This window comes from Pieris rapae, chromosome 15 (genome assembly GCF_905147795.1).
Source record: "Pieris rapae chromosome 15, ilPieRapa1.1, whole genome shotgun sequence".
Classification (NCBI taxonomy): Eukaryota; Metazoa; Arthropoda; class Insecta; order Lepidoptera; family Pieridae; genus Pieris; species Pieris rapae.
In genome coordinates, this window is record NC_059523.1 from 9808793 (window position 1) to 9880881 (window position 72089).

The 72089-nt window shown below is 32.1% G+C and overlaps 4 protein-coding genes across 11 annotated transcripts in view; 3 read left to right on the forward strand and 1 right to left on the reverse strand.

Moving 5' to 3' along the window:
- Positions 1 to 7520: 7520 nt before the first annotated feature.
- LOC110995343 lies at positions 7521 to 10431 on the forward strand. Its single transcript, XM_022262464.2, has 5 exons — positions 7521 to 7583; positions 8161 to 8276; positions 8665 to 8750; positions 9107 to 9254; positions 9704 to 10431. The coding sequence occupies exons 2-5, from the start codon at positions 8166 to 8168 to the stop codon at positions 10190 to 10192; spliced, it is 834 nt and encodes a 277-aa protein (XP_022118156.2). The 5' UTR covers positions 7521 to 7583; positions 8161 to 8165; the 3' UTR covers positions 10193 to 10431.
- A 138-nt stretch (positions 10432 to 10569) lies between these two features.
- On the forward strand, positions 10570 to 15112 carry LOC123689783. Its single transcript, XM_045631365.1, has 4 exons — positions 10570 to 12162; positions 12244 to 13174; positions 13428 to 13752; positions 14595 to 15112. The coding sequence occupies exons 1-4, from the start codon at positions 10785 to 10787 to the stop codon at positions 14880 to 14882; spliced, it is 2922 nt and encodes a 973-aa protein (XP_045487321.1). The 5' UTR covers positions 10570 to 10784; the 3' UTR covers positions 14883 to 15112.
- A 584-nt stretch (positions 15113 to 15696) lies between these two features.
- On the reverse strand, positions 15697 to 27424 carry LOC110995348. 2 transcript variants are annotated; one of them, XM_045631366.1, is made up of 7 exons: positions 27272 to 27424; positions 23455 to 23543; positions 19308 to 19410; positions 18877 to 18977; positions 18533 to 18675; positions 16841 to 16925; positions 15697 to 15828 (listed from the first exon to the last, which is right to left on the reverse strand). In XM_045631366.1, exons 2-7 carry the CDS (start codon positions 23512 to 23514, stop codon positions 15724 to 15726), a joined length of 597 nt encoding a protein of 198 aa, XP_045487322.1. In that variant the 5' UTR covers positions 23515 to 23543; positions 27272 to 27424; the 3' UTR covers positions 15697 to 15723. The 2 variants fall into 2 exon arrangements, with proteins under 2 accessions (XP_045487322.1, XP_045487323.1); XM_045631367.1 differs by having other exon boundaries at positions 15697 to 15824; positions 16840 to 16925; positions 27272 to 27423.
- Positions 27425 to 46712: 19288 nt separating this feature from the next.
- Positions 46713 to 72089, forward strand: part of LOC110995934 (uncharacterized protein DDB_G0283697) — a 26324-nt gene continuing 947 nt past the window's right edge. Inside the window, exons 1-9 of one of the 7 annotated variants that reach the window (XM_045631350.1) lie at positions 46713 to 46789; positions 54070 to 54150; positions 66009 to 66059; positions 66828 to 66961; positions 68819 to 69040; positions 69609 to 69742; positions 69859 to 70047; positions 70193 to 70261; positions 70348 to 72089. The exon at positions 70348 to 72089 is cut by the window's right edge and continues 947 nt beyond it. In XM_045631350.1, coding sequence (XP_045487306.1) covers positions 66017 to 66059; positions 66828 to 66961; positions 68819 to 69040; positions 69609 to 69742; positions 69859 to 70047; positions 70193 to 70261; positions 70348 to 72089 — 2533 coding nt within the window. In that variant the 5' untranslated portion in view covers positions 46713 to 46789; positions 54070 to 54150; positions 66009 to 66016. Of the gene's footprint in view, positions 46790 to 46921; positions 46940 to 51865; positions 51941 to 53920; positions 54151 to 66008; positions 66060 to 66827; positions 66962 to 68818; positions 69041 to 69608; positions 69743 to 69858; positions 70048 to 70192; positions 70262 to 70347 lie in introns of those variants that run through there. The other 6 variants (XM_022263357.2, XM_022263356.2, XM_022263355.2 and 3 more) reach the window with 6 other exon arrangements.

Below are 72089 nucleotides of genomic sequence, written 5' to 3' on the forward strand. Positions count from 1 at the left end.
ACCCATGGCTACTCCATCAACCTGCACATAGAACTCATCTTTCCACATTAAGTACCCTGATGTGAGACAGTGTTTTACAATATCTACATAATCTGGTATATACAAACTGGATTGCGACTGTGGCCTGTCTTACATAGGGCAAACTAAACGCAATATGTCCAGCAGACTCAAGGAACACATCGCGGACATAAGACATAGACGACACACAAAATCAGCAGTCTGTGAACACACACTAGATAGGCCTAATCACTACATACGCTTTGACCAACCGAAAGTACTTGCGAAAGAAAAAAGATTCTTCCCAAGATTGGTACGCGAAGCCATTGAAATCAAAAAACACGCCAACTTCAATAGAGAGGACGGCCTAAAATTATCAAACACCTGGGATCCAATAATATCCAAATTAAAATCTCAAAATAAACAACCCGCGAAAATGGAGGACACCGTGAGCAATTTCTGCAAAAACCCTACATCTTTTAGTCGATACCAACTCCGGGGAAATAAATACAGATAACACAACATTTTTCTGCAGCTGTAATACTTTTTGACATTTAACACCTTTGTCTTCAGTCACCGTGACCACGCACGCTGTAAAGCACGCGAAACGTCGGTTTAAATTTAAAATTATGTACAAATAATTATAAGTTTAAATATAAATACATATCTATAATCCGTTAAAAAAGTGTTTTTCTTTAAATGTGTAAAAGTTATGTAAATAAAAGACAATACTATATCACATATGTTACAGGGAGGACAATCAGATACTTGTGAATATATCTTATAGAAAGGATATATATATGTGTGTGAAAATGACAAGATATCTTAAAAAGCCGCAAGGCTAGCAGATCCTTGCAACTTTCTTACCATCCCACAATATCTCAGCACACAACTCACTAGGGAACCCTTTATATTTTAGAAGTTGCATGCGTCCTCCAAGGCCCAAGCATCCTCCAATAAACTATATAAAAATAATAGCAATGAATTAACATAGCAAGGTGTATAAAACGATTCCGTGAGGGGTCTCCAAAGAGTTTCTGAAAATGTCCACTTAAGACTCTAACATACGCCGATGACTTTGAGGATTTGACCTCTACTACAAACAATAATTTACTAACGCCATCTAGTCTAACAAAATAGTGAATAGTCTAACAAAACTACGTGAATACGAAACCAATTATTAGCTAAATATAAAAATTTATAAATAAATATTGGTCTAGAAAAAATGGTGGCTGCCAATTATTTAACTAGTACATACATGATTTTTTTACATGTTTAATTCGTTCTGAGGTTAAAACTTTTTAATGTCAGTATTGCTAAAATACCGCAACCGAGTCATCATCATCAGCTGACGATGGACTCTGATGGTTGGTACTGGATCTCGAGGATGGTAACCAGTAGACATACCGTCATTGAGCTCGTTGTAATCAGCTCAGCGAAACGATACTAGAAATGTGACTATATGAACCTGATGATGGACTCCGAAGGTGAGTAGTGGATCTCGAGGATGGTAAGGAGCAGACATACCGTCATTGAGCTCGTTGTAATCAGCTCAGCGAGACGATACTAGAAATGTGACTATATGAAGCTGATGATAGACTCCGAAGGTGGGTACTGGGTCTCGAGGATGGTAAGCAGCAGACATACCGTCATTGAGCTCGTTGTAATCAGCTTAGCGAGACGATACTAGAAATGTGTTATATGAACCTGATAATGGACTCCGAAGGTGGGTACTGGATCTCGAGGATGGTAAGCAGTAGACATACCATCATTGCGCTCGTTGTAATCAGCTCAGCGAGACGATACTAGAAATGTGACTATATGAAGCTGATGATAGACTCCGAAGGTGGGTACTGGGTCTCGAGGATGGTAAGCAGCAGACATACCGTCATTGAGCTCGTTGTAATCAGCTTAGCGAGACGATACTAGAAATGTGTTATATGAACCTGATAATGGACTCCGAAGGTGGGTACTGGATCTCGAGGATGGTAAGCAGTAGACATACCATCATTGAGCTCGTTGTAATCAGCTCAGCGAGACGATATTAGAAATGTGACTATATGAAGCTGATGATAGACTCCGAAGGTGGGTACTGGGTCTCGAGGATGGTAAGCAGCAGACATACCGTCATTGAGCTCGTTGTAATCAGCTCAGCGAAACGATACTAGAAATGTGACTATATGAACCTGATGATGGACTCCGAAGGTGAGTAGTGGATCTCGAGGATGGTAAGGAGCAGACATACCGTCATTGAGCTCGTTGTAATCAGCTCAGCGAGACGATACTAGAAATGTGACTATATGAAGCTGATGATAGACTCCGAAGGTGAGTAGTGGATCTCGAGGATGGTAAGGAGCAGACATACCGTCATTGAGCTCGTTGTAATCAGCTCAGCGAGACGATACTAGAAATGTGACTATATGAAGCTGATGATAGACTCCGAAGGTGGGTACTGGGTCTCGAGGATGGTAAGCAGCAGACATACCGTCATTGAGCTCGTTGTAATCAGCTTAGCGAGACGATACTAGAAATGTGTTATATGAACCTGATAATGGACTCCGAAGGTGGGTACTGGATCTCGAGGATGGTAAGCAGTAGACATACCATCATTGCGCTCGTTGTAATCAGCTCAGCGAGACGATACTAGAAATGTGACTATATGAAGCTGATGATAGACTCCGAAGGTGGGTACTGGGTCTCGAGGATGGTAAGCAGCAGACATACCGTCATTGAGCTCGTTGTAATCAGCTTAGCGAGACGATACTAGAAATGTGTTATATGAACCTGATAATGGACTCCGAAGGTGGGTACTGGATCTCGAGGATGGTAAGCAGTAGACATACCATCATTGAGCTCGTTGTAATCAGCTCAGCGAGACGATATTAGAAATGTGACTATATGAAGCTGATGATAGACTCCGAAGGTGGGTACTGGGTCTCGAGGATGGTAAGCAGCAGACATACCGTCATTGAGCTCGTTGTAATCAGCTCAGCGAAACGATACTAGAAATGTGACTATATGAACCTGATGATGGACTCCGAAGGTGAGTAGTGGATCTCGAGGATGGTAAGGAGCAGACATACCGTCATTGAGCTCGTTGTAATCAGCTCAGCGAGACGATACTAGAAATGTGACTATATGAAGCTGATGATAGACTCCGAAGGTGGGTACTGGGTCTCGAGGATGGTAAGCAGCAGACATACCGTCATTGAGCTCGTTGTAATCAGCTTAGCGAGACGATACTAGAAATTTGTTATATGAACCTGATAATGGACTCCGAAGGTGGGTACTGGATCTCGAGGATGGTAAGCAGTAGACATACCATCATTGAGCTCGGTGTAATCAGCTCAGCGAGACGATACTAGAAATGTGACTATATGAACTTATTAATATTTAATATTAAATAAATATTAGGTAATATTTACTATAATACCACTATATTTCTTTGAGTTTATTGAAAAAATAATCAATTTCAACGATTCGTCTTCCAGTTGAAATTTTAAATATTTTTCTTGGTTCTGAAACCTACGAGTGCAGCATGTTATATCTAAGCCCGAAAATGAAATCAGAGTCAATCAGACCCAGTACCCACCTTCGGAGTCCACCATCAGGTTCATATAACACATTTCTAGTATCGTCTCGCTGAGCTGATTACAACGAGCTCAATGACGGCATGTCTACTGCTTACCATCCTCGAGATCCGGTCCCCACCTTCGGAGACCATTATCAGGTTCATATAGTAAAATTTCTTGTATCGTCTCGCTGAGCTGATTACAACGAGCTCAATGTCGGTATGTCTACTGTTTACCATCCTCGAGATCCGGTCCCCACCTTCGGAGACCATTATCAGGTTCATATAGTCACATTTCTAGTATCGTTTCGCTAAGCTGATTACAACGAGCTCAATGACGGTATGTCTACTGCTTACCATCCTCGAGATCCAGTACCCACCTTCGGAGTTCATCATCAGGTTCATATAGTCACATTTCTAGTATCGTCTTGCTGAGCTGATTACAACGAGCTCAATGACGGCATGTCTACTGCTTACCATCCTCGAGATCCAGTACCCACTTTCAGATTCCATCAGGTATCAGGTTCAGCAACTTATTTTACTTGGTTCTACAAGTTGCACTTGAAACTTGACAACTCTAAATTTGAGTTTTGTTTGGGTAGGTACTTATATACATATACTTATAACATACAATAATTTCCGAAGTTCATGTCCTCGCCTCACTTGATATTTATTTTTATATTTTGGCATTTCTAAAAAAATCCGCGGGTAAAAACTAAAATACGCAAATATTTTATTATTATTGGCTTCGACACACAAGCGTAGTCCTCCCGTCGCAAAGCGTTGAGGTGGACTGAAGACAAGCCGCATGCAGGGCTCGCGGGTGTGAAATTGCGGAGGGAAGCCCATTGCGCTTGAGTTTATTTACCTTTTATTACTTTCCATGCCCAGGAAACGAATTAATACAAATTTTTTTTTATCAAAATAATAATATATGCTATATCTAATAATACGTGTAAGATTAAAATAAATCGCATAAACCGTTTTGGAGCGAATTTGTAATTTATGTCTAATCTACGGTTCGATGGTAAATTTTTTTTTGGGAAATTGGTATTGCTTTTATCTTTTTTGATTTTATCAATCGATACAGTAGGCTTCAACCCACAATATATATTTTTTTCAAATGCATATGAGCGACAGTTCTTCCAACAATTTAATTTAAACTAGGGCTAGTTGACCGATTTGAGCACTGTTCAAGCCTTAATCATTTTTCATCACATTTTAAATGATGTAATTGTGATAAACTTGACCTTTAGATATAATGGCGTTGGAACTCTAAAATTGTTATGGTCAGCCAGAATGCTTACCCCTGAATCAACCCCTGTCTTTTTTCATGTCAGTCTAAACATAGTTGAGGTGAAAAAAAAGAAAAAGTACTTGAAGAATAAGATTATACTAATCATGTAAATGAACATAAAATAAACGTTTCTCAAAAACAATTAAGGTGACATAACTAAAAGATTTTGTAAAAAGTTATGTGCCCCATTATTATTATTATTAATATACGTTTAAGAATGCCTAATCTAACCTAAAGCAATATGGCGTGCTAAATTGCAATTTATCTTCAACTCACGTGCACACGAAAACTTAGCAGTTCAATACTCTATCTATGGAGATTGATAAAATTAAGTACATAACCTTTTTCTACATTAAACTTCTGGAAATTAAAGCTTTTTTTGTTTTAAACTAATCTTATGTTAGGACATAATCTGGTTAGGCTATCGGGGTTCGATGTACAAAAAAACATAAAAAATGCGCTACAGAAAATTAGTGCTGCAAAGAAAACTATTTAACTGAAATTAAAGACGTGATGAACAATTTTCTTAGTTATAAGCTGAAGACGCTAACAATTTAACTAAACGTTCAATTAATTCATGGTTATAGTGGCAAGATTATTATTAGGAAAAAATAGTTTTGTTATTCATAAGTGTAACAGGATTCACAGTTATGAAAGAATCATGAAACGTGAGAATTTCGGTGTCACGAAGTATGTTTTACAAGCCGAATTAAGAAATTACTTAATTTATCTTTAAAAAGTTACCTGTATAGTTTTGTTAGATGTAGACATTGTTTGGTAATCAAGGAAATCCGGGTTCATCTTCAAATTAAAAATTCTAAATTAGATTTTCGACATAAATCTGTAATAAAGTTTACCCCAACTCCAGTGTTTGTTAAGAATTAAAATAAAATGCAGTTCATATGCCATTTGCCGGAAACCATGGAACCGGCATCACGAACTTTTTGAATGTTATTATTTATTAAAGAAATATTTTATTAGCATATTTTTGCCGCGCACCATCAGTATGGAACCAGCTGGCCACTGAAGTTTTTCCGACCCAATTTGACATAGGGTCCTTCAAGAGAAGAGCGTACCAATTCTTAAAAGGCCGGAAACGCACTCGTGAGCCTTCTGGCATTGAGAGTATCCATAGGTATCATTTAACATCACGTGAGCCTTTTGCCTATTTGCCCCTGTTCTATATATTATAACAAAATACTAAAGACACTGTTAATGATTTTTTTATATATTTAATATAGTCTACGGATGTCTGTAAGTAGAAACGGTAGGAAAGGTCGAATCGGGGTCATGTAATTGATATCTTGAACTTGCTTCATTTTATGTTGTAGTGAAATTACTGAATAGTGTTTTAATTATTATGTCTAGTCAATTTATTAAACAGGAAATATATTTGTTGTAACGTACAATTAATTATTACTTTGTAATTTTCAGTTATTGTTTATTAGTTAACTCTCAAAGCAAGACGTTACGTTATGTATTGATAACATATTTAATTAATAAAGCAAATAATGAAATATCATGTCAAAAACTATGATTATTCATGAAAATTTCGCGTTATATTAAAATTGTCCACTAAAAAAGTCAAAAATCTATCACCACCACTAAATTTTATTCGCTACATCCGGATTTCTATTAATAGCCACATTTGTAAATCTTGGTTTGACTTACCTGTAGCATAATAAAGCCAATGATAATATCAGTTACGTAGGTAAAGCACCGTATGCCACGGACAGTATTGGGATGGGTACTTTTTCATGTCTTTTGAATCATCGATAGTAGATGGCTTCATTAGATAGCAATGCTAAGTCAAGGTTGTTTTTCGCACAATTTGATCATATTAAATTTCATGTCACATCTAAGGTGGGATTTAGTAGGGTCGGCAGACAACAGAATCAAGAATACATATAATAAAAAATAGCCTTTATTCGAGTACTATATGGATTAAATTATGTTTGTCATTCTTGTTAATATAAGTACACGAACATCACAGACAATCTCCCCTCTTTTATTTTATTTAATCTTTCTTTGTTTCAGGTCCTTTCTTTTCCTTCCCACTAGGCCGTCCAAATAAGGATCTGTTTGACCATCTGCCATCACAAACGAGGGCTTCGTCATCCATATCTGTCTGATTTTGTCTGTTATTTTGGTAACTCCATAGCCCTTTGCAATACCCCAATCTTCATTTTTTTTGACTACTTGATTTTACTTAAAATATTGATAAACATTTGGTATCCTAATAAGACACAATACACCAGCTCTACCAGCTAAGCAATAATGCATGGACTGTGCCCTAGTCTATGCCATGTCTCACCAGAAACGGTGAAAAACGAAAATTGGAGGAAAACTTTGTTGTTGCCAAAGGAATACTAGACTACTACTTCTGTAACTAATTCCTCTTTTTATGCTTATGATCATTATTTAAAATTTTCACATATTATTTTCATTTGAAATTAAATCCCCCTTATGGCCTAGAGTCAGGTTTGATTCCCAGTTAAGGAGTGGTGATGATGCGAACCTACGAGTCGCCTTTTATGTGTTCGTCAATTAAATAAATTTGCTAGTTTCTGACGTTGCCAACCCTACTTAATCCTTATTGCGGATTCCGTGAACTCCCGCGCAGGTTTATAAAAGACCGTATATGAATAAAAATTTTTGCATTCTAGTACAGTGTTGTGTTCAGTGTTGTTAGTGAAATATATATATCTGTAGGATAATGTAAGTTTATAATTTTTTTTGGACTCGAAAGATTGTTTGACAAGTTAGAATTTTTTAAATAATTTAAAAGATTATTTTTAAATTTTGAAATAATTGAGACAATTTTGTATTAAATGTAGTAGTAGTCTCAGGCTTTGGGGATGATATTCAGAAAGAAGACTTAGCCCTCTAATTTGCGTACTCCCAAAATATATTGGATTTTTATACCAGAAGTCATATTTGCCTGATTTTTAATCTATGGCTTTAATAAATAAAATAATTCATGCTTAAAAAGGGAAGCAATTCAATTATACATTACTTGAATATTTTGTGAGCGAAGCAGCCGAAGGCTTTTACAATTTTATGTATACATATTTAGTCTAAAAATTTTTTTCCGATTTCTTTGTATCATGATAATATGGAGGTAAAATATAGTAAATTATAATTAAGTCACGGGATATTGGAGCTTGGGACAGATAGCTGAATTGCGAACCTCCGACTTCCGAGTTAACACTGACTGAACTATTCACTACTGAATCTGAGACATGTATCATGGTAAACTTTTTTGGATAGATTATAAAATTTTTCGTGTTTCCAGATACAATGGCGACAGCAATAGTAAGGTGCATAATTTTATTCCTTTTTACAACATGTGTGATAGCTGATGAAATAGAGTTGGAAGCGACGAGTGGAGTTGTACTAAAAATGCTTAGAGTGAGTTTATTCGTATTTTACAAATAAAAACATTTTAACTTAATGCGAGCTGGTGGTTAGTTAGTTCGTGTTTGCGCTTTGATTAATAGAGTTATATTTCAGTTCTTCTCGTCCATGCTACCGTAATTTAAAAAGTAATAAATGTAAATTCAGAAGGTTTTTATCATTTATTTATTGAGTGTATTAGAATATTTGTAAATTATAAAAAAATTAATTTTTTTCTTTTTTTAAAGCGAATCTGCCTAGCTGAAATATTTCGGCGATTCATTTTTTTTATTTAGAATTGAAAATGTCAATCCAATATCAGCTTAGAAACTGCAAGTCCTGGAGGCAGTTTTTAAAACTAAATTAAGTACTTAATTTTATTTATACCAAAAACAATTTTCAGGAGATGGCGAACCAGACCAGTGCTGACACACTTAATTTGCCAGCAAACGCTACATCTATAAGGGAAAATATTACCGATACGTTTAGGTAAAAATGAATGGTATTTAAAAATACATACTTAGCAAATAGTTACTGAAAGTAATGACGAAGTTTAATCATCTTATTACATTTTGGTCCAAGAAGTTTTATCAAAATAAAAATGCATAATTTAACAATGGATAGTTTATTAAAGTATTATTAATATTTTAAGAAATGTGTGCCACAGTACGCCACGTAAAAGTCCCAAATCATGTGATGTAACTCCCTAAAAATATTGAAATTACTCTTTATCGTTCTCATTATATTTATTAAATTAATATATTACAAAAAAATGAAGCTTCTTTATTGTGCCTTTTAGAAACGAAAAGGTTGTACTTAAGGGTAGTTATATTTTTAAATTACAGCTGCGAGAATAGAGTGTACGGATATTACGCGGACGTTGACAACGACTGTCAGATCTTCCATGTTTGTCTCCCGTCACAGACGCAGTCAGGAAGAAACGTCACCTATCGCTGGAGCTTCATCTGCCCAGCTGAAACAGTTTTCAACCAGGTTAGGATGTTGTTCATAATTTATTTTACATTTCGACAGTTTTATTAAGTTAAAAGTCTAATATATCTATGTTATACAATGATTATAAATACTCTACGAAACCTAAATAACACACAGACAACTGACTGCAAGAGTAATCTTACTTATACATATACGATATATTAAAGTAATTGATACCCTATCTATTTACCTTCTAAAAATAAACTACGACCTCAGTTATTCAGATCAGGGGAGTCGCATGCTGAAGGCACTAGGCCAACACGGCTCTGCACTGCATTTACGTTCTATCTAATTTAATTCAATCCTATCCAGTTATAGTATTCGTGGTATATACAGTAGATGTTTGTACCCTATGAATAATTTTGTTATTAGTAAACATCAAAAAAACACAGCCTGTGTTATTTTTTAACGTATTTCTTTTAAAAATTGTTTTTAATCACTTTTTACAGGAAGTGTTAGTCTGTACAAGGTCCATAGATTCTATTCCCTGCGAGGATTCACCTGCATACTATGACCTAAATATGGAAATAGGGAAAGTTGCTGACAAGAAAGAAGATACGCAATCCATAAACCAAACTGAAACAAGCACAAATAAGAATGAAGTAAAGGAAACCGAAAATGTAACGGTCAAGAACCAAATGCGATTTCCCAGCCGCAAGAAGCAAAATATGGTTGAAAGACTTATAGAAAAAGCTGTCGAAGAAATGAACAAAATGGAGGATGAAGTAACCGACACAGGGGATAATATTGAAAGTGATGATACAAATATGAGTGCTAATATTGAAATGACGCAGCCAGAGGAAATAGTAGAATTGAAACCCGAGGTGCCAGAAATGGATGCCACATTTGAAAATTCTAGGTTAGGAACGGAAAGAAGTTTAAGAACAGGACGACATGGCTGGAGAGGGTCATATAGATACAGAAGCAATCAATACTAATTAAAGATGTACCAGTTATTCTAATGTTCACTAAAGCCACCTTAATTAAATGTTTACCTGCTTATACGTTTGTTTGCAAGGAACGTTATCAAGTTATAAGTTTTGTTTGATTAATTTTGCTTTGTGAATTTTAAATAGTTGTAGATTTTTAGAATTAGACATGATTAATTAATTCCCGAGCTTAGCAAGTGGCTCTTGTAAATAAATTTACGTCTTAATAAAAATTGATTTACTTTTTAGTCTATATATTATTGAAAAATAAAAAGCACAGCTTTAAACCCATTTGTTATGAATATTATTCATTTTCACTTCTGACACAATATTTATTTACTTAAAGTTTAGCAAATAATTTTATAACTATTTAGATGATTAATAATTTAGGTTAGGTTTGCTTTAGTACAATTTTCAACCTGTAAGATACAAAACTCTAAAAAAGCACTTCATTTCCTTATCAAATGTTCTTTGCGTGCAAGTAATTATTTTTGCATGCTTGATTTAACAGCAGAAAATGATTTTTAATCTAAAATTGCATGTATGGAATTTGTTCTTTGTGTCATAAAATAAATTAAAAATGACTCGATAGTTTGTGAAAATGCATCGAATACTTATAGTGCTCATATTATTGAAGAGTGTTATCGCTGAGGATGACAGCGATGAAAAGTATATTGATGCTTTACCTGAAGAGGAGAAGCGGGAGTTTCTAGAGAAGATTGCGAGAAGAATATTTGAGGATTATCAGAACAGTAATGTTCCTAAGGTTTCATCGGTGAATATTTCGGATGAGGTCTTAGATTCACATACTGCTTACGTACATAATATTCTAAAAGAAGAAAGGAGCAATACAAAAAAATCAATAATAAGATCAGACAGTCAAGATAATATTCCGAAAAGTAAAGAATATGAAAGAAATAATAGTGAAAATGAAAAATTTATAGACTTAACTATGCGTGCCAGTAAAAGGGAAAAACGGAGAAATGCACAAAATGAAAACCATAGAAATAAGGACATATTTATTCCAGTTGTTCCTTTGTATGATGATTCAGATTCACAAAAACCAAATAAAAATCATGTTATAGTTCAATCAATCGATAAGTCTGCAGTGATAGAAACAACCAAATCGTATAAGCAGCACGAAGACGACTACGAGAGTTCATCAATAAGTTTAAGGCATTCTTTTATTTATGATGATAGTGAAGACTTTGACAACCATAAATCTACAGTAATTGATAATTTTGAACCAAGTTTAAGAGATAATGACAAAAAATCATCAGAAGAAACTATAAAAGATGAATCAAAAAGTTTGTTTGAAAACAATACAACTGATCACACTGTCACATCCACAACTACAGACCATGTTGTTAATTTACGCAAAACTATCAACGATGAACCAAGCCTTTTTCATAATCTCAATGAGAATGAAACTATTGAATTAAAATCTGTAGAAAATGTTTCAAAAATTAATGAAAGTACAGAGTTTGAAACAGATAAAGCAAGAAATAATAGTTATTCAGAAGTTACTTTGAAACCTTACTCGATTGCATTTGATAAAAATATACTAGATATCATAAAAGATAATCCAGCACTCGTAAGAAGTAAAACTGTTTTAGATGGTAGTGTATCGGTTAAGACTGATCCAAGTATAGGACATAGTGCAAAAAATGTGACAATCAATAAATTAGAACTTTTCAGTGGTTCCAATGTATCAGAAGAAGATTTACATATCACAACTAAAGCCGTGATAACAGAAATATCTGCCTTTAAAACAGAGAATGTTGTAACTGTTAAGCCCAATACAAGAAATGGTTCATTCGATGTTACAGACGATAATAATGAAAAGTACAGAGCCCGAAAGACATATCCCAAGCAAAAAATAGAGGAGAATAGAAACTTTATGCAAAATGTTAATAAAATTCATAGTTGGGAAAGCAGATCTGGGGAAAACAAGTCTGTATATTATGTATATGAAGTTTGTAAGTTTAATTTTATTATATTCAAGATAAAATTTTTGATAACAATTTACTTATTTAAAACTCTTTGCTCTTTTATTGCAGCTGCTGAGCGACCCCCTTTTGTAATCACGAAATCGCAAAAAGATAATGAGCATCCACATTATGCACCGGTTCATAATTACTCGCCAGAAAATGCATACTACAACCCTTATAACCGCTTTGGACCCAATGAGAACGATATGGATAGTGATGATTCTCAGGAACAGTTCAGAAACAAAAAAAACATGGTAAAACAGAACCAACGGAGTAGATTTAAAAATATAAACAATAATTATTTTAATCCATACAAGTTAAATCTCTACAATATTTTGAAACATAAAAAACCCTACGATATGATGGTTCCACAGCCAGTTATACCCAACAGTAATAACTATAATCCCAATGATTATATAGATATGGACTATTTCTTTGGAAGAAAAAATGATTATCTGAGACAAGGAAAACTCAACAGGAACAATTTACCAGATACAAATGAAAGTGATCATCCTTACGCAAATTATCATAAAAGTAACACATTCAACTATGTAGATGCTGTAAGAAAACTACTTTATGCAAAACAAATGTTTGGTTATGTACCAAGTGTGAACGAGACACGACAACGACATACGAAAACACTTCGTGATAACTTACATGATATACTTAATATCGATAACAGTAAAGATAAAAATGACATTGCAATTGACTATTATTTTGGAAGGCAGAACTCTCATGAAGAAATAGATAAATTTAATAGTCAGTTCTACATATATAACCAATTTCATCCTATGACACCGATTCCATCAAAACATAATAAGTTGAAAATTAAATCTAAAACAAACGCAGTTATTGATGGAAAGGAAACAGATATTGTAGAATCAACGTTAACCGTAATCAAGGATTTTATTAAAATGGATAATGATGCTTTGGTAAATTATGATTGGCTTAGAACTGCCGTAGATGTCCGAACTGCCTTAGAAAAATTATATGATTTAACGTAAGTTTTTAATGAAAATTTATTCACAAATATAGATTTGCTCGATTCCACTTATTTCTATCATATACCTACAGCGAAATTTTTAAAATTTCCTAGGATTTTTAAATATTTCTATAATACTTCAAATCTGATTGCTTTAAGAATATCTTTAGTATTTTTTAACAATATTTTCCTGAAATAAAAATTAATTCTTTAAAATATGCATAAGCTACTGCTCCAATAAACGAAATATAATTCTATATATTTGTTTCAGAGAGAGCTTAAAAGCTAGCGAACACTTACATCCTTACGACTTGGAACTATTAAAATACGTCATCTACATATACAAATCATCAGATTTAGCATTAAACGACACTATAAGCTTAACATCGCTACAAACAAGCCTCAATGAGCTTAGAAAGAACATAAAAAAGAAAAGCCTGGTACCAAAAATAAATAAAAAGAAAAAAGGTTTCAAATCGGCTGTGAAAATGTGGAGGGAATTCGCTACTTTCCTTAGAAGCCTGATGCAAAGCAAAAAGGAATTTCTCAATAATTTTCTAAGTCTTCTAGTAGAAGTACAGTTCTTTTTGAATGATGTAAGTATATTAAAACAATGATAAAAGTCTTTCTATAAACAGATATGTTACTAAGCAAAATATAAGCTTTTTAATGAATGAAAACAAGGTTGAAATTTTCGTATGGAATCGGAAATATTTTTTTGATGATTTTAACCAGTAACGCTCACATAATGATCCAATTTGATATATATAGTGATTAAGTTTATTATAATATTTTTCAATAAATTAAAAGCCGCCCGCGCAGCCAAATATAATAACAGTAGCAATAAACATCACCGGGGAAGGCGAGGACCTTTACTTCGTACTTCGCTCATTCCAGTGAGCTTCCGTCCTGCCCTTCAGGCGTTTGACGCCCCCGCGACGGCCCAAGCCGAGGTTCAAGTCTCACAGGAGACGCCCTTGCGCGAGTCGCGGGAACCCCACCCTTTCAGGCTGAGCTTAGCTCGACTAACAGAGAGATTCCATTAAAAAAAAAATTTATTTATATATATAATATATTTATCAAAGTACACTAGTAGTATGTCTGTATTTCCAAAATGACACTATAACAAACAATATTACCAATCCTAAAAATAGTTATCTCCGTTGTGACAGCTAACACAAGTACTGAAAATTTAAAACAAATGTCACCTTGACGTTTTGATGATTTCTTTACTCCCCTTCTGTAAATTTGTGTTCCTAGCCTGGTCGAATGGTATACGAAGTTGAAGACAGACTGAGAAAAAGTGGAAAAACAAAGATTGAGCCTCTCTGTACCTTGTACATCATCTCAGTTGTCGAGAGAGATATTTCTGAAGACACCTTAACTAATGATTTTGTTTTTTGGATTTTGTGCCTGATAGCTTTTACATCTGTTTTAGTTTCACGATGCAATCAAACACGTTGCTTTGATAACTACATATAAATCACAAAATTGGTATACAGACCTAAAAAATCTGTATTTCCGGCATGCGGACAGAAGAAAAATACTAACAATACTACTGCATTTAAGTGCATCCAAACTATTTGGCCTAATAGAAGAGACCAAGGATATTCTAGAAGATAGTTTTCTAAATTTTGTAAAAAATAATAAAGAAGAGGTGGATAAAGCAAGAAACGAATTTGTATACATTTTAAAATTATTAAGTGAGCTAAGGAAAATAAATTAATTTATTCATTAAATATCTCTTATTATGAATTTAAAGTCATGACAAGCATTGCCGTGCTTTTGCTACTTCTACTCTGACAAATAGTCGTGTACATTCGTGCGTGGGAGGAGTCACTATGTGACATTCGTATTTGGCGGGGTTAAGTAATGTTTTTACCTATCTCCATCCATTGGAGAGTTAAAGAATCAGATCAGTCTTTCATAATTCTTGCATGAGCAAAATGGCGTAGAGATATGCGTAACAGTATTACTACATTAACAGTATCTCAGGACTAATAAGTGAATAATTAATACATAAATAATAACACAATCATTTATTTCTACATCACTCTTTGGAATGTAATATTTACATTAACTTAATAAATAGTACAACAATAAATATTATGCTTTGGACTCTTAAAATTGATTAAGTTAATAATACAAAACTATGCGGACATTCCTTCTAACTTAAACTACAATACATGTATGTAAAATTGTAAAGTTTGACAAAATACCATCAAACAAATAATATTTTTATAAAATGACAATTAAGGTATGTTTTACTTAATTCAGACACTGTTCTTGATAACGAAAATTACCAACTATCTACAGTTATGCTTGAACAAAGGCTGCAAATTAAATACTACTTTAACAAAAACATAATTTTGACGAAAATAATATTATTTGATTTAAAATCAGCAAATCAGACATTAGTTCAGGCTTGTAGTATTAATATACAACTTATCACTTAGTAATACGAATAATAACACTATTTACCACACCCCTCACTCAACCCGTCGATTTATGTAAATAATGTACAAATGATAGTTTAAAAAAACCTATTCCATACAGCTCATGAAAGCTTATGCCTCTGTTTCCAAATCAGCCTCAATTTCTTCTGGTGTCCTCAAGTCGATGGCAAAACGTTTCTTTGGTTTCTGACTCGGCGGCCTCTCATCCAGTTCTGTAATGAAACGAAAAATCAAATAAGTAATTGATTGTTTGTCAATTACACTACAATGATCCTATAAGAACTTATAGAACATTAGAACTGAAACTTATTTTTGTCAAAAAACGATGACATGGGATGCCAAGTCGTGTGTGTGATGAAAATGTGAAATTTTTTCTCCAAAAGTAACATTTGTCGTTATTGTAATTTTCATTTCTACATTTTTCTGAATATTAATTAAAAATTATCTGATTTGATATGTGAAAGTAATCGTTATGCATTAATATCGTCTAATGAACATAAATAAAGTTTCAGTCGTATAAGAACCTAATTAACTATGGGCGAACTGATGGGTACCTACCGGACCATTTTACAAAAAAAAAATGTCGTAGTTACATACACAGGTTTTAAATTATACCGATATATACAGAAATATTGAGATCGCCAACTATAACAAGTACCTGACACGGCAAGAATAAATTTTTTTGTTATCCAAATAAACAGTTTATTTTGAATTGGCCCGATACTATCAATATATAAATTATAATATAATAATATTCGTCGTAGATATGTCATGGAAAGTCTCCCAAAACTGTCGTAGTGCTGAGAATATAAAAATAGGTAATCCAAACTAAATATATGTTTTGGAGTTATATATGTTTTTGGAGACCTTTGGGCCGTGGGGTTCAAGTGCACAGGCACTAATTAAGAGATTTAAGTTGGCGCCTGGTAGAAACTACCAAAGACCCCAGAGCTGGTGCTTTCCTCACTCAACGAATAAGTATCACAATACTATAATATATATATCTATTTCTAATTTTTTTTTATAGAACATGGGGCAATCAGGCAGGAGGCTCACATGATGTTAAGTGATACCGTGGCCTATGGACACTCTCGATGCCAGAGGGTTCACGAGTCCGTTGCCAGCCTTTTAAGAATTTGTATACTCTTAATTATTATTACTATCTTGGCTTATAATGTAACTATTTCAGGAATGTTAGAAATAATTATTTCAGTAATATATGATTACCTGTAGTAGTCTGCATCTCTTTTACTCGTCTGGAGTAATCCTGGAAAGCAGCAGCAAGTGAATACGTCAATCGACGAGCGGAATTCCTGAAAAATATAGTCGGATTATTATAATAAAATTTTTAACATACTTTCATTTTCATCATGGGCATTATATATAATAAATACTCGGTATGAACAGAATCTGCAACTTTTTCAAATTCTTTAAAAAAAAATTCGAATTACAATTCCACTTTAAATCAGCTACAATTTTCTTCTATCGTTCTTTACGACTTATATGTATCAAGTAATATTAATGAGGCGGATTTTGAACCTCTTAAAAACTGATAATATTAAATCCATAATGTAAATGATATATAGATGTCAGTTCCCAGTGGGTACCAAGGGTTTTGTCATCTTTATCTGCGTTTGAAGTGTTTACGCTTTAGTTTAGATTAAAAGGCCGATGACTGGTGATGTCGATATTTATCTAGTTGGTACATTACTAGATTTAAATTTATCATTTGACGTGCTTGGAAATACTTCAGTGGGTAGCTGGTTCCACATAGTGGTGATGCGTGACAAAACTGCCTTAACAGCCCTCATTTGTAGAATATCAAGGGTGGAATTTCATATTCTGACTTCCGATGGAGAATGTATTAAGCTAATCACTCTCCATGATAAATGCGGTAGAAGATGCAAGACTCCACGTCTTGGTCTAGTCCAAACTAAGTAACCAATCAAACTAAGTAAATAATAACGTAGTACTATAAATATACTACGATATCTTATAATAGTTTCGAAATTATCCCCGATAGAACATCTTTAAGTATTTTTAAGGGTGACCTAGTTCTCAGAGTCTTCAAAAACGTTATCGCCTGGGATATTAAGACTAGGCCAAATGATAATTCACTATGAGATTAGAATGTCCATTTCACAACCGATACGAGCGAAACTACGTAATATTATTTATTGTTCAAAGAGCAAATTGTTAAATGAATTAGAAATCTGTCCCAAAATACTTGATTGCAATCAATCAGACAAATGAGTGTTTTCACTTAGTTATTCTCAACAGAGCCTGTGGTTTCAGTTATTTAAGTGCGAATCTCAACCATGTAGCCGTGAGTTCAAATACCAATTGAAAATGCGCAATCAGCGCTTGATGGTGAAGGTAATCTTCGTCACGTAAACGGCATATCTTCGATCCTACTTGTCTTTAAAGAGATTTGCAATGAAACAGGCTCAGCATTCAGTACCTATTATATAAAGGTTATACAACAATTATAGAAGGGTAGTTTTAAATACGTCGTCAGAGTAATACATGTTATTTAAAAAAATAATTGCATAGTTAAAAACAAAAATATTATATGTATTCGTAAGGCTCACCGCACCCAACTCTGAATTATGATGCTTCAATTTAAGGTAATACTACCTCTTTTTGGTTTGGGCCTCAGATTTCTGTGTCTGTTTCATAATCATTTGTGTATCGAAAATGCAAGTAGACATTTTAGATACACAAATGTGTCTGTCTCCTAAGGCATATTTTTCTTCATTGCTCGTGCGAATGTTAAAGCCCATATAGATAGATAGTTCATGGGTGAACGGCCGGGGATCGAACTAAGATCCCTGGCTTGAGATTCGAACGCTAAAGCCACTAGGCCAATATTTAATAGTAACATAAAGTAAAAAGCTCTTATCTACATTTCAAGGTGTACCTGGATTCGCAGACAAAGGCGTGGCACTCAAATGGGTTCAGCCCTTTAACGTCAGCATTGTCCTTGACTATTATCATCGAGAAGACACGGGTGTAGACCAGGTCTTGGACGCCGTATGATATTGATTCTATGTTAAAAAATACCTGAAATCATAAATCACGTTTGTATCAAAAATTGCTTCAGCCACACAGCCCATACGAACAATAAAAAAATTAAAAAAAACGTGTGGCATTAGGGGACTGCCTCGATAAAGCTATTGTCTGTTATAGCGTCTGAATGAATCACTACAATTAATATAATAAATATCTACATCTCTAACACCTTGAGACATGTAAATTACTTACTGTCATATGTTCGAATTCATCCCGTTTTGTGCCGTGGTTGAGGGTCTCCAGATGGACGCCTTCCACTGTGATCGTCAACTTCACGATTGGTAACATTTCACCTGGAATTCACAGGTGAATTAATGAGTAAAATATGAGTATTTTTTTTTAGAAACACCTTATAAAACTAAATAATGTCCTCAAAATAAACAAAATACATAATGGTGTTTCTAAATACATCAACATATTAAGCTGTTTTTTCGCTCCGACTGAATATTTAAGGTACCTATTGTAAGTGTTACGAGACGTAGTTTATTAAATTCAAAGTTGGAGGAATCTGAAGAGGGCACTCTTAGCAGAGTGATTCTTAAACTTATACAAATATGAATATATTTTAATTGTTCTCTTTTAGAGTTGTTTGCAACTCAGACACTCAGTGACCAGAAGTATACCTGGTGGTAATGCCTTAGCTGCTGCAACCATAAGGTCCACTGGTTTCCTGGTGTGCTTGATGCCCCATAGTCCTCGTGCGTCGCTTTGACCTAAATATTTGACCTTTAAAAGAAAAAAATATCGTATGAACATAACAGTAGGTAAAATTAAATATATTATATACCTATTATATTAAATATTACTCACTCATGTAGAAATTACGACGGATTTTATCAAAATCAACGCTACCAATGAGTAGTTAAAGATATTGTTACAATGCTTCCGTTTTTCCTGCGTTTAAGTCGTTCAGTTAAAAACATAATAAACAAATGATTTCTGTTGCTATACTATAATAAATATATAGCTACCTTTTTAGGTCTAGGCGTTAGATTTCTGTATCTGTTTCATGATGACGTGTCAATCTAATAGGTAAATACTAAATCAGCCTTCTGTGCCTGTCACACACGGTCGACTTTTAGGGTCTAAGGCAAGCCTAAGATGTTTCATTACGATATTTACCTTCGCCGAGCACCTGTTAAATGCGCAACCGGGAATCGAATCTATCTAAGATGAGAGTCGCAAACCTCTAGGTTAACGCAGTTCTTAAAGGTTGTCACTATAAAATTAGTTTATTTGTTTATATATTAATCATATATACAGCTCGACTTGGTTACTTTTCTATAAATGAATTGTTATGACAGGAAAAGAAGTGAAAAACATAACAAAATTTGATCGTTACCACCGATGACATATTTAATAAAAGTGCATCCAAAAACTAAGTAGCTCCCGTAAATTTTTTTCGTGTCAATATAAGGTAATTAGGTGATGATCGTCCAACAATTAAAAACACTTAAAACCCCGGGAATCAAACCTCGTCCCGCATTAAACAGGTGTTAGTACAATTTTGTGTAATTAGTGTGAATGCTACACTGATCCAAATGGATCGTTGTGTGAGGATAATTGAAGCGAGCGAACCGTTAAAAGGATATGACGTCATACAGTAACTCAGTACCTACTTTTGGTACTAATAAATTATTTAGGGTTTCATTTCATTTTAAAAACTAGTAGAATTATTAACATTAAATACGGTTTAAGATATTAAGTTCTCATTAAGAACATTACAACTTTCAATTAAGATAATATATAATACAATAATAAGTTACGCCAATTAATTAATTGTGTATTACAGTAATAAAGACAACAGAAGGCAAGGAATGGAAAACTTATTAGATTAAAATCAACAATAAAATATGTTTTAAACAAAAAAGAAATCAAGATAAAAAATAGAAAGAAAACAATGAATAATAAATATAGCTATTTTTACAAATAATACACAAGGGACTTTTCTGTGTGCGTTATACGGAAAGAAACCTTCTTGTAACAATTTAAGTCAAGTAGTTCCTATAATTTTAGTTTGGGTTTGAGACGACACGATTTACATTTTATTGATAACGTCGAGATATATTCTTGCGATTTTATGTATACGTATTACAAATACATATATGTATATATGAGTAGTTTTGGCTTAGTGGCTTTAGCGTGCGATTCTCATTATTTAATATTCGCTGGAACAGTGACGGAGAAAACCCTGCGGAACCGTGGTTTAGAATGCGTGTGTCAGGCACAGAAAACTAAGTAGCCTATTAGATTGATGTTAAACAGATACATAAATCTGAGGCCCAAACCGAAAAGGTTTGTAGCGCCAATCATTTATTTATTTTTATAAGGACTATACACGTCAATCATGATTGCAACTTCATCAAAAATGCTCACTAGTCTTAATGACATAAGACACAATTTTACTCTCTATAATACGGACGTTTGAATCCATTTTTGGAGGCACTTTCTAGACTGATACAAATATGATCAAAGAAACGTGACTGACCTGTGCCAGACCAGGGATTAGGGCTTCCTGTATCTGGCTTAGTAGTTTCTAATTACGGCGTCGTTTAAGATTCAAAAAATGAACATACTGTATAAAATATTGTTGTCAAAGAGTGACGTATAGTGTATTGCTAGTTCTTCTTATCCATTCTTCTCCTACCTTGTTTTGAAGGTGTAATTGAATAAAGAGCAATGCAAGGACCCTAGGGTTAATTATAATAAGGTCAATCGTTGATATGACGATGACACACGTCGTTTAAAACTAAACTTAGGACAATGGAATTAATTCTATTAAATAGTAAGTTATACATAGTTGATATGTAAAAAGACGGGTGTGAACATTTTAGAATTGGTAATTTAAACTCTCGACGAAAATATATCAGTCGGATGAGGTCAGAGACTAAATCGCGCTCTTGAAGGTTTCAGATCGCTACGCGTAGCATATATTCAAAATCTAGACCTCTGCCTAGATCTAGCCCTTAGTGGTTTTGATGATGCCATTTTTATTGTCTACAAATTCTGTAGGTATTAGATACTTTTGAATTCATATTTTCGCGGCATCTTTAACTAAATGATTCACTCTTTCGAAGAAGAATATATATTTCCCATGTTAAGCGTATATCGAAGATGGAAAATTAGTTAATAAAAATTCCCACCTAACCTTGATTTTTCTATTTCCAACGCTTATTCGCAATTCCGTTACGCTCTGTATATTTGAACATTGCTAAATCTAAAACAATGCGTGTATTTGATAGTCACGAAATACACATTACGTAGCGAGAGTATGATGTTATCTACGTTTGGTTCATTATGGAGGCTGATTTTTCTATTTAAATTAAGCTTATTACTCGCGATATGTGGATGCAGCAGCTACATACAAAATATATCGTGAACTTAAAAATATCTTTTAAATGTAATCGTTTAATTGCTAACATAGTGGTACAATTAGATAGATTAATTATACAAATCCTCACAATCAACCATATATTATGACTATGCATGCAAATTTCATATAATACAAACATCTACGTAATGGTAAGTTAAAACTTTACTTTACTTTTCTTTTCATCATCACCAATGACTGTACAGTTCCTCAAGTATCTCTCGCTATCGTTATCTATCTCGTATTCCTCCCTATTTCTTCTAGCTTCCAATTTCGAACGCTTTTTGTTTTGTGGTCGATGACAACTCCATCCCAGCAACGCAACCTCGATCTAACGGGTTTTCTCACCAGGTTTTGTGTTCAGTAAGAACCTTGGTTCTGACGTCCGCCATTCGGTGCACATGTCCAAAATACTTAACTTACCTACTTTACTTAATTTACTTAAGAAAATTTATAGCTACCATAAAAATTGAGAACTTGAAATATATGATTCCTCAAACACCGATTCTTTAAATTTTGACCTTGAATTAAATGCGTCATGGTTATTTTTTAGCTTTCAAGTATTATGGTTTGAGGGGTAATAATCGAATCATACACCGTCATTAAAAATACATACATTATTATTAAATATTTAAAATCGTTTAGCACTGCCCTTAACACTTTTAAACTTCATAAATACACAATATTTAAATTCACTTATATTAAGTGCGAAAGAAAGTTCATTTTAAACTCAACTTTCACTGTTAATCTATTGAATATCTAATATATTATAAGAAATATAACGTCAGAAGAAAAGATGTTAAATTAATTCTTAATTTACATTTACTACCAGTTCGCAAGTCGAGGGCGTAGAGCAGGAAAGAAGAACTGGCAAGAAACTTTTCGCCACTCTTTTTAATCGCTAGGTTTCGAGCTTTACTATTTTTTGAAATTAAATCATTAAATAATCATTGAATTTATAAAACGCTATATTGATTGATAATATAATAATAAATTAATAATATCCATATAAGGAGTAGTCCATCCTTTGGAGCCTAGTTTGTCGTACGCTTAGATTAGATTTATTTTAGTATTATACCTTCTGATGAAAGTCCCCATTCGTCCATACAAACAAGGCTTCAAAAATATCTTGACCACATAGTGTTATATTTAATTCCTGCCATGCTACTATTGCCATGACTACTATCGTAATGGTCATTTAACTAAAATTACAAAAATTAAAGCACGTCTGCTCCATATCTTTTACTTCTAATAATGAATGTTACTCCTTTATAATTATGCTATGAGACTAGTAATAGTTGGCAATTCTGTCTTATATTTTTACATAGAACACATCTAAGACATCACAGATAAGCTAACATTAAACATAATACATATATTTAAACAACTGAAACACTTACTTGAAAAGTGATAGGTAAATCACTGACAGTGACAGGTCCTTCTGTGTCCGCCATTTTCATCCTACGCTTAGTCAACTATTAGCATTCATCTGAAAAAAAAATTAAATTGTCAAAAATCGAATAAAGATTTTCATAGAGATTTCTATTTTTTTAATTTTACACTTAGTTCTTGGTGTAAAACCTACATGTCTGTTTATCCATATTATTGTTTATATTTTTTCTTGAGATTTTATATGTTGCATGTTATTTTTAGTTTCTTTATGCTAATTAATTAAACAGTTCTTGTACTTTACCCTATGTAGGTGTTTATTTTTTATTGTTTCATAATAGGGTTGCCTGGAAGAAATCACTTGTTAGCGATCAGGCCGCCCGTTGCCTAATAACTTATGTAACCCACTTTTAGTTTTTTAATTTGTATAATTATGTCTATTATGGTAACGAAGTATAAATAAATAAATAAATTGTAGTGTTTAGTTAATGTTAATAATTTGATATATGGAAACTGATATAAGAAAAATGTATGAATCATATAAAATGGTTATCTTATGAAAGGGGCAGTTAATGTCACCTTCCCACGTTGCAGTACGTTATGGGTCACCCCTATGTTTTGCATCAGTGATTACATTTGCCACCTGCGCATTTAGTGGTAGAGGTAAACAGCGTATTCTCTTTTTAACATAGTAATTTAGTAGAACCTTTCCTACGTTAATATGATTGTCAGTAGAAAGTAGATAAGCCGTGCTAGATGTGTTTTAGGGTCTTAGCCAATCCAGTTTCTTCACGATAATTTTGAACGTATGCACAAATGCGCACAAAGATAATGTCTTTATATAACCGAGATTTGAACAGTCTAAAACTGGAGTCCCTTAAGGACACATACTTATTAATAATTTAATACCTACTCATTATTTTATTTATATTTTATTTAAAATCTGATTGTACAATAGTGGCGTCGTTATTTTTTGATTATCAACCCAGCCCTATCGTAAATCGAAAGTCCTTAATATTAATATACCATCTAAATAAAACAAATATTTTATTATTTATAAAATAACTATGTCAGCAGTATCCTTACTTAAACGTTTGACTTTATACTATAGTATGTACATAAGATCGACAGTTACCCGAATAATCGTAATGAAAATAAATTTTAAGTATAAGTTATTGGAAAAAAACAGTCAGATATTAATAACATACATTTTATATTATTTCCTATGGTGCCTAAATAATAGGCAAGCGCAGCAGGCTCTAAAATAGGGTCAAGAACAGATGGTAAAACCGTTTTAACAGGTGTATTTTACGACCCTAAGTTTTGACAGGTTTCAAAAAGATTCGTAAGAAAAGAAACTGTATTTTACTTATAGAAATTATTTCACTCAATATTATATAGTTATTGATTATTACCGCGCGAACTTTCACATATGTTTGAATACACAAAAAATTCTCTCTTTTCATATATTAATTGTATAGTATTATTTAACATTATTATGTTGCATATAAAAATATAATAATACTTGCGAGATAAAATCTATAATATTATTTTGTCTAAGTTGTAGAAGTAACATATAAATACTTATAATATATCTATTATCTATAATTGTAAAGACTGCCTACATAATTAGCAAAGTTGGTAAGCAATGTACGAACTGATAAGATATAATATAATATAACACCTTGAATGTGAATTTGCTCCTTATTTAATATCATTTTAAATATTATTTTTAGAAATTAATGTAATAAAATGTATTATGAAGAATTAAAGTATGTAAATAAAAGAATACAGGACATCTTTAATCAACAATGTAATGTAACCCTTCGTTACCTTAACTGTATTTAATAGCATTTAACAATAGATTTCTATCTACTTTCTATCTCGCTACTGAAATTATTATTGTAAAAGAGATAAGAAAAACAAATTTAGCATACGCTGATTTAACTTTCATAACTATTAAGTACCACATAATTGCTTAGTTACAAGAAATAATAAAGTGTTTACAAATTTCTTAAGATATAGTACTAATAATTATTAAAAATGTATATATAGAAACCTAAAACAAATTTAAAAAGTTTTTTGGTCCTTTTAATAGTTGTTTGTCCTAATTGGTTCCTGTGACAACGAACCTCGACGCTGGCAGCATTTAAAAAAACGTATATCAATAGTATGTTGAGACATATTAATAATAATTAATACATGCATATTTATTTTAAATGTAAATCAAACAAATTTGTAAAATTAACATTATATCTAGTTACCCTTAACGAAATAAATAAAGAATGGTCGCAAGAATGGCACCGCCACGTTGTATATATTTATTGCAATGTCGGTAATCCTTTCTTCTGATGAAACAGAATAAAAAAATATTTGTTATCATGATAATAGCTTATCAAAAACATGATAAGGCTATCAACTGATGACTACATTCTTACTGAATGCGTTAAATCATTTTAGTCCATAATAGTTGTTACAAACTTTGTGCTTTCAAAACAAAGTTGGGGTTTTATTTAACACCAGCTAGACTATCGCAATCCCATTACCAAGGGACACTGCTTAAAAGTACGACCCGTAGGAGCCCATGTTAGCCAATGCATTTCATTGTGGTACTCTCTGAAATCCCTGAATTTAACGCAGCGATATATTTATTTTATTTATAGCCATAGAAAGAGTATTAGTATATTGAAAGAGCAAATGTAATATATAAATAGTTAATAAAGTTGTAAATACCAGTATTACACACAACTATTAATTAAAACTATAAAAGGAGGTGGGATATGTATATTATAATTTATATTAATTTTCTGAGGAACTGAATAATTTTATTTCGCTTTCTAACTAATTATACGAATAAGTAATAAAAAAATAAATAGCTTTAAAAATTCGCAAGTTTGGTATAATGATTAATTTGGACATATTATATGTATTTGGAATTTTCCGGTGATTTCCTATAATTTGAATGTCAGAATTGTTCATTGTTCAAAGTCATTTGAGCGATAATGTTTGACACACCATAACGAACTGCGTATGTATTTACAAACTAATTCACTCCCTCTCTCATTATTATTATTGTTAATTAGACCTCCCATCAATAAGAACTCCTTTGTATAAATAATATAATAGATAAAATAAATAAAGGTAAATATATAAACATTTAATCTTTTACTCATACATACGATTAAATCTAAAATTAAACTTCATCATTCGCTATCAACATTTAAATGTTTGTCTTGCATAGTCTTGATAACTGCTAAACATGGGATCACTAAGCTTGCTAATATCCAAGCACATGCGATGATTTTAAAGTAACAGTAAATTAAACCTAGTCTGATAAACAGGAATGCAAAATTACACTAAAACGAAAAACTTAAAAATGTTAATTAAATAACGATAAAAATGTTATCAGTTATGTTAGAATTTATTTAAGATTTCGATAAAAGTGTTATTGAAGTGAGTCACGAATTTATTTAAACGTAAATTTAAGGTAAGTTCCAGGATTACCTAATATGTCAGTAAAAGAAAGTAAGGACTACCTTCATCAGTGAATTTTTATAGAGCGAATGAGACATTGAATTGTTATAATGATGTTCTTTATCTGCAACATTTTAATATAAGTCTTTTAAATCAAGGTGAAACATCGTTCTTTATAATTGTAGAAAAAAACCTTCGTTAGATAATATAACACTTAAAATATATAAAAACCGCGAGTGCAGGCTATTACGAGTTTTAAAGATTACTTACTAATACACGAATGTAATTATTGTAATTAAAAATCAATTTAAACTAATGCCCGTTAGTAATACAATTAACAGTTACATAACTCACCATCAATAAGAACCAATATATCACAACACTAAAACCTTCTTCGAGACGTAAAAAAATTAAACCACAAAATGGCCGCGTCCGCCACGCACCGCGTCGAAACACTATTGTGAATACGAACTAAATTCAAAATCGTAATGTGACCACCATATTTTATTGAACTGCATGTTATAATGCATTTTCCCTTTCTATCATACATTTTCACGTCGATGAGGGCGCCGAGGAAGCTCAAACTAAAATGGTTATTACATTCGCATATCACGTATGAAGTTTTTTAGATTTAGGAGTTTAGACTTTATTCAACTGTAATAAGGCAGTTAAATGTGTGTTCAAAAAATTGTTATAAACCTTGACTAAGGTGATGTGATAAGAACATAGAGGCTGATGTTTATATTTACTATAATATATATTTTTCATGTTTTGTCTTTTATTTTTTTTATAATTCAGTTATTAGTATGAACCACTTTTACCGGGCGCCGAAGTACCAATCACTTGAAGCAGTGTTAGTCTAAATAAGCCTAGAATGATCGAGCGGTCGTGAGTTCGAATCTGTACGTTTATGTAAAGCAAGTTACTTCGTATATTCTTAACACCAAGCCGGCATAAGGTAACCGACCAAAAGGTACTAAGTGTGTCAGGTATAAAAGGGCCATAAAGAGATTTTATTAACTATTATTAGTAAAAGCAAAGATAATAAAATTGACACTCTCTTAAAAAAATATTTATATTTTTTTTAATTTAGTATTTTTACGTATATTTTTCCTTTATATTAAAGGAAACACCATGTATATCCATGCATTTGTGTGCGTGCCCACCTGTTGTATGTATACATGTGCGTCGATAGCGTTTCATGTGGCACGAATAAAGTTGCTCTGCCAATCGATTTATAGTTGAAAATATGTGTAAATCGTTAAATCCGTATTTAAAATCAATAATGGAAATATTAGAATAGTATATCTGGGTCAATTTAAAATCCATGGCAGAAAATGTCGTCCCATACCAAAAAATATTTGTTCACTTATATTTCTAAAATATTAAAATTGTGCTTTAGCGTTTTAAGTTAAAGAACAATTTAATTAATATATTTTCAAAAGAAAAGCGGATTTATTATTGACTTATAACTTTTTTATCAGGTGACAGAATAGTAATGTTTTAGGTTGCCTATAGATAAGGTTAGAGAAATCTCATCCGTAATAATGATAAAATATTTCATGTAGTAGAGCAACGTTCAGTTCAGTATTACACCGGTAGTGCACACAAAACCCCGCTTAACCGACTACACACGGTTCATGTCACTCGACCCATGCTCCACTGATCGCGGGTTCGATGCCCGACGTATGTAAGGATTCATAGGTTAATAGGGGATTAATGAGAGGTCTATTTATTAATTTTGGGTATTTTTAAGTTTAAGTTACGTCATCTTTCTAGTTATTGGTTCGAATGGCATAATTGAAATGAAATCAACGTACGTATAACATAAAATCTACTAAAGAAGACTTCTATTATATTTTTTATTTTATCACCTTTGAAAATAATAAAAATATGTTGCCTACAATAATGCAGCAGCCATGTAATTCAGAATAATATTGACCATAAATACTGCAAGGCGCAAAAAGTTTTAATAATTTTAACTGTACTTAACACATAGTACTTTTTCGTATAGCCATATTATAAATAATGTGTTTTAATATATTCTATTATATATAATAAATATATATAATGGATATTGGTGAGGTAAATTTGCATAAAATATTGTGTAATAGTCAGGAGAAACAGAGAACCACTAAAAGTAGAATACCTTAAAATAATATTTTGTTACATTGCGTCATGGTCTACTGCTAGATGAGGTGTATCATAGAGAGTGCCTCTCCATTACTGGAGGTTGGCCAGTTTCCTGAAACTCGACTCGTCCACTCCCTAACGTTGCGAAGCCATGACTACTTCCTTCGACCAACACGCCATTTACCCTGGATTTTACCCATTATAATTAGTTGAAGGAGGTGGTAGCGGTCATGGTGCAACACGTGGCCCAGGTACGCAATGATGTTTAATGAGTCACTAGGTGGTAACGTTTTACTATTGGCTAGAGAAAAATGTTACGGTCCGTTACATGAGGGAGGGGGTCCAAGAATCTCCTAATATTGCGTGACGTATTACTTGAATGCTCCCTGATCCATCCGGCACGGGGATGTTATAAATAGTGAGATATCAAGTTAATACCATAATATAAAAACTTTGCGATAGATATTCAGGTCGTACCACAATTATGGTTATCTGATAATTGTTAGCGCGTGGATTAAACAATAGTTCAGTAATAGGTATCAATTAAGTAGTCAGGTAGTTAAGTACTGGAATTATGTGATTCCAATGTATCATTATTGTAACAGTTTTTTTTGAGTATTTAATTTATGTCAGCTGAGAAACTAAACTTTTCATCATTCAATAATATTGAATAATTTCTATTGACCAGCAGTTGCCTCTGGGATTAAAACGGAAGGTAGAAAACGGGTATTAAAATTAAAATAACTGGATTCCATTTGAAATAAATTTTTAGCCAAAAATATTATGTTTAAAAATAATTATATGTTTTGTTACTAAGACCAATATTATGTTTTTAATAAAACCTTTGTTGAAAAACTTTAAGTTACATTGCGATAAAAAACAAAAAATTCGCCAAACAAAAAATGTAACACCACATCATTCACTATTTAGTAACTGTTAAAAGCAAAATATTCAATAATTGTTTTAATGTTAATAATAAATAATGTTTGATATATTGTCACGTTGTTTGGTGTAAATATTTCAATCAATCTTTTAAAATGTCACGCGATTCTCTAGGCTTAATAACCATAGAGAATCACTATAATAACTGCTTTCATAAACAACTGAGGTTAATAAATGTTAGAGAACAGTTAATATTATGTTTGAGAAACTATCGTATTGCGACCGCGATTGACGTAACTTAATCGTAATAACGATAAAGTGGGATTGAACGATTTAATACTTGTATTGCCAAATAGTTTAATAATTTGGCCATCGTTATTCCATCGACGTATACATTTTTTCATCTGGTCTGCTAACGTTCTTTAGAATTTCTAAGAAAATGTTCTTTACAGAACTTTAATACACTTTTTATGCAGTGAAGAGATTTGTAATCAAATCTATGACATAGATGAAGATTGATATTATGAGCATTTGGCCATTGATGAGTCTTGTCTAATTCAGATTTCATAGTGTATGATATAATATAATAAACAATTATATGTATATCAAAATTAAGAAGATGTATTAGGTAAAACTTGCCCATAAATAATGATCTAAATCTAAAGGCTAAATCTTCGTCATTGGGTAATCAGCAGATAGCTGCAGCAACAATGATCAAACTGACCAGAATAATATGTCACAACAGAAACGTGTCGAATCCTATAAAGATCAGGCTCGTTAAAACTTTCGTATTTTCTATATTTTTGTAGAAATCAGAGTCCTGGTAGACTTTTTGTAGAGATATAGGCATTCGATAGAGATTTGGTATTGGAGTACAATGTTGCAAACACCATGGTCGGCAAATATTAGTCCATTACAAATCGACTAAAAATGAAACCACAAGACTGTTAACCATCATATAGATTCTAAGCTTCTTTGACCATATTGCCAGGAACCGAATAGTCTCAACAACAAATGGTTGCGAGGAGTGGTGGCAGGAGTTGTCGGCAAAAAGTCGACGTATCGGTTAGGTTAGATTAGGATTTTCAAGAGCGGCGCGACCTTCAGTAATGAAAACTACGAAGAACAAGAAAAATATCCAATCCTAATTTAATTTCCTGAAAATTATTACGGAAAAAAAGAAATTTATACTTAATTCCAAAGAATAACTAACGACTAAGCCTAAACTTTCCCAAGTATCTAGTTTGACACAGTGTGATATTTAAAAAAAAACTAAACCATTATTGCTATATTTATTTAAATAGTATCAAGATGACTTCGTCACAGCATGATCAAATTGCAGAGGAGCCTGGTCAAATGAGTGTGGGAACCGGCTCGGAGATTGTTTGACCTTGGTACTGATTACTATTGTTTTTGATACTGCAACTATTTTACTGAAAAAATGTTTGATAACATCCGGTAAAACGTATAAAAATATAAACAAAGTATTCTTTCAGAGTATTTATCATTTAAATACTTCTCGTTTAATATTAAGCTAAAGATATATATATTTTTTAATTTAAGTTTAAAAAAAATATATACCGTTCCACAACTGCGCGTTTTTCTAGGCAGTTTTTGCCACGCACCACCACTTTGTGGAACCAGCTGCCGACTAAGTATTTCCGAACCAATTCGACTTAGGGTCCTTCAAGAAAAGAGCGTACCAATTCTTAAAACGCACTCGCGAGCCCACTGGCATTGAGAGTGTCCATGGGCGGCGGTATCACTTAACATCAGGTGAGCCTCCTACCCGTTTGCCCCCTGTTCTATAAAAAAATAAATAGCAAATTTTAGCTGTACGCAGTAACTTCAATAGCGATTGATATTAAAACGAAATTTATTTTCGTTCTTGAATGACGGACTACAGTAGCCGGATGCCTGCTACATCAAATGCAAATTCAAAAATCATTTATTCATGTAGGTATCATAATGTACACTTATGAACATCAAAAAAGACATATACATTAAATGTTTCTAATTTTACATTTACTACCACTTCTTAAATCAAGAGCGTAGAACGGAAAAGAAGAACTGGCAATAAACTCTTTTTAATCGCCAAGTTTTTTCTTTTACACAATGCTTGTAAGAAGCTGCAATCATTACACCATGTTCCATATGACATCTTGAGTAATAAAGAATAATAATATAAATTAAAAACAAAGATTTTTCCGCTATCAGCAGGAGGCATGGTGAAATAGGAGGACATCCCTAGAGAATAAAATATTATATAGGAATAGTATTTGAAAATTTTAATGTTGCTAACCATAATGTACAGACGTTTTCGAGACGCGCCTACTTATATTTTAAAACTGTTGATAAGAAAAAAAAACAAAGCGGTGATGAATGATAAAAGTTTCTAACAAAGAAATTGAGAGCGGTTATATTTTCGTTAAAAAGTTGCCCGTTCAGCCAGAGACGGCCTTACCCATTGCAACACTCCGGGCGACAGGTTTTTACGATGCTCTATGTCCTTCGTGAAACATATGTGATTCAAAAGTAGGTCTGGTTTAGATATTTGTCGTGTTACTATAGAATGAATTTTTCAATTATTGAAATCAAATAAGGCCGCCGCTGTGTTAATAAACTGTATCAGTATTATAATACTTGTATATACTTAAACGGGTCTGATAGTAAAAATCAGAGGACATCTGCCCTCTCGCAATCCTTTGGCCAAGAACAATCCCGTCACGAGGATTTTAAGATTTCCAAATTTCAAGATGGTTTTGACCTTTACATTAATATCTTGAATATTCACTTTAAATGTTTAAAAGCATAGCTTTTAAATAATTAAGATTTGACTGTTTATTTCGACAGTATAATGAATTATTTCAGATCAATATCACTTAGACGTAGGTATTATAAATTTTCAAATATTCTGCCTTTATATTTATGGATAATTTTTAGCTAAGTAAAATATTTAAGTGATTATTTTTTTGTATTATTTATTTACGTTACGATGGACCCATTAAATAGTTTAAACTCTATAAATAAGTTTTGAGTAAATATTTAATACTAATTACAATATTTTGTGTACTAGTACGAGTACCTATATATATATTCGCGAAAAGCGAGTTGAAACAGAAAATCAGTTCCTTATCTTACTTCTGGGGCTTTTATAAAAAGACTTTCAAAAAATTAATTAAAATTCTCTTAATGTTTGTGTAATTTAATACATTTTTTTTCTTTACTCACAGTGGTTGCCTGGAAGAAATCGCTCGAAAGCGATATGGCCGCCAGTTGCCCTCCTTTTCATTTAATTATAGTGTAATGCAACGGAGTGTTAATAAATAAATAAATAATTAACCGATTAATCATTTATTTATTTATTAACACATATATGTTATTATTAATAGTGTAAGTCTATTTTAAAACAAACCATCCTTTGAAACTATCGCAAAGCAAAGATAGTCAATAATAGAAAGATATTTGAATTCCATAAAATAACGATTAATATAGAAACCCAGGATTCTAGTCTGTTGAAAATACTCAAAGATTTCTACTTTAAATCTTATCAATGTCATATAATATAAATCGTGTACTTCGTAAGTGAGAAGTGTATTGAAAATTGTATATTGTATCACTACAGAAAGTACGTACTTCATAATGTATTCAAATTCTAAGCAGTTACACAAAACAAGTTGCTATAAACAATAGAAAAATTCACAAAATATAAGGTCGTGAAAGGTACGAATTTTTGTAATAATTATATGTTTATTTACAAATCGGCTGAATTCTAAACCAGCGCGATCAAATCTTGAGCGTGGGATCAAGGTAAGTGTAATGTGGATAAGACATTTATTTATTTTATTACTGAGTATTATTGATTTAAAATTTCTATCTAAACACCTACTTTTAAACGTCATTTATTCTTGAATATTGCCGGTTCTTCGGTAAAGATTTTCCAGCTGTTTTACGGCCCCCTTTTCGTTTCTATCTTATAAAATACTGTGTATTTTATATGTATATGTATATTGGAGCTGTCATATAAAGACACAACTGTTACTATAGGTCGCATTTAACGCAACTGTAAAGTATAAATTTATTTTCCACGTAATCAAACTTTGATTGATTTTCTAATAAATGTATGTATGTGTATGTAAATGATGACTTTCTTTGAATAGTCTATACTAATAGACGCCCATTTAATTTTAATGTCTGTAAATTTAATACTTAATAAAATTTGTCGAAACATATCCGTGGATCCTTAAAATATGTAGATTAAGTTACTTTAGTATTTTTTTATTGTAACAAATATCTTAGATAAATATTTTATCTACATTTACATTTTAGAACTAAAAAAAGTCTTATCCTCACTAGGCAATGCATGATTATAAAATATGTAACGGCGTTGCAAACGAATTCAGTCGCTAGCGAGTCGTTATACTGTGAGTGTGTGTGGTTAATTTGGATATACCTAGGTGAGTAGTGCTAGAATGTGTCCTAATAACAAAAAAAAACTATTTCAAAAATTACAATATTTATGTGTTAGTGATTTAAATAACCAAAATATAATATAAATAAATTATGACTACAAATTTTACTTATATTTTTAATACATTTGATTTACGTTTAGAGTTAACCCTTTAACGGTAAACACATAACCCGTGTAAGGTAAGGGTGTAATATTTATAAAAGCCATTTCTAAGAAATACTAAAATAGTATATTTGAATTGCACTGTATTATTATTATTAAAATCACATTAAATAGGTGATTTAATTTTAGACATTTGCTTAAAGGATAGGTCGCTGTTTATTTTAAACTTAAGCAGTTCTTGGGATTAATCACATTAGGAAACTATAGGAAATGATGCACTGATTTTATGGTAATTTTCCTTAACGAAGTTCTGTCCTTAAAATCTTTAGTCCTTTTTTCGGCCTGTCAGGGGTTGTCCATCGCCTGAAGGACGTGACGGAAGCTCACTAAAGTGAGCGATAGCTTAGAGATATCTAATGTGTTATATAAGTTAACGGCTAATCTCTATTATAATTACATTACTACACATATAATATATCTACCCATCAAGTGCTAACTTACAAAATTTCTACATTTAAACAATATTTGTAAGTTATACAATCAAACTGAAAAGCTATTTCGGTATTTGCGTGCAAATGACTTCCTTTTATTGGGGAAGTATCCTAAACCTACTGTTGTATTCAAATTACTTTATATAACACTCGTGTATATTTGCGTGCATTTTGTCTGTTCCATTTTCGATTGTTTTATTAACTAACAAGTGTACTTGTTGGCGTTCATTACGAGCTAATGACGAGCTTAAAAACCATTTAATAAATATTTAAATAAATTTTCTTAAGATTGAGAAAGAGGATAAACCTTGTAAACATTACTAATTTTATGTTCCACGTAATATATTTAACCATTAAAAAATATAAAAAATAAGAAAATTAAAAAGTTTGGCCTGTATGGCTGTGTACCTTTAATACTGGCAGCTTTTCATCCTTGTATTACGATACTTATTGAACTTGAAAATTAGTTTTATTGTAAATTTTTCTTGAGAGCACGACACTCAACCCTGTTGTTATACGTTCGAATCATGGGCTCCAATTTTCTTTATCTGTGCATTTGGCATTTCCGAAAGGAATATAGTGAAAACCAGGAAGGAAACCATCGTGAAGGAACCCGCATGCCTCAGAACCTAATGTCAACTGCATATGTCATCCACAGAAGGCTCTTTACCTACTTGCATATTTATTATTGCCTTTTTTATTTCTGTAAGAAAAATGAAGTGAAATAAACAGATTTCAAGGCCAATATGAAGAGTTGTAATGATTTTTGGAGTGAATAAAATATATCTATTTGTGCAAAAATATATCTCCTGAATCGGTAACAAAGCATACAGGATATATAGCAATAGAAACGAATTATACTTGGCCAAATTACATTACACATTGAGAAATAATTACTATTTTTTAAACCTTACCTGTTTTTACGTTCCAGTTGAATTAGCAGCAGATATAAAAATGTGTCTCCCATAATCTTGAACTTGAAATATATATATACTATACATTTATATTTTGAAACCAATGCTAAAAATAACAATAACCCAAATTATATACCTGTAACTTACGAGTTATGCGGTTTGCGGTGTAGACAATTGCTAATAGACATACAATATATCATACAATATTGGGTTTCATGTACAAAATAAGAAACACATTTCATTGAAATTAAATTATACTCCGCACATTTTGGGTTCCAATCCTGGATGTGGCCGAAAAATATAAGAAAAATATAGAAACGCAATTATCTAATTTGGGTTTCAATATCTAAGTACTAGTTGATGTTGACGACTCGTAGTTATCACGACTCTATTCAACAACGATGGTCTCCGGATCATCTCCAGATCATCAAACACGTATGATAAACAAACAAACAAAATATCTTTATTCATCTAGGTAAAGAAGTACACTTATGAACGTCAAAAAATTTAATTAATTGTAAATTTACATTTACTACCAGTTCGCAAGTCAAGGGCATAGAGCGGGCAAGAAGAACTGGCAAGAAACTCTCCGCCACTCTTTTCAATCGCCAAGTTTTTAATACAAATTGTTTGAACTGGAGCAAATCAATCTATTACATAAATATTCGTCACATTTATAAAAAGCTTTATTAATTAATTTACTTTTAACAAGGGCTTTGAATTTATTTAGTGATAATTCTTTAATGTCGCTTGGGAGTAAGTATATTGGGAGATAGTATACCTTATAGAAAACATATAATTAGCTATGATTCTATATTATTTCATATATGTTTGAGTCTTTAAGAGCATTTACTCGTATAACGGAAATTAATTATTGTACACGTAACACATGTCTGTCTGTGCGATAACGAATTATCCGTTTTCTTGTGCGTTCCTCATTAATTATGTTGAATGAGAATTCATTAGATCTATTTATCTTATATTTTGATGATTTTTAATGTGTTTTATTTATTTGTTAATAGCGTTAGTATATACACTTTGGTATATTCGAATTTGTTATTTGAATTGCGGTACGAGATTTTACAATAAAAAAATGTTCACTTTAAAGTTATTAAAGAATTTTTCGTGAAGTCGGTTAACCGCAATATTTTGCGTCTTATCCACCATAATTAAAATAATTAAACCAAGAAATTATAGGTTTAAAACTTATTCTGTTAAATCGTGTCGCACGAAGTTCATTACATTTAAAACAATGACAGACCTTGATTGAATTGAATTTTGAAAAAATATTAAAACCTCAACTATTATTATAAGTTTTACACTAAGTACGCCTATTGTGATGAAAGAAAGGTTCAGTGACAATTGGTACATAAATTCTGTATACAAAAAATACTTAACGTTGCCTCGATGCCTTGACTCAATAATATCTATAAAAAGGCGCACAATTATCAGTCACAGTGAAAAGGGAAAGGAAACGGACTAAACACCACGAAATAATATTGAGGGCCTTATAAAAATAAAGATTAGCAAATACACAATTACAAGTGCGTCGGACCAAGCGACAAAACATAAGAGAATGTAACTTGTTACGATCTTGCATACATCGTCAAAAGATGCATTACCCTCAACATAATTAAATATAATACATAACATATGTTTATTACGGAATATAAGATACAGGTATCACTTATTCCACGTCATTAAATTTGAACCTGTAAGCATCTCTCCGGCAAAAAAGATAGAGGGTGTAGGCCGAGAGAAAAAGGCGGCGTAAAAAACTCTGGGTACTCTTTTAAAATAGCAAATCATCATACAAAATGGAGAATAACACATATTTTAAAAGAGAAGATTCATATCTATTAGAAAGAATAGCTAACATAATAGAGTTTTAAGACATCTTGGAAAGTACTAAGTTGATATTATTTTGAGGTGGCTGAAAATATTTTTTGGGAAAAGGGATACTCTTCTTTAATAAAATCCTAGAAGCTCTTTTACCTCTGCCTTTTAATAAATTTAAGAAATGTTTGAAATAAAAGCTGTGAAGAAGGCTTACTATAAAGCTAACGATTATCTAGTTGATAAAAGGAACTGGTACTAATACTTCTAATTAATTAAGTATTGTTTGCCATAAATATTTTGTATGATGATTTGTTATTTAACGCCGTAAAACGCAGGGACGTTGACATTTAACGTTACGCATTCAATAAGTATAAAAATATATATATCGTCTGCAAGACTATGTCATAAATTAAAAAAATGGAAACTCTTTACGATGCGAACTTCACATAACAATCTAAACGTATAATTAAAGTATATATTAATTTTAACCCATTTAACTATTCTAGTGTATATTTTTTACTAGATAATAAAGGTGAGGACACACCGTGTGAAAGATGATACGATCACAATTACAAGGTTCCGCTGTTTTGACATGAACCATTGCGTTTAGCGGATTACAGTATACACTCACACTAAACCGATTTTAATAAGACTTAGAAAAACTCCATCATCCCACGCTTTTAACCTTTTTATAAAAATAATACATACTTAATAATTGATGCAATTTTTAAATTAATGAGTGGACCTAAATACTATATTTAAATTCATGATAAAACACATTTCTAATGCGTCTGTATACACACAAGCATATTATTTAACATAAATTAGGTAAAATTATATTTAATTACTTTCCTAGATTAACACTAAAGGTATTTCAGTAAATCTTCTCGGGGTTTTAAGCATTTAAAATGATTTCTTAATTTTACGTTAATTTATACTAAACCACGGAACAAGTAATTATAGTCTAAAGCAATAAATTAAACGATTTAAATGCGATTTTGCATAATGTAACAAAACCTCGAAATCACAACAATTGTTACAATTGTTAAGCCGACAATAGCATTGTCCCATAATGTAATTAAAATTGCCACAATTACAACATTTTTTATTATTTTCTCATGGACATTGATTGGCTTAATTCACTTTGACGTGTCCATGTAACATGTTATTCTTGACGTGAAGTTAATTTTAAATATATAAAACAAAGTCGCGTTTAAACTCAAGATCAGTTGGACTGATGTTAGTTATCTCTTTTTTGGAGGATTCTCCACTCCGTATTAGTAATAAAAAGTTGGTTATCAAATAAAAATTAATTTATTAAATTTACGAATGCAAATAGCATGTGGTGCCATCTGTTGACAAAACTATATATTATTATTACATCGAATTGCTGTCAGTTCAAGAAATTCAGATTATCACAAACGAATAAATAAAGATTGGTAAAATTTTAATAAGCGAACACGTTATAGTCCAGGAAAGGAAAATTTTGGCAAAGGTTCGCCATAAACTTGAAGGTTCTTAATCGACTTTCAATATATTTTTTTTGAAAAGCTAATCATGATGCTATTTTCATTTACTTTATAAAATAGTCAACAATAATTACAATGTTTGTACAAAAAAATACTCAAATTATTTTTTTCCTTTTCAGAATACTTGAAAGTCCGTCAAAATGAAAGCATCTTGGAGCAGACTTCACTTAGGTTCCGTTGGCGTTATAGCAATGTTGTTATATTTCATTGATTTGTCTATAGCTGTAAGTATAGTTGCTAGAGATTTTTTGTACGTTAAAACGACGCGCTCAACACAACCCACAAACGCCTTTAGTTTACGTATAAGCCTATAATGCAAACCAGGGCTCGAACCTACTACTCATTAATTTAATGAGTTATTAAAAGCCCCCCGTACCAGCTCCAGCCACTTTAACGAAGAGTGATTCCAATCGATAATTACCAGTACCTTTCCGTGCCGCTTCATCCCTTAGAGTTGCCTAGAGATGTGCGTTTTTTTAAGGCAACCTTTGCCGCGAACCACCTGCCCGTTTGCCCGCTTTTCTATATTTTTTTTGTATAAAACACGTAAATGACGCAAACTAAATTATTTTTTATTCAATCTATCTTTTATCTTTAAAAATCAATTAATCCCAGTCGAATCGCGTTTTAATTGTTTTTAAAGTGGCTTGAGTAAATACAAGTTATAAATGGCTTCATTATAATAATTAATTTAATTAAATAATCACTGAGAATTTCTCGGTTACTTTTTAATAGCTAACTGCTAACACAGTAGAACTAATAAATCAATTAAAATACAGGTTTCATTACATAATTTTTTTTATTGACAATAGATCTAAGTTAAACAAATCTTTATTACGAAAAGCCATCCTAACTTTGAATTACTTTAATAATTTAGTTAATTCGCTCATAAATATCAATTTAAAGAAATGAAAAAGCAAGTAGTCTCTTGCATTTATTATATTAAATATTATTATTATTATTAAGATGTTGTTTAAGATGGTTATAAATTGTATAATGTTTTGATTGATTGTTGAAAATTTTAAAAAAGAACCTGGTTAAAAAGATAATTATAACGACGACAAAATAAGATCATAGTGGAGTCAACATATGCACAGAAGACAGATTTTTGATCTATGGCACCAATCATTAGATAGTTGTATTTAGTAATACATGCTAAAATATTTTTTTTAGGATTTTTTTAATATTGTATATAATTTTCCAGTCTCTAGACGGTTACGTCCCTGGCGAAGACTATCCAGCTTTCGAGGAGGTGCCCAAAGGCCTCGCATTCACTTGTGATGACAAAATACCTGGATATTATGCTGATCCAGAAACACAGTGCCAGGTATAGGCGCCAACAGTCGTCGATGATGTACTTTTTCTCCTATAACCAAACACGCAATCTTGAAAAATCTTGTCTCAGTGCAGCTTTTGGGACACCCTTCCTCGCAAGAGGCGTGTTTAGGCCCGTTTTGGGCAAATGTTCCCTTCTGGTGGTGTTATTGGTAACTAATAAAGTTAGGGTCATGGCAAGATCAAGCTGCAAGAGGAGTTTTCATGACAAAATTTTCTAACAATCTAATGCACTTTCGAAATTTGATAGATTATTTATTCATATACAAATAAAATTACTCTAACATAACATTAACTTCGAGTTTTCAAATCACCTTTACATTTTTTTTACCTAGATCATATACGTGTTTGGGTTTTTTAATTTAGAGAAAGCTTAACTTTATAGAGGCTTTTTGATATGTAATAGTACCCAATGTCGTCAGGTATGGCACTGGTGCGTCCCAACCATAGGTGGAAACATTCAGTACTCGTTCCTTTGCAACGCCGGCACTGTCTTCAACCAAAGAACGAGAGTTTGTGACTGGTTCTTTAATGTAAGTTAAACTATTTATTAACATTTTAAATATATGAAAGTTTTCTGACCTGAAAGATTTCCCCTTAAAATCAACATGTATAGTGACTGTTACATTGGTGATAATATAACTCATTGAGTCTGATAGAAGATGACTAAACTTATCTATCTATTTATACAGGTGGATTGCCCTAATGCCCCAGCATTCTACGCAATCAATGAGGACCTCTACAAAGACGAAGCTGGCAACTTTATCGCAGGAAAAAAGTAGTTTAACAATATTGTGTGCCGTATAGTATAGTACAATTGTGTTTAAAATAATATAGAATATCCTTAATTTCAATCGTCAATGAAGTCTAGTGCAAACTTCATAAAATATTTAGTAATTTAAGTTAAAGTACTAGTTTTAATGTATAATTTAGAAAACACCAATTTCGAAAAAGTGTAATAATGTTGCTAATGATGAATTTAAGCCTTTGTTAATTTATAACGCCTGATAAAATAAAATAGCAAATGGCCGATCATAAAGATTTTTATCGTTCGTTAATTTAAAGACGTCACGTATATACGTATGTTTTTTAATATGTTTATAAAATATTTATTTTTATATTACAGATCACATAATTTTAACAAAATTTTCGACAAAAGACAAAATCACATACTAACAACTGCATCAAACTAGACTAGTAGAAACTTACAGAAAATCGTAGCTAACTGAAAAGTACAATTATTTTTATATTACAATAGTGCCAAAGATTTTCTGTAAGTTAAATTTAACTTAAGTAATAAACGTAGTCTTACGTTAGCTAACTGAATTGACTTACGCCCGAACCCAATAATAATTAATCCTCAATTTCAAATGGAAAACAATCTGAGATCAGACCGAGACAGTCGATCGATCTCCTATCTGCATCCCAATAACTAAACCCTACGAAGACAATCCATTAAACCAAAAAGAGTATATAAAACCGTACAAATAATATAAAAATGTACATGTCTGTGTTTAAAACATATCAAATAGCTTCTTAAATATTTTAAAATCTGGTGTAACTTAAAATCTTAAGATACTGGCACAGTTCCATTTCTAGCACAGTAAGAAACACTTTCATTTTCATACAGAGGTCTATCCGTTTACACCGATCCGACCTACCATAGATAGCCTGTATCAACAGATGGCTATTATAATCCGTCAATTGGTTATTGGCACACTTTTATCCATATTAATAATAAACAAAAATGGATTGCGTTAGGATATTGGGTTTAGGCCTTAGAAGGTACCACTTCCGAAAAAAGAATATATGCATGTCAAATTTCACTCATATAAGAAATTTAATTATTTGACAACATGAAACATAATATAATCATTAAAATTACTATTTCAGATGCATGCACTTCTTTAAATTTCCCTTATTTAAGTATTTCCTATTTTATTTGAAATATATATTTGTATTCGTTATAATATATTACGTTTAAAAAGTAATTAACTTTGCCACGTTCTTAGTTATAATAATAAATTTATTTAATTCATATTTCCATCTAATTATGATTTGTGATTGCAATTAATCCATCTGCTCTCCAGTGATAATATACCTATTTTTAATAATTAAATGAAATAATCGTGTTTCTTTGAAATTCATGTAAATAACGATTAACGAATAGTTACCAATAACCAAAATTGTAATTACTTTATATTTTTATAAAATAAAATTATGATCATTACAATTTTTTTATTTTTTATATTCATTATTTTGTTTACCAATTTGACTTCTGAAAAACGTCAGAGTTATTATTTAGTGTTTGGTATACCACACCAAATAGAATAATTGAACATGTAACGTGCATGACATTCTTAAAGTTGAATAGTTCGTTGCTTCATAAATATCTAGGAAATACTTAGTTAATGTTACGTTGATTTATCCTGATTGCACGATCAGTGATAAGTGTTTTAACATCAGCAAAATACATAGCAACGATAATATTATGTAATTTAAAGAAAATAATGAAAGTCAGTATGTCTTTATGACCATACCTCATTTTTTTACCATCATTAAAACATAATTTTGCATAGTACCGTTGATAAACACGAATGTATGCCCAAAAACTTGAATGATTGTTGTGGACTGGAAAAACTTGTGTCATACTGGCAGTCAAATTAACGAAGATTTTTACTGCAGTGATGGAAACTTTAACAACTTGTAGGATTTTTTTATAAATTACAGAATTCATTGTTAAGTTGGGAATTTTATATTTATCTTTTAATCTCAGAAACATGTTTTTGAATCTCTATAAAGCGCGAATAAGGCCCCACAGGAGTACTGTACTCACCTCTCGGTGATAGCTCCCCAGTATCAGCTCCTTTTAGTCGACGATGACTAGATACTTTGGATCCGTTGGCGTTGCGGAGATTTGTGACATGTCTGCATCTTCATTCCACATTAACCAGGATTGTTCAACCATGCATCTGAGTTTCATCATCATCGGGGCCTCGACGTTTGACGTTCCACAACTGGCAGCAATTTAAGGCACATTTAGAAATTAGATCAAATAACTACCTAGTCTTGCCATAAATACTGAAACAAAGAAAAATATTTTTTTTTCTGTTGCAAATAACATTTATTACTTTTACAGTGTGTTAGTTTAATACATAAATAAAAAACAATTTATAATATAAAAAGCTTATTCGAAGTGGTCTCCATTGGGAGCGATACAGTCCTTAAAACGATGAGGCCAGTTATCGATAGAAGCTCGCACTCTTTCTATGGGAAAAATCTTCACTGCCAATCGTACGGATTGTCTTAGGGCCTCCAAATTATTATGCCGTTTAGAGCAAGCCATACTCTCTAAAACTGACCATAAATCATAATCTAGCGGATTAAGATCGGGACTAGACGACGGCAAGTCTTCAGCGCTGATGAAGTCCGAAACGTTCATTTCCAACCAAGACTGCGTAGACCGAGCTTGATTCACTTGTGCCGAAGTTTTGCTACCTTTTTCACAAAAGTATGGCTCAGTCTCTCCTTCATAGCTCCACCCCTCCAAACCATCACTGAAGTCGGATAGTGCCCACGTTGCACTCTGTCTACTAATTGGGAAGCTTCCTTAGAGCTTTGAGAATAAATACGGTGATTTTGTTTGTTAAAATGTTGCTTGATTGTAAAAAAAATCTCATCCGTAAACAAAGCTTTTTTGTGACCTACCTATGCGTACCGCTTCAGATTTTTTTTAGATATTATCACCCTAATCTTTTTTAAATTATCAGTTGAGAAATTATCAGTACGTTTCTTATAGGCTACAAGTCTAAGTCATCTTTTAAAATATGCGACATGGTTTTAGGTGCTATCTTCATCTCCCGATATAAAATCTTTTGCTTTCGGACAGGATTTCTTCGAATTCTTTCCCTTACTGCTTTGACCATCTTTTTCGTACGAACACTACGTGGACGGCCAGATATTTTTCAGTCACAAACAGAGGAGGTCTCATTGTACCTATTAATAGCCCGGTACACAAATATTTTTCTAATACCAAGCGTATGGAGAGTTTTAAAAATTGCATTTGGCTCCATACCTACTTTGTGTAATCCAATCACAGTGATTTGGTTCTATTCATCACCCCACTGCATTTTAATATCGCAAAATATTATATAAAGTATTAGCGCCAAAATGAGAAAACTTAATGGACAATCATATAAAAATGACACATTCCAAATTCAAATGTAATATTTTGTTTATTTTTAGTTGTATCAGTATTTATGGCCAGACTAAGTATATAAAATACGATAAAAGAAAAAAAACGAAACATTGAATGATCTCTATATGAGGATGTATTCTGAAGATTAACAATTGTAAAAACACTCCATATTATTTTATTTATGAGTAGTTATACTATTTAGATTTTAGGTGCAAAAATGAAACAACCGTATACTTTTAAAATTATTTTATTATCTGTTCTTTTTTTGTATATTATTAATGCACTTCTTGTACATTCCTCTGTAGATGTTAATTTTTTATTGTTCCATACTAGGGTTGCTTGGAAGAAATCGCTTGTAAGGAATAATGCCACCCGTTGCCTTATGTAGCCTGCATTTTTATATGTATGTTCTTGTATAAGGTAAAAGTGTACAAAATAAATGGACAGATAGAAAGCAGTTTTATATTATTTTATGGAAATAAATAAATGTTTTCAATATCGATATGTTTTTTAATATATTATAAATATGCAGTTTTATCGCAAATAAACAAATTGAATCGTAACAAAATGTAAATATATATTTTTAGTCAATACTACTACTGAACACACTGGAAGTAATTGTAATATACAATTAGTACAATCCTTAATTACATTAATCTAATAAAACTTCCCTTTTAATAAAATTATAAAACACGCAAATGATAATTTGATCCTTTGACCGATTGACTGTAATACTAATTAATTAAAAATATCAATTACTAACGATTTCACTTTCTATAGAAACTAAATTGATAGGTAGTTGATTGTATGTGGTCGAACCGTTGACGACTCATCCCTTTCCGAGCCGCTTGATTCCTTGGCGGTGAGTCATCTTCCACCGCATTGAGCATCAGAGGAGTTGTTCGGATTAATACCTGCAGCTGAGTTTCATCATCGGACATCGAGGTAGAATACTAAATACCACTTGTTTCAACTCGACGTCCGTTGTTCCAGAACTGGGCGTTTTTAAGTAGGTGTGCTGCGCACCAAGACTATGTGGGACCAGCTGCCCACTTAAGTGTTTCCTTTAAGAAAAGAGCGAACCGCACTCGCTATATAGGGCAGTGTAGAAGCACATGTTCCACTGTTTGCTCTTCATTACTGCAGGCACATGTTGGGCTTGTCCTAATTTTAAATCTGTGCAGGTAATATGCAAAGGCTCCGTGCCCTGTTAGAATTTGCGCCATCTGGGGTGTGAAACGCTTCTCTTTTACCAATTTATACGCAGTTTTAACATTACAAAAAAATGTTAGTCACAATAACTTACTGTAACAAATTACAGTAATGTGTTTTAATTACCACCAATTATTGTCTTTAGTTGGTAGAAATTGTTGTAAACATTGCCTTTACTAAAAATCTGGTATTTTCTGTTAAAGTATCCCTAATAATAATTAATTAAATGTAGTACTGCTATTCATGAAACACTGGTAAAAAAAGGAAATTGTACTATTCCTCAGGCACCTTACTTTAGAAAAAAAGCTCCTGCCGTTAAAGAATTAGCAAATTTAATAACGATATGTATTATAAGAATTTTTCTTAATCACGATAATATTTTTGGAGTGCCTACATATAACCTATAGTGCAAATTCTCACACAATTCTCTCACATTCATTTAATGAAAACCAACACGAATTTAATATTATACAAAATTTGAATATGATATAATTGTATTCCATAAGGTACGTAAATACAATCTAATGAAAAACTATTTGATTGTACCTTATATACTTATTTAATATATATTATTCTTTGCTTGATATAAGCCCATTAGTTTGTTTCTAATACTGTACGACTGCCATAACTAATGCAGACTTCACAGTTCACAATCCAATTCACCATTCAGTTTTTTATATACGTTCACTCGCGTCGGACGTATATTTCGCGTTATAATAAATTTATAATTAAATATAAACTAAGTGAGTGTGTTCAAATTTAAATGGTATTCTATTTGACAGTTTTTTTTAATATTCTTAGCAATAGTCTCTGGTCAAGCGTGAGGTTGCGTAACGGTTTGGTAACTTTTTTCGGTATGTCATAGAACCCGTTTTTTCATTCAGGTCATTTATTGTCTTGCGTCAATTTGTTGCTGGTAAGAATTATATTATGGCAATATGGTCAATAGTCCTGAATGTGATTTTTATTATTAATTAATTTTAAAATTATATTTTATTTATAAAAATATTAAGCTCAATATTTTTTGAAATTATTCGTAAAAATACCTTAAACGAATATCACAGTAAACAATCCTATCGAACCTTCGAGAGCGTACCTTGTTACTTTCACATAATTTCGAAATTTTTTATTTTTTATTTTGAATAAAAATAAATAAATTTTAGTTTTGTCAGAGTTCAGGTTTAAAGGGCTTTAGCTGAAAACTGGTTTTATGAAAACAAATGTGTAAAAAAAAGCTTTTTATCAATATTTGATGTTTTCGTGCTTATGAAATTAAAAAAGGTTGTCTAGTGATTTTTTACATAAGACTTGTTGGCTTCAATTAACAAGGTACTAGGAGTTAATAAGTACTTAAAAGTTATAACCTTGGCTTACAAATTTCGATACTATTATATAAACACTTTGCGTAACATGTTCATAATCTTGTCCTGAGAAAGGCTTTTGGCGGAAATAAATACACGTATAAGGCATCGGCAATCGTGCCTCCATAAAGTTGAGACGATAACTTGGAATTTAATTTTCTTTGACACAAGTAATCTTACATTATTTTCATTTCAACTAAAATTTCTATACAAAAAACTTTTATAATTAAAACATCGGTGCCATTATCGTGATGGTTTTTTTTTAAACATATTTAATATTTATATCTTGCCTTCCGGCTCGTGGTCAGGAAAACCCAAATAAACAGAAAACCCAAACCCACGGTCACAGGATAATAGAGCACGGATCTCCAATTGCTGCTGCCATAGCTCGCATCATCCACGAGTTATAAGTACTTTTACATTTCCCTTCTGTAGTACCTCCTGGATTTTGCATTCACCGTCCACGGCTGCCATTCTAATCCTCTGTATATATATCGAAAATTACTTGTGCTATTCTAGATTTTTCTACAGCCTTCATAGTGATATTAATTTTGTACGACTTAAATATTTAAAGAATGTCGCTACAAGGTTGTTACAATCACTTTATATATCTCGATATTATAATATCCTGGTGCAGTGTGAGGTTAATTTGACAAAACAAGACATATAAGAAAATATTGACCTCCCCAAGATGATACAGTACTGCATTTCACTTCTGATATTTTCATAACTGGTAAATATATTAACACTGACATGCTTATATGATTTAGTACAATTTTGTTTCTACCAAAAAAATTATTACATATGGCAAGTTTCTCAATAAATATTCAGCCAATGCTTATCTCTTATCTAAATCGAATTCATAGACTCTATGGTCAATAATTTGGTGTCGCAAATTATTAGTAATCATTTTCATCAGAATATTGCACAGTCTGCGCAGTTTTGCAATCTAGACTTAGGGTTTTGATTTCTCAGCGAAATATCGAACGCTATTTGACAAAAGACTTATTTACCAATTTTATAAGTGAGAAAAACAAATTATTTATTTAACTATCTCTTTCCTACCTTCAAGTCTAAATTAGTTACAAATAGCTCGAAACACCTTGATTTATTCATTGCTAGATACAGGAGTCAGATATCTTATCTCACACATTATAGATGTCCATATCCAAATCTAGTATGTTCTATACACAGTTTATACTTAACAATTTTTTTTAAATTCTATTTTTTATTTAATTTACAGGTAACTGTTACTTAAAATCACAACCTAATAGATATCGAATGATTGAAAAATCGGCATTTGAATGGAATAACGAATAGCAATGTTTTGGTTTAGCATGCGGCCTGCGCCTGCGCCGCTTTAGTTTTGCGTAACTAGTGAAAGTAAGCGTTTTCGTTACTATTTCAAGATTTATATAGTTTAATCAATTGTTTGCCAAGCAATTAGACACAGTTTAGGTTCTCCGTTTTGGGAATAAATGATTTTCGAAGTGATAACTTCTTTAGCGGCGCTGTACACTTTTTGAGAATGTGTAAAAAATTCGTAAGATGCGTGAAGAGTGGACAGCTGGTGCGGCATGTTTAATGTCATATAAATTGTCATACATGTACGACAGCGCAATAAATAAATATTGTATTGTACCACATAAATGACAGTACTTTATACTGATAATTAAAGCAATACGTGCAGAATTATTCCCTAACCATTCCAAAATATCAAAAATACACAACGTTAATATTCAAGTTTTCACTTCTGCCGGCACTCCCGGAGTGCAACCCGTCTCTTTTTTGTTAGAAAACTTTTTTTTACTTTGAAAAACAACTTGATATACATTAAGATACTTTAGTTAGCTTGCATACATGGTACATAAATTTAAATCTAATTCATAGAAAGAAAGATTATCTAACAATTGAATTAAACACTTTTAAATTTGTGAATTGAGAATGATAGTGAAAATTTCTTTACAAAGCACACTCCATACATATCTTAAATAGTTTTATTCAAATAAAATATTACACTCATATTTTTTTAATTAAAACAATGAATAAGCGAAAGTGTATAAGGTCTAGTGATCGCAACGTATGTCATGTGGATTATGTTAAATGATATATTCATTACGTTTATAATTTAACCATTTCCAACCGTTGTCAATGAAAGTATTTTTCGGTACTTTGGCGTTCATCAGATCTATCTAATATCTGTAATATTACAAGTGATCTTTAATACATTTTCACTTCAATATTTTTGGAAGTTCGGTGTGCATCTTGGCAAAGGCCTCCTCTAACCCTTTTCACTGTTCTCTATCCTTTGCGACTCTTCTCCAGCGGGCTACAGCTGTTAATTAAAGTTCGCCCTCCCATCATTTGCATTGTCGGCCTCTTCTCCATTTTCTGTATCTAGAGTACCATTTTGTCAATATTTTGCTCCAATTTTCGGGGGGATCCGTAGCATATGACCCGTCCACCTCCATTTCAATTGGTCTATCTTGAAATGTCTGTCACACTTGTTCTAGCCTATTCCTATGTCTGTGTTTCTTTGCTTGTCTAATTTTCTTATTCTCAACATGCTTCTTCTCTGCTGCTTAAAGAGTGTTCATAGGTAAGGTAGGCTAGAATATAGGTGTTAAAGAATTTGTAAATTCGCTCTGAACATCTCGCAATCCCTGAAACCTGTCAATTGCTGTTTCAATCTAGTACTTCATTTGGACAAGATGATCAACTGTACTCCAAAAGCAGTTGAAAACATTTATGCACGGATTTATGCTCAGTCGAAATCACTTTCTCTTCAAAATAATAACAAAGTCAATGCATTTTAGAAGATATTAGAACTTCGCCCATGTTATCATATTACATACAACACGCAATCTGATTCCAATTAAGGTAAAGATAATTGGTATAAAACAATAGGTCAACAAACTATGTTTTCATCTATGCCTATTACTTTTTTAACACTTTTACAACGTTATACAATAAGCGCCATATATCTGTCACTCGTAAATTAAAATGATTCGCGTGTATGCTAGTTAGTAATTAGGTTAAATTGTTAAATTAAGGAAACGAAAGGAAGGAAATTGAGGAGGAAACGTTTCGCACGATAGTGTACGATATCGTTGGGAGCTGTTCAATTGACATAGAGGGACAATATAAATTTGTTGAGCTTAATGTGAAGTGATTAGACAATTTAATTATGATAAAAATCTTTTATTCGTTAATAAAAACTTACGTTTAATTAATTAAATAGCGCAAGCCGCAGATTGCATCTATTTCTTGATCATTCTTTAGACATTCTTGTCGTTTGCACATTATTTGACCACGGAAATCAGGGCGAGAATCCTGCATACTAACGCCACTCTATTATCAAACTCCAGAATCATTGCCATTATATAACTTATCAAATATCATATTCTTTCAAATCCGAATAATCGACACCACGTATACCAAAAGTCTTGGAATCGTTAAAATTATGAACCATAGCTCTTTAGTAATAAAGTTTAAATTCACTTGTATAGCTGCTGCTCACTGATTGACTCTTCCATATAAAATAGGATCTCATAGCTATAGTTTTTGTCAAATCAAAAACTACACAATTTAGTAAGTCTTGCTTCAATGTAAAATTATCTATTAAAAGTGTTTTGTCACGCTTATGCTTATGTAATGAGAGTGAGAAACAAAACATTCAAGATTTTTTGGAGAACTTAAGCTAAAAAGCTTAAAGATTATCAATTTATAACAAGTAAAGATTAACGTTTTCCAAATTCAAATTTATTTACTAACATCGTATAGAGTTGTTTGTTGCTCTTAATATTGTGTGCTCGCGAAGCATTCCCATAAGAGGTATTAAACTGGCTTTAATGTAGAACCCATACCAGCAACCCATTCTTAACTAGTTTTGAAGACGCGGCTTATATACCGCAAATAACATATATTCTGGTTTATGTAAATGCGAGCGTTGGTTTCTCAACTGCGCAATGCTGCATTGTCAGCACGCAACGCTTGGGGCGACCATGGCTTCCAAACTAGTCGGACAAGTTACATAAATGTCAAAATTTCAATAACAATATAGATAGAATACTGGCGACTCATTAATGTCAAAATTTAAATGTTAATACATGTCTTTGTGGAAAATTACAACAGTTGTTTATGTTGATTAAGTTTTTACATGCAACTGCATGAATAAAATAATGATAGTATATAATATATGTGTCGTCGTAACACCAAACAATGAAAAAAAAATAGTTATATTTAAAAACTATTTAACATAGAAATGTATTAAATAAATAGATAATAGATTTTCCCATTGACTCTAGAAAATATTTAGACTGGGTTTTAATTGCATATTTTATCTACATAGATACAGATATTATTTAAAAAATAACTGGTGTCTATATCACGTACATTATATTACTCGAATTAATATATCTTAAATTATGTATAAAATTGACGCCACCCTACATCCCCTCTCGCCATTCCGTCGCTCAGTTCGAACTCCGTTCCCCTCAGTTCACTATTTGAAAGTGCAGTGGTGTAGTGTAGTGTGTGGAATTTATCTCACTTAGGTACTAATTTAAACTGCTATAATCTGTGTTACTCACTGCTATAATCTGTGTACAACTTTTTACTTCATCTATTTTTACTTATGCTTTGACAGACTTAGGTTTACATTTAACAATTTTTAAATATTCATTTTTTTTTATTCTCTTTGTATTAAAGTAGTTTTTTTTATTAAAAGAAAGCAAATATAAAAGGCTAAGGTTGCTGTGAGTGAGACGGCAGTAGTCGTCGCAATTTAGTAATTATTAAGTGAAACAACGAATTACTTTAGTTCTTCAAGGTTTAGTGAAAATAGTTTTAATTAAATTCGCGTTATGCAATGTAATCTTTGCTACTCATTTAGAGTTTTGAAATAAGCCTTTGTATACAACACGATTTATAAAACATCACCTTTTATCCAATAAATAGCTGGAAAGTTTATTTTAATTAGTAAATTGGCGCATTATCAGAATAATATCTAACAATCGTACTTATCCGGAGCTATATATATTTATATTCGGTAGTCGACTGATCAATTTTTAAAAAGCTTCGTTAAGTGTATATCTCATAACTGATCCGCTTTTTGCTAGAAATTAAAAAAAGAAAAAAATATACATATATCGTATTATATTTCTTTTTTTTTTTCTTATTTTTAACTATTTTTCTAAGATTATACTTACCATATTTTTAGAAAAGATAGCTTATAACATATAGTGTTGATATAGCACTATGCAAATTGCGGTAAATTTAGTAAATAAATAAAAAGCAATAAAAGAACACTTTATATTTCAGTGACTTTTTAGAAATCCTTTTTTGGTTACTAAGTATATTTTTATCATAAAGTCACACCAAATGTTTATAAATGTTACACCGACACATTATGCAAAATATTATTGAATAGCTCATAAATTAAACGTATCTCGGATTATGTCATACATAAAATGGCGGATATTTAGTTTTGACCTCGCTATTTCACTTTTATTTGCATCATATATTTTTTATCATATAAAAAATACCTATATCTAGTTGGCCGGTCAGGGTGGGAGAGGCCAAGGCTTTTGTAAATAAAGTCCCTTATTAGGAAAGGGGAGATTTTCCCCTAGTAGCTTCCTAGCTTCTCGGCTATGTAGGAGTCCAAATAGTCTGTACGATTGTAAAGTAATTGTTGTTTAAATTTATCTTTATACATATAACATATCATTTCATTTATAAATAAAAATATAAAAAAAAACAGTTTCCCTAAAATAATAAACACTCTTATTTTAAAGATTAAAATTAACATTTTGACTCAAGAAATCAAAAAAATAATAGTATGAAATATTAGCATTTTAATAATAAACTAATAACCATGATCAAAACCGGATTAATTTCATAAAAAACCATTCCACTGCCCTATTAATCAAAACAATAACACGATAAACCAATATAACGAGAAATTAATGGCTCCTGGTTGTAATTAATATTTAAATAGTCAAAAACGTAAAGTGCATTTCATTTTGTTTAATGTTTCCAGTTATAGCAATTAGGAAGTCTACAGATTAGGAAACCAAACCTGTTACTTATGTAATTTTTTGCAATTGACATTTAATATATCTCGTAATTATCTTTTGTCGTTTTACTCAGCTTCATTTAGAGACAGACATTCCATTAAAATGTTTAAAACATTCTTTATGTGACAGTTTTGTATTTACCACAAATTTTAAGCCTTAAAAACAGTCAAAACGTGACTCGATTAAATAATATGCTAAGATTATAAATATTTTATTAACAAATCGAAACATTAGAACAAAATTTATTAGTGAAAAAATACATTGAGATTTCTTTTTTTTTCTACATTCGTATAAAATTCAGACTAAATAGCAGTGATTAATGTCTCCTTAATAATGCATGTAAAAGTATTATAATTTAAAAATTGTATAAGAATGCATAACCTAAAAACCCTTCCTTTAAATAACATTCACTTAAACCGTTATGCAACCTAAATTGTTTTTAAATTTTTTTTCCAGTCATTTCTTAAATGCACGTTGAAAACCAAACAGCTTCTCAAACTATAATAAAGTTCTTCAAAGACTTTTTCTTTCTTTATTTCAAATTTGCTATATACGCCGTTATTATTTATCTGATATTTTATTATTTTGATCATTATTTGGGTTAGTGTATTTATAGATATGTGAAGTGAAGTTATAAGTGTTAAAGAACATTTGGACTTTGTGTTTTACTACGAGAGGAACAATTGGTAAGTTACTTTTACAGATTCAGGATACTTCAGTTGTATGATTCGATATGAAATTTATTGAAACAGATGCTAAAATTAGAAGGGTATGCTTTAGAATTAATTTTATATTTTTTAGTCACTCACTGCACTTGAAAAATAGAGTTTAACACTTTCATATAAAAATTCAGTTTTTATTCTTCTTATATACAACAGTGTTTTTCCATGTGACTGTCGCATTATAACATTCAAATTTAATAAGAAATCACAATTTTATAACATGTATTATGCCACTTTAAACATTGGTAAAGTAGCCAATTCAACATTGTCTTAAAATTAAATGTAAAAGTTAAAACGGTAGTGACATAACGAATCAAAGATGATACAATCGATTTGACACAGTCGTGATGATTACTTGTTTCGTATCGCAGCGTTTAAGAACAATTATCATAAAACTTTATCATTAATTAAAGTATATTTTGATATTAATACGCCATTTGATTAACTTTGGAAAGGGAGATTCGAGATATACAAACTGGATTTTAATTTACATTTGACAAAATTACTTAAATATCACCGAACTTTTTTAAATACCAGCACAGGTTAAAATTATCACTTCCATACTCCAAATTTCATAATGGTATAACATTACAAATAAGACTTATTCGTGATGATATCACTACCGCATCATACACGTCGAAAGTCGAAAACTCCAACTTCATCGATACAAAAGAGTTCAACGCTAGGGATGCATGCATGAAAAGAAAACGATACTGCGTATAAGTATATTATATATATTTTTGTTCACTATCTACACATAAATATGAAACAATTAGTACATAAATTTTATTTGTTTTTTTGCACTTAGCTTGTATTTTTTTTATTACAAGATATTAATATATGTATTTATATAGCTTTAATTTTTTATTATTTCCGCTGACGCCAGCTTTCCATATTTAATTAAATAGTATTTCCCTATAATTCTAAATCCGGTTACCATGACCTAAAATATTATACGTAAAAAATAAGGTCGTTAATCAGAGATTTTTTGTAATGATTTATGGCATATATTTTAATAAAGTGTTAATTAACATACAATAAATATTTTTATATATTTTAAAATACTAAATGAATTGTCATTTAAATATCAGATATCAGGGTTATTCTTGACTAACGATTTTATTGTTGTTATAAAAATTAATTATGTCCACAATTAAGTGAAATTAGTTTTGAATAGTTTTTTATTAACATTGCGATTGCTCAAAATATTAATTATATCCCAGAATTAAAACAATTCTTAGATGAATGTTATTCATTACTTTGTTGTACATTAATTACAATTTTTATACACATTATACATCTTAAAGATCCGCCAGAAAATTTTTTTAGTAATAAAGTCATTATCAATTAAAATTAACTGACAAATAAACGAAACGTAATTTGTTTAAAAATTACATCATCATCATCAATATTTTAACATAATTTGATCCAAAAGTGATTTCCATATAAAATACTTCACTGGTTGTATATATTGAGAAGAAATCTTAACCTCTGATCTATAGATAATTTGTGAATAAAATTGATTCATGATGACAAAACCACTCTAAACTTTTGGCGATAGAGCCAGTTGTGAACTTGTTTGTCTATGATTAAAACGATTCATTTTGGTATAGCTGCACTTTTCAGAGATTCAGGTAAATAGATTTAACATTCATCAGCTTAATTTAGGATAAGAATAACCGGGTACCTAATTAACTTCTTACATATTGAGATAGATAGATTAGATCATACAGATTACATTTGTAATACAGAAACAATGATCACAAAGAGTTTCTATTTTACGACAGTTATGAGCTTATTTCAACATACTCCTTTAAGAATTAGTCTAGCTTTACAAAAGGGAAACGCTGCCAGTATTTTCGAAACTGTGCCAAAAGGGACTCCTTTTAATAATATGTTAGTAGTTATTTAAAGCCACTTTATATTTTATTTAACCAAGTAGGTGATCTTTATGTGCTTGATACATGTTGTAAGAATTTGAGTCTTAAACAGAGTTTCCTCACAATGTTTGCTTTCACCGTTAGAGCAAATATTAATTGCGCACACAGAAGAAAGAAACATGCATTGGTACACAGCCAAGATTCAAAATTACGACCTTAAAGTTAGTCACAAACATAAGATACTAGGACATCACAGCTTTTAGTAATATATTGTATAAAATGTTATACGTATATATCATTTTTTTATCCCGTACAAAAGACGAAATTATATTTTATCAAAACAAAAATTACTAAAACGTAAACTGAAGTATATTAAACTTATTGAAAAATTAAATCAAACATAGCAAGGTTAACATACATTTAATAAGATAAATTAGTGATTATCTTTTTTGTGACCACTTATGTTCAATGATTTAATGAAAACTAGTATGATTAAAACAATTAATACATACTAAAGCACACACAAAACTGCGTGTCACTTATCTTGTTTGTCAGTTATCAAGGCTAATAAATACAATACTTTACAATTAAATATAATTTCACTACTACTTTTTAAGATAAAATATATTTTAAATACACATTTTAATAGCTAATACACGCTACAGCCAGTTACTTAACAAGCATTTAAAACACAGTTACAATAAAAACGATTTCTAAGTCCACTCGTGAGTGCCTTTTGACCCACACAATGGTATTACCTAACATTGTGTAAGCTATTGTATAATTCAATTATACGTTATAGCTTAAGACTTTATTTTGTGGAATTGTGTTCATGAAGTAGTCGATGTAAGCACAATAACGTAAATATTGTTTTTGTATTAATATAACGTTATATATCACATATTTTTAACTATAAAATGGTAAATGTATGTTTACTTATTAGTGTATTATATGATATCGGCGTCCATGCGTCGAGTTGACATTCTGGTCAACTGACAGCCTGGTCGTACTTGAATTCGTGTATGCGGTGATATTAGTTGTTTCTACTACGTATTTGCGTGATTTTCTCACGAGTATGTAACTGCGTGCTCCTAGTTCACCATGCCTCCTGCTGATACAGGACAACTTTTTTTACTCAAGATGTCATATGGAACATGGTGTAATGTTTGCAGCTTGTTACAAACGTTCTGTAAAAGAAAACTTGGCGATTAAAACGAGTGGCGGAGATTTTATTGCTTGTTCTTCTCTTCCGTTCTACGCCTTTGATTAGAGAACTGGCAGTAAATGTAAAATTAGAAGCATTTAATGTAAATTTCTTTTTTGTCGTTCATAAGTGTACATTATGTTACCTACATGAATCAATTATTTTTGAATTTGAATTTATCTCGTACATTACTTGAATATGTTTTCCTTTTCCTCTGCTCTATATAAATCTAAATTACTTGTCCATATCTGCTTTGTGTTGGTGTTATAAGAACAAGACCCGAAACAAGGATTATTAAACATTGTTATTTTGACAGGTTAACAGACTGCTAACAAGACATTTGCATATTAGACATTAGTGTTACTTTAAACCACAAAATATTACACAACATATTTTCATGAACAATTGCCTGGCAAAGTAGGTAACTATGTCAAGTTGCCAACGGCTTATAAATTACGTGCCAAATGACATTTTATTTTATTTGTACTGAAAATTACTTAACTTGTAGTAGACTCTTGGTTTGTTGTATTTATTAATCTTCTCGCTAACAGTCGTTTTAGAAAAGTCAATCATACGGCTATGATTACATACTTGTTTTCTTAAAAATATTACTGATGAAGAATTAATGAATGTGTACACAAATATGATCATAAATTTTCTAAAATAACTTAACTGCATAGGAAAACCATTGAGGTATATTGTTAATCTTATTTTTAGAAATAAACTACTGAACTTAATATAATTAATTCACATTAACATGAAGTCACAAGTATCAGTTAGTAAAACTAGATTTTCATCCGGTTTTCTCGGTAACTCGTTTGCTTGTATTAATGAATTAATTAATATTTAAGTTACTTTTTTTATTTAAACATAAATTCATTATATTTTGGTTACACTGCAAAATATAAAAATTGTTATTTTGGATTTTTGTTTCAATAAAACTATGAACCTAGGCCGATTGAATAAGTTAATATAGTAAAATAACTGAACAAAGACTTTAACCAATTAGTAATTATAAATTCTAAAAACGCAGTATTGGCTTTTACTTGCATATTAGTATGCGTCGAATGTCTGAAGTCTCCTGTGCCTCACCACAGTGAAATGATCACTAGTATTTTATTAAATACAATTGACTATAAAATTTATTTTCTTAAAAGTCTTTGTATTCAAATTTATTTTTTATGTTGAATTAAGCATTATGCAGCAAAATGAATTAAGCATTTATGTTAATGATTATAAAAAACAACAACAACGACTTTAAATAATACGAATAGTACGTTGTGTTATTATTGTTCTTTAATTTTCAATTTGACTGGCTTTTACTTCTATTTCGTCATAATTTTATACTGACAACTGTCCTATCTTCTGATATTTTCTAATAAAATCTAAAAGCAGTATATGTTTTTTTTGCCGCAGAACCCATTCGACTTAGGATCCTTCAAAAAAAGAACGTATCATAGGGCCGGCAACGCACTCTTGAGCCCTTTGGCAATGTACATGTCGGCGGTATCATTTAATATTTTCAGTTTTACATCATTAAACAGCGGTTACTAGAGGCGTCAGTCCGTTAATTCAAAACTCTTTTACCTAGAAACAAATTCAACTGGTTTAACGCAATACCGCTACTGTCCCGTTTGTTTTAAAAATACTCATTTATCAACTGCATCTAATACAAAAAGTATTTGGATAGCGCGACCTTTTCTATAAGTCCCCAGAGTGAACGTACAGATAGTGACAAACATATTTTGTAATACATCGGCCTCGATTCAAGAATAAATATATTGAAGGCTTTTGCAACCTCTATTAGTTGATGTTTACTTTCCTCGCTTAGCTAAGTTATAAATCAAATACGCCTGTGGCTTCCAAGGCTGTTAATAATTACATTTAAATACTATATAGTATTTAAATGTAATTATTAACAGTACATATAGTATACTTTTTGATAGCCATCTTCGTATCGAGTACGTACGTCTTGCGTACCAGTTTGTTAAGTATAAGGCGTTGCCAGAAATATCTGTTCAAAACAATACATCGCAGTACATCATGCTCTTTATACATACAATTATTTTGTGCACAAATAGTATTGGTAAGCAGACGTCATGTATGTTTCTTCCGTTATTTTAGTTCCAAATACGACCGCGGCAATGAAGCGGTGATAAAATATTCCATACAAAAATATTATTTTCAATTCGTTCATGTGCTTTGTTAGTGCTAAGAGCAACATACATTATAGTTTATCATTAAGTATATATCTGCCTCCGTGGCAAATATACAGATGAATTATGTCTTGGGTGCCAATCACAAGTTACATGTTGCACTAATATATGGATACGATAGGTATAACATTGCACAAGCTATGGCCATAAAAGTGACAGAGACGAATTTAAAGGAAATAATAGATTAAGAGGCATATTTTTGGGATTTGCTCTAAAGGTCATACAAAAAGTAGTAGTAAAGTAGTTAAAGTTAGAAATAGCAGTGTTTTTTGAACTGAGTTACGTAAGCTATATAATATCAACGACAACTACATAGTCAGGGGTCAATTATCTAGAAAACATTTATAAATATAAAAAAAATCACTAGTTATTTCTGATTTATAGAATAGCAGCCGACTCGTATATTTTAAATTTAAATTTCAGATTATACTTTTTTGTTGATCTAACAGCAAATTCGTGATAATGAAACTCTTTGGTTTCCAAAAAAAAATGATATATATATATCCATAGGGTGTATATAGATATATATATATATACACCCATACTTCCGGTGTATTAATTTAGTTAACGAAATGCACAGGTTAACGGACTTTTTTCATTGTCCATTCAGTGAACTGGCAAAAGTTCTATTGTTTGTTAGTGCCTATAGTAGTTAGTTAATTTCTTGTATTTTTTGTTATGTAATTTTGTTTTTCTTGATTAATTTATGTTTGTTTTTTGTTTCGTCTGTAAATTTTAAACATATATTGTTCACTTTTGTCAATTTAGGGTCACTCGTTAAAGCAGGAGTGTTTTTATAAAAAAAAAATCTTTTTCACTCTCTCCCGATTTCAATCGCCCTTTCCCTTTTCTTCAGCAAAAACGCTGCACATCTTTGTGACGTTTCATCCGTAATAAATTTACCCTCATGCGCCTAAAGAATTTTCACTTCAAAAAATGGCGTCAGTTTAGATGAAGAATTGTGTCTGCCATAGGCCCCAATATAGGGTTATGATTAAACAATAACATTGAACGCCTTAAGTGCAGGCAAAATGTCACATCCACCTCAGATCTTCAAGAGCCTACTTACCAAACCTTGTATGCAATTGACCTCTATGCCCATACAAACAGTAGGCCAGTAGGTAACCAACTCTCCATATAGGCAGCTTATGTGCCTTCTGCCTTTTGTGCATAAATACCGATGGCACATCATATTGAATAAAAATAAATTATAAATAGGCGCGAGCTTTAGGTTCCGTTGCAATAAGAAATGTTATGTTATAACGGTGACATTTTTGAGATAAATAATGTTTTTTTAGTATGTATAAATTTTGTTTAAAGATTTAAGATGAATCTTAAAATATAAAGAAGCTTTTTTGTTAAATATTCGTTTTTAAATGCGTTTGTTTAATAAACTATGAGGTATACTACTTCGGTTGATACTTCCTATAGAAAAATAAGTCCCATTTTAAGGCTTGCATAGACAAAAATCTATGACCGTGATACCACAGACACCATTATTTTCTTTAAAAAATTGTCTTCTAAAACCTATAGAAAAAGATAATTTTTCAAATAATTACATTATTTACTCTAGTTAAGTCTACAGTAAAATATTTTGCCTAACTGAAGTTGTTTGGCAAGTGCATTAGCATAACAAGTGGGGTGCAGTTAGTATCGTCGGCACGTTTGTCTGTCTCACGTTGCATAACTGTACTGCTGCGTGATTTGAATTACAACTACCCGACAGAACTGAGTTCTGAGACTGAATATCATATAAGTTATTAAAAATTCGATTCTTTATCAATGTGATAGAGACGTCGGAGCGTGACAAGCTCTGTTTTAAAAAGGAACACGTTGTGTTAACCATTTCGAGTTGTTTTTAACCCATTCACATTCATTTATATTAAAATATTATTTATTTTTACCATAAGTCAAAAATCATTTATTCATATAAGTAACATAATGTACACTTATGGACGTCAAAAAAGAAATATACATTAAATGCTTCAAATTTTACATTTACTGCCGGTTCTCAAATCAAGAGCGCCTCTCTTAATTTAACATTATTATATATTATATTAAATTAAATTACTAATTTTTTTAACTAACATTCTTAACTTAATATAAAAATAACTTAAGAACTAAGAAAAATATCAAACTAATAGAAGTCCAGTTTAAACATTATCAAAAATCATTAAGAAATATTAATCAAATCCTGAGTTCGTCGATGAAGCGAGAGAGCAGCAGCAGAAATTTTGTGAAATTGGTCTTAGTTCTAGATACAGATTAAAAACAACAATATAATGTTGTTACAGTATAGTACAGTAGAGAACAATATATAGTCATGAATGCACATACTTTTTAGAATTTGTAAGCATCTCTGCTCACACCACTGGCATAAGTGGCCCAGGTCACCAGGATGGGCTATATAACATATCGGTTGAGCAGAGATTGCAGGTGGAAAAATTCTACCACAGTATATCAAATATGTCCGTAACATTAATAGCAGGAACGGGAATAGATACTCCCCTGCTATTTTATAATGCTACTGCTGTTTCCACCACGGCCAGCCAGACTTCATGAGCAGCATTGGAGGTTGAATATTTTTGGACTTTTATGCTGTCATCTCTACAAAATCTCTAGTTATTGAGCTCATGTGCAAGTTCATGGTCAAGAAGAAATGCGCAAACGCAAGATGCTGTTGATTTCTGAAGTTCCTGAGGAAACAAAAAAAGGTCCCTAAAACCCTCTTTGGTATCTCATGAACTTTCAATTGCCACTGTTTGGTTCAGGCCAATTAACATACCTCTAGGCCTACTGTACTGGTGAAACTCAGTGATGTCCACTTAAGAGATAGTATACGGTTTAATGAAGCGTCCCAAAAGGATGCTAAAAAGGCCATAATTTTGATTATAAAAATCCCTTTTATATAATATGTGCTTTCACATGCCTTTTTCACTGTTTTCTTTGACTAAAAACTTTATAATATAATCAGATTTGCTTACATCTCAATAATAACTGTATAATTGTGATTGTAAAAGTTATAATATCAAAATATGTAATTGTTTACACCATAAATTGGTTATATTTTGACAGAGGACAGATATTTATAGAAAATATAAAGAATAATTTTCAGTCTTCATAATTTATGTGATATTTATGATAGTTAATAAAACAAATGTCTGCATTTATTGGTATTATGTGAAATTTCTTAAATTTAGCACGCGTCACGCTATAAATAATAATTACTAACTAATAAGTTTTAATGATGCGAACACGCGGATATTACACAATGTTATCATTAAAATTGCATTAGACAAATCTTAATAGTGTTTTTCTGTTGTCATACAATACTGACCATGGTTAGTAATGATAGTATTGCACATATACTAGACTGAAGTCGTTTAACGATGGCGTGCTATAAAATCGTCGTGGGTTGCTTGATTCCCAGCTTATGGTAGATGTAGAAATGTCCTTAGTAAACTATTAAACCGTAAATAAACGTTTATTGTACTGAGAGTAGTGTTAGCCCAGTGGTTTCAGTGCGCCTCGCATCCCTGAGGTTTAAGTTCGATTCCCGGCTGTGCACGTTCTTTTCTTCCACGTGCGCGTAAAACATTCGAGCGATAAAGGAAAACATCTTGGGACCCTAATAGTCGGCGTGTGTCAGGGACAGGAGGCTTATCAGCTACTTGTCTATTAGATTGACAAATGATCATGGAACAGATGACAACAGGCAGAACTAAAAAAGGTTGTAGTGCTACTGATTTATTGAAGACAACCCTGCTCACCAATGAAACTGTGTCAAAACTATTATCGTAATGTGATGTCGAGCCTTCTCAAATGAACAGAACCTTGGAGAACCTCGCTATTTTTTGTGTTACGTCTACGCAAACGACGGTTGCTTAGCTACTATCGCTAATTTGTCTAATTAAACGTGTCAATGTACCTTCATCTAAAGTCTACAAGATTTTCTTTATTTATCAGCATTTATTGGCGTTATGCATTTAAATGAATATTAACCGATTATAAAAAATGAGAGTACCTATCTCACGCATTCGTCTCGCTCCGGCGAACACTTTCACTATTGTTTCTAGTATTTCTAATGCTAAATTATCCTGTGATATCTTTAACCGAAACGTTATGTTGTGCGATAAACAATTCTGCTACTCATTGGACGTTTAAAGAATGCCCGTGTAATTTTTCCATTCCAGTTCATTCCTAATTAATATAAATAAAGATATTCTGTTTCAGAACCACAGCCCCTATGTATAAAAATAGTTCATACCTCCAACAAGTCTTAGAGAGTATTTCTAAACATTTATTAATAAAGGAAAAGATTATCTTGATTTAGATTCTAGATAGCCTTTACCTGGTACAATATTACAATTAATACATGATTATTTAATCAACCTTAGTTAGATCAACGCTAAGGAATTTATAAGATTTTCCTTTAATACTTATAAGTAAAGGAAATATGCCCGGTCGATCACCTTGTGCCGTCCTTGCATTGTAACTTTTACTCGTATTGTTTTATCCGCCATTTTGGATTCCCATTACGAATATGTTTACCTGTAGATTATAACTTAGTTAGTTTCGAAGTTCAAGAATTAAGAACCTCTTTGGTTCTAATGATAAAAATCTTTTACTGTAATGCATGTATATGTGTATGTTCTTTAAATGTAAAAAATCACGAATGTAAGGTCTGTGATAAATAAATTAAATAACTGCGTTAGGTTTAATTGTCTCAATATCAAACGTTTTCAACCTACATTTCACAACAAATTTCAGGAACTGCACCGACAATACATGTATAAGTTACAAATATTCCTTTGCATTGTAATGTCCATTTAAATTTATTTAGTAAATATAATTTTTAGATATATTCCGCTTGAATTTTTATCCAATTATTAGCAATTTAAATTTTTGGTAGAATAAACCAATTTGCTACGTGTAATAATTCACCTGCATCATGTTTTTATTTATATGAATTTAATGGCAAGATGCAATGCAATGCTGACCTTTTAAAATCATTAATCTCCGACGCCGGGGGGTATAATACCCATTCTTCAAAACAAAAGATAATCGTGGTCCTAAAATAGCTGATCCTCTCAGTCACGATGTTTCAACTCAAGGATAGCCTAGAAACATTTCACGACATGACTCATAAACTAATATTTATTAAGATTGCATCAAGAGCATAAATAAAAAATGGTAATAAACATCTATTTTTATACTTGCTATTACAATTTAGACGAATTAATCGTGTTTCAAAATGTAAAATTCAATATAATTGTAATTAACATTTCTGTGGCGAAACTCAACGAAGAATATGATAGACCATCCAGTTTTATAGCTCTGAGCAGTGTTAGTCCAATACTGTGCGTTTTTAGAACCAGCTGCCTACTAAAGAAAACAGCATACCAATTCTTATAAGGCCGGAAAAGCACTCTCGATCCCTATCGTATTGAGAGTGTCGATGGAAGGTGGTGCGGACTGTCCGATTGCCCCCTTTACTATAAACAAAAGATATGAACCATGAGCTCGTGCGCTTGAATGAATTAATATGGTCTATGGCAAAAAGATCACAGATAAACGCGTATTTCATCTTCTGCACTATAATTAATAAATATCTTGCTTTCTCTTCTTTTGATTTCTCTCTCAAAGCATTACTTTACTTGACTTCTCCAATTCTTTTTGTTTTCTTATTAATAGTGCTTAACGAATAGTATATTTTATATAATATGGTAAATCAATGTATTCTGCAGAACTCAAGATACGAAGAACACAACATGTGCCTACTGGTAATGTTAATAATATTAGCGAAAATAAATATAAAGTAATTCACACAAATTTAAGTACATATTAACTACCAATATTAATTTAGGTTTTCAAAGTGTGAAGTGTTCTTCATCGTTTTCACGAATTAATCATTTAGATGTGTATAAACTTCTTTGCTAAAGCAATAAATAACAAGACAAGGTACGTCTCAAAGTTCTTTGTTCTTAATCGATACATTTAAATTGTTAAAGAATGCAAATAAAATGCCAAGCTCATATGGGTGCGACGCAGTTTTATATATGACGCAAATATATACGTGTCGAATGAAGAATCTTCGTAAAGTCCCTTGTTCAATCGGCAGTTCATATCTGAACGTCGTGGCCAGCAAGAAATTATCTGGAGCGGTCTATCAGTTACCACCGGTTTCCGTCCAGCACCTCTCTTATGACAGTGATAGCCTTTGAGGACCATAATTGATTTAATTGGTCCTGGTTGGTGGACCGATGGACCGCTACAGGCTAAATAAGTTCAAATCCATAACTTTTGTGACCAGACCGCTCTGTTACCGCATCACGGAAAGGCATTCAAAAGAAACTCCGCCATCTGCTCTACCGGATATAATTACAAATTGAATTTGTTTTAAAAATGCCATCATCATTTTTTCTTCTGTATTTGTACTCATCTATTTTGAGCCAGTCTCATGTCATAATTAAGACATTCAAGTTAAATATATCTCCTTCATTAAAATGTAATTTGTTTCAGGTACAATCATGAAACGATCCCGCCACAGGTGGCTGGCATTCTCTATATTTTGTAAGTATTTAAGTTACAACTTTTGTTATTTAAGTTAATATATAATTAACAGAAGTTCAAACAGAATCGTAAAAATAGATTAGTGAGGAAATGCTGACAGCGTAAAAGGGACCAATTTTATTACGTTGGTGGAGAAAATTTCAAATATTTTAGTGTTATCTTTAAGGTTGATTAAACTTTACGAAATTTAATACAAGGTAAATTAATAAACTAATGGCCTTAACCTTAAAGACGCCAACTCATCTTTTTCACTGGATTTACCAATGTGTCGTTAAAATTTTACTCAGAACTCAATCAAATGTAAAACCTTGAATTATGTAAATTTTGAATCTTTGACATTTTTTCTAAGTTATTTTCCTTAAATACCTAAGCCACTTCTGTGTAGGTAGATAATAAAGATGACATTTTAACATATCGTACATACTACTCTCCCATTTTATAAATATTTTTCAAACTGTATTATTCGTTTCATTAGTAAAACATGGAACATATATATATATATGTGTGTTGCGTGTTGTGTGATGGTGGTATGTACTTATATGTGCAGGAGTGTATATGGTGTATATGCTTATGATGCAGGATAATACTCCTTTTACGCGTATTCCGCGATAGCTTAATCAAGTCGCGGATTATCGAGTCAAGTCGTTTTATATAGGTTTCAAGTACGTTACCCACAATGGGATATTGGTCGATTCACACAATAATCTCTATGCACCGGAAAGGCACCTTTTATCAAAGGTTAAAGGATAGGAATTAATTTTATTTCAGGTGTAGCAGTTGTAGCATTCTCGAGCCTGCCCAGTACAACAGCCAAACGAGCTACATCACTCATCTTCGCAAAGACCACAACCACTACTCCAGCACCAGAGGAAGAACCGTCAGGCCCCGATGATGAAGCACAGGTAATGTCTTGCATTTTTATGATACTCAAAAATAATTGCAATGCTATTTATCTATTACCTCGATTCATCGAATATAATATATGTTATTAATATGGAATCTATTACGTGCCATGAGAAAGATTTTAGTTAGTCAGTTATTATCAGGTGATATATTTAAACTATTAGATATTAGATAAGATATTAGCATAAACTCGAATTAATGGAAGCAGGCATACAAGAGTTTTAGTTATAAGGTGAAATAAGCGTTGAGTACCTATTTTCAAAATAACAAAATACGTATCTTACAGTACTAAGCCAAGACGATAATGTCGAAATATAATACATAACTGTATACACAATATGGCTAATGTGATCTCACTCTGCGAAAAAATAAAGATCTCGATAGACTCATAAACAGCATTCAGTAGGCGCAACGCCTCTGATAGCTGACTGGTTCTGGCCCTTATCTCAAAAACCTTGGCCTTCGCCGTCACACATACCCTAAAGGTACAAAGACACCGACTTTATCAAATACACTTCGTTTCCTCACCGCCAAGCGATACATAATGTATATAGTAACTATATACTTAAAGTCTTTTAAATATAATCATAGCAGCCAATTCTTAATCCCCCTTGAAATGTATGTTTATTTGTCGTGTGCGTTCTTGACTTATTCTATCCTATGTTACTTGAAACCGTGGGAATCCCACCTCAGTTATCAGTAAAATGATTGAATATAACGATTATTATCAACTACAATGTTTGTTTATAAACATACAATTTTCTCGAATGACAAGAAGAAACCCTTCTATTCTGGTCAATGTCACATTATAACGGAAGTCAAAAGTGGATCGCCTCAAGCAGTAGCGTCGTTTCCTGTTATACTTGCCTCATTTCCTATCATTACTATAAATTGATTTAAAGTTATTTCACTACACGCCGATTTAAATTGTAGCTAAAATAGCGTGAAGTAATCTATAGGCATTGGCATTTCTTTTGATTGTTACTCAGATAGCTGAGTAGTAATGTAAAATTATCCGTGTAGTAAAATAATTATGTTTCTGTGCGTGAATTGAAAGAATTGAAAGAAAACCTTACCTTTCCAAAGAAAACTAAATGTGTGAAAATATTATTAATATTATGCTTATGGGAGCAGTAGTGGTTTCATCGTGCGACTCTCATCCCTGATCGTAGGTTCGATCCCCGGCTGTGCACCAATATATATATAGAGACTATAAATAAATAGATAGACTTTCTATCTATATGCGCGTTTAACATTCGCTCGATCTGTGAAAGAAAACATCGTGAGTATCTGAGGACCGGCTTGCCTTTGTGTCAGTCACAGGAGACTGAACTCCTATTTGTCTAATACATTTATAATTGATCATGACCTGAAGCCCAGACCTAAAAAGATTGGTAGCGCCACTGATTGTTTTTAAATACTACATACAAATAAAAGGATAACATTAAATTAACAGTTCCACAACTGCGCGTTTTTCCAGGCAGTTTTTGCCGCGCACCACCACTCTGTGGAACCAGCTGCCAACTGAAGTATTTCCGAACCAATTCGACTTAGGGTCCTTCAAGAAAAGAGCGTACCAATTCTTAAAAGGCCGGCAACGCACTCGCGAGCCCTCTGGCATTGAGGGTGTCCATGGGCGGCGGTATCACTTAACATCAGGTGAGCCTCCTGCCCGTTTGCCCCCTGTTCTATAAAAAAAAAAAAAAAAAAAAACAGACAAATAAACATCAAAACAGTCAAATTATTTAAATTAAAGTATTATTTGAATTATCACAATTAATATTGTAATTATAATCTCATCAGTAAACTGATCTCATACAATACATTTTAATGTAAATATATTCGATACTTTCCAGATGGAAACCACAGCAGAGGGAGCTGAGACAAACACAACGTCAAAGTACACTGGAATTCCCCAAATTGACTACATCTATGACCCCAATTTACCAAGAGAGCTGAATGGCTACAATTTATCCGAATACCCATTCTATGAAACAGTTCCACCTCCAGAGACGATGGACTTCAAATGTGATGGTCTACATGACGGCTTCTACGCTGCAATACCTCATAAGTGTCAGGTATATATGACATATTATCTACTTAACTATTGTTAATAGTCACAAAGTAAAGAACAATTATTATTGTAGAATAAACATTGTAGTAGAGATTTAAATAACCTTTATACATAAAATAGTATTCAAAATGTGTCTTGTGTTTGTAAGACGATTTTGAGATCTTTGTAATAGTTTAGACTAAACAGGCAATTTTGAATGTCGGCAGTCATGTCAAATTGGAGCACTGGCCCAATTTGACATGACTGCAGGTGTTTCGTAAATATTGCTTTGTACAAGAAGATTAGCGGCATTATGTGTTTTGTCCTTTGGATCTAAGCTATGTTATCCTTTTTAGAAAATCTATTTCGAATACACGATTCAAGGTTCATAACTTACGCTCCACTATTACGACAATACAGGGTATTTCCGAACCAATTCGACTGCTGGTACTTCAAGAAAAGAGCGTGCCAATTCTTTAAAGGCCGGCAACGCACTTGCAAGCCTTCTGGCAATCTATGCTTGGGCGGCGGTATCATTTAACACCATGTGAACCCGTTTCCAATGATTAAAATGTTATAACTAATTATTCTAGGTCTACCATCATTGTCTCTTCGGTACGCGGTATGACTTTTTATGCGCAAACTACACAGCATTTGATCAAAAAACGTTCATCTGTCAATTCGTCTCAGAAGTAGACTGCAAAAATTCAGCAAACTATTTCCATAGGTAAGCCAAACTGACATAATTTAATTGATTATAACAGATTTTAATTATTAAACTTAAAAAAAATCCGAATTAGGAGATTTACATATCGAAGTGAATTTTATTAATATGTATTACAGAAATGAAGCACTCTACAAAGCTACAACCAGTGCGCCGCCGCCACCACCTCCAAGTACTACAACTACAACAACAACCACCACTAAGCCACCCAGACCTCCACGGAGAAGGCCACACCACCGATATGACTACTACGATGATGATGACTATTATTACTCGAGGGATAGAGATGAATATGATTATGAAGAAAGGTATGTCGACTGCCTAAGATATCGTAAAGCAACTAATGTTAACTGTATAACAGAAATTATTCTTTCAGTTATGAATAATCTAAACTTACACTTTCTTCTACATATTATTATATATATGTAAATGTATTATTTCTTAACTTTACAGAGGTGGCAGAAGAACTAGGCCACGTGGAAGACCAGGAAAAAGACGGCCTCAAGATGACTATGATGACCGGTTAGTTGTCTAAAAAACACATTTCTTAACAAAAATTCATAAATTAGTGCAAGAAAAAAGCGGTTAATATTATTTTTCTACTACAGGTATGATACACGTTCAAAATCACGAGATGTAGACGAAGATGATTACGATGACAGAAGACCTTATGAAAGACCCAGAAGGAAAAGACCAGATTATAGAAGACCATATGATGAGGATGAAAGAAGACCTTATAAAGGTGGAAGACGTCAACAAAAGCCCAAGGAAGAAATGGACGATAGATATAGAGATGAAGATGATGAAAGACCGAGACCGAGCAGACCAAAAAGACCAAGGGATGAATTTCGATCTCGTGATGAAGCACGTGATGACAAAAAAGATAGAAATAGAGATGACGATACTTTAAGAGATGAAATACAGCCAAGAGATGAGTTAAAACCTAGAGATGAGATACGGCCTAGAGATGAGATACGGTCTAGAGACGAGATACGGCCGAGAGACGACATACGACCCAGAGATGAAATAAAGCCACGGGACGAAACTAGGTCGAGAGGAGAAAGCCGACTGAGAGATGACATTAAATCGAGAGATGAAATTAGGCCACGTGCTGAAGGTAAATTAAAAGACGACATCAAACCAAGAGATGAATTTCGGACACGAGATAAAGACGAGAGACGGCCTTTGGATGATAACCGGGATACGAGGCCTAAAGAAAAATCAAATGAAGGTCGTAGAATATATGATAGACCGTATAGAGCCAGAGACGAGCGACCCTACCCAAAACAAGAAAGAAATAATGACGATGATAGACAAGAAGAAAAAAGACAGGCACCAGCGACGCCTGATACACCTCTAGTCAAACCGAATGGCCAAGGAATTTTTAGTCAACCTAGAATGCCTCCGAAAATTAAACGGCCAGTGCCACTAAGTGAAAAAGATAAGTATCAATACGTACCAGTGTCTACAGCAAAAACCTCATCTAAACCTGAGGATGAGTATTATGATGATTATGAGGATGAAGATGAGAGTAAACCACTTCCATCAGCAAAATTTAGCACAGTACAACAACGTCCAAAACCAGAGCCACTTGAAAGAGAAAAGTTCAAACCAAGACTTGCGCCAACAAAAAAACCTAAGCGTCCAATAGATTACGAAGATGAAGAATATGAATACGAACCTGCAGCAAAAGCAGTTAAATACACATACAATCAGAAGAGAAATGATCGACCCATCGATGGATTAAAATCAAAAGATTATTATTATGATTACGATGAAGATAAAGAAAAAACGAGCGATGGAAAGGGAGAAGAAATAGTTAATAAGATGAGAGAAATAAGGCCTAACGTCAAAGTTGTTAAACGTCCTTTTTTACCGTCTAGGGGTGGAAGTCCCTACCTACCAAGAGGATTACAACCGGTAGGTGGAAAGGACTTAAACTCGCTACCAAGCACCACCCCTAAACCTACTTCTACTTCATCTACTACAACTACTACTACCACATCAACAACTACTACCACGACTACTACTACTCCTGCACCAACAACAACTATCCCCACAACAACAAAACAAACAACAACAACTTTAGCAACGGAAAAACCAAGCACAGATCCTAAAGTTGAAGAAGAATACGAATATTACGACGAAGAAGATATTGAATATGAAAGCAACAACAAAAAGGAACCAATAACTACAACGGCAGTCTTGGAAACTGCACCACCCCCAACAACAACACAAGAAAACAAACAAAAAGATTATCCGAAGGCTGCAGAAAAACAAGAAAACAAAGCTAATGATTTAGCCTCAAAAGTATTGAGAAATTTCAATGATAACTACGAGGCAATAAAAG

What these genes read in the sequence shown, in the direction of transcription:
- LOC110995343 (XM_022262464.2), top strand. Translation starts at nt 8,166, where the DNA reads ATGGCGACAGCAATAGTAAGGTGCATAATTTTATTCCTTTTTACAACA. An exon ending in TTGTACTAAAAATGCTTAGA is followed by an intron (nt 8,277 to 8,664) that starts GTGAGTTTATTC and finishes AACAATTTTCAG; the next exon opens with GAGATGGCGAACCAGACCAG. An exon ending in CTGAAACAGTTTTCAACCAG is followed by an intron (nt 9,255 to 9,703) that starts GTTAGGATGTTG and finishes CACTTTTTACAG; the next exon opens with GAAGTGTTAGTCTGTACAAG.
- LOC110995348 (XM_045631366.1), bottom strand. Translation starts at nt 23,514, where the DNA reads ATGAAAATGGCGGACACAGAAGGACCTGTCACTGTCAGTGATTTACCT. An exon ending in AGCTAAGGCATTACCACCAG is followed by an intron (nt 18,978 to 19,307) that starts GTATACTTCTGG and finishes TGTGAATTCCAG; the next exon opens with GTGAAATGTTACCAATCGTG. An exon ending in AAGAGATGCAGACTACTACA is followed by an intron (nt 15,829 to 16,840) that starts GGTAATCATATA and finishes TTTCGTTTCATT; the next exon opens with ACAGAACTGGATGAGAGGCC.
- LOC123689783 (XM_045631365.1), top strand. Translation starts at nt 10,785, where the DNA reads ATGCATCGAATACTTATAGTGCTCATATTATTGAAGAGTGTTATCGCT. An exon ending in GAAAAATTATATGATTTAAC is followed by an intron (nt 13,175 to 13,427) that starts GTAAGTTTTTAA and finishes TATTTGTTTCAG; the next exon opens with AGAGAGCTTAAAAGCTAGCG. An exon ending in TACAGTTCTTTTTGAATGAT is followed by an intron (nt 13,753 to 14,594) that starts GTAAGTATATTA and finishes CATCTGTTTTAG; the next exon opens with TTTCACGATGCAATCAAACA.